This window comes from Carya illinoinensis, chromosome 4 (genome assembly GCF_018687715.1).
Source record: "Carya illinoinensis cultivar Pawnee chromosome 4, C.illinoinensisPawnee_v1, whole genome shotgun sequence".
NCBI lineage: Eukaryota > Viridiplantae > Streptophyta > Magnoliopsida > Fagales > Juglandaceae > Carya > Carya illinoinensis.
In genome coordinates, this window is record NC_056755.1 from 44,394,040 (window position 1) to 44,447,838 (window position 53,799).

Below are 53,799 nucleotides of genomic sequence, written 5' to 3' on the forward strand. Positions count from 1 at the left end.
ATATTCATCGAAATTGGTTTCAAAATTATAGCGGCCACATATAATGTATAAAGAGCACATCAAAATACATCACAAAAGTGAAATACAAAGTAATTAGCACTTTGAAAGGTCATAACATCAGAAAAAGTACTGATAAAGTTCAGGATAATCTTTCACACATAGATTATATTCTACAATATGAAATAGATAATTAACAGCGTTCTTAAGCCACGAAACAAACAACCATCCCACCCTCATTCCAAATTAAATTGGAATTAATTTCACTCACCTTGACCACAACCACGACCCCCTCCCCTCTCCAAACAAGTAATGAATTAGAAAAACCCACATGCCAGCAGCCAACAATAACCTTCATAAACACGCAAATCCAACTTCGCAAATGGTTTTCGTACGTTCAACAAATAAGTTCAGTACTAAGAATCACAATCCTTGAATTGGTCTTCAAATCCTCCCCCCGCCCCCCCCCCCCCCCCCCCCCCCCCCCCCTCTCTCTCTCCTCTCCCCCCTTTCTTTGAGGAACACACAGAGAAGAAAAAGGTTCAGCCTTCAGTCTTACATAATGAAAAGAGATTCAAGAGAAAGAACAAAAATCCAGAGGAAAAAAGTGCAGAATATCTTTTAAAGATACATCACCGACGCATTTTCTATTGTGTTTTTTTTTTTTTTTTTTTTTTTTGGTAAGTTCGAGCAACCCATTTGCAGAAATAATCAAACATTTACGAGAGAATGACTTGGACTTCAAAATTTTCCCAGTAAGGAACTGATTCTGACACAGCATTTAACATGGGAGGGAAACAGAGAACTTTAACGAAAAGAAATAATAGCAAATGAATCATGGTTGGAACTGCAGTGTGGGTTTTTGAACATCAGATCAATTGTTTTCAGACGCACCTTAGCTCAGGAACTTCTACAAGTTCCACCATCAGAGAGTCGTCATTCAGACAGACGGGGCAACAGGTTCCAGAGCAAGATTAGAAGCCACCTGTGGGCTAATTTTATAAAGAAAATGGTGGATTCGCAAAGGCCACGTGGTTAAAGTAAAACTACGTAACTACCCCTTTTAGTTTTACGTGCTTCAAAGACCTGGTCCGTACGACTATTCCCTTCTTGAATTACTCACAAATTTACTGGATTACTAAATAATACATACTTTATTAAATTAGATTGGACTCAAATAAACCTTAAGATCTTCTTGTTTATGTCTGACTCTACTTAATTAAAGTCCGTCCATTCATCCTTGAATATATATAATATGCTTCTTTATATTAAATTTAATAATATAAATACAATAACATTTATAATTACGTGACTACTCATGTCTATATATTGAATATAGTTCGTAATTATACATTAATTAATTAAGTACTTAAGTGATTAAATCATGGTAGCTATTTTATTATATGTATAATAGCTATATTTATGTAGGATTTAGTAATTTCATATCCTACAATGTAGAAATCATATAATTAATGTATTTATAAGATTCTCATAATTCAATGAAGGGTTTATATATTAGTTGTATAAAGGTAATTGAGTTTAATAATTTTTTTTTTGTAATTTTAATAATTCAATTCATTCAAAAATAAATAAATAAAATATTTAAAGAGCGTGGGAAAATACTAATAAATAACTCTACTCGACTTGAGGTCAATGAGCCCCCAACTTAAGCTCGAGGTAACATAGTGATATAAAAGGCTATTTACATGTGCCTATATTATATATATATATATATATATATATATATATATATATATATATATATATATATATATATATAAGTGGGCCATTGGTATATATTAAATGAGTAGGGTCAGTTGCTTTTTGTTGGTATACTAAAAAATAGATACAGCTCTAGATCATGCTGATGTATATTTAATTAATTAGTGTTACTTTTGCCTATATTATCTACCTACTTTAAGTTGGTTCCAACTTTAAGTTTGATGTAGATTAGGTTCTACGAGGATGCCATGCCATCTCTAACTTTTTTTTTTTCTTTTTTTCTTTTTTTTTTTTGTGTAGGTAATATATATATACATATATATTATTGAGAATATTGTAGTAATTAAGGTAAATGCATCTTGATCATCTGTAATGAAATTCTTGATAGAGTTTCTCACCTCATCATTTTTTTTTTTTTTTACAATTTCTATAAGTCTAGAATATATAGAAATACAGTATTAAAATGCATGTATGCATGTCATGTCTAGTGTCTACACTAATTGGAATTATAGCTAGCTAGAACAACAGTACCAAGTATTTTAAAACATGACATGATATCATATTTGTCTCTTTCTGCATTTGATTTGAAAAAAGAAAAATAATTAAATTTTATAATCTTTTTAACTATCATTATTATTTTTTATCTGATTTGGCATCACATAACAAGAATTAACAAATAAGTAAAAATTAGTATATAGTTTACCAATTATTTGAAATATATATTATAAAATGATAAGAGTATGATACATATTACAAATTACGATCGATCGATGGCCGTAAATAGATGATCGTAAAAACCAACCACCTTAGATATATAAGCCAAAGTCAAGACATATATATAAATGCAAATCCAACCATTAACGCTACGTACATAAATGGGTACAGTTTGCTCTTCAATATGATATTGAATTAGTTTGATTAGAGGATATTTCAGAGTGGATGAATGCTTGTATCCAATTGGAGAAAAATGTAATTCCAAGAAGGAATCTAGCTATGAGAATGAGAACTTTTCATCAAAAAAGAAAAAAAAAAAAGAAAAAAAGAAGTTTGGTCGTCTTTTAATTTTGTGTTTGCACGTAATGTAAGTAGTTAGAGGGAACAAGTTTCATGGTATATTTTTTTTGTAAGCTTTTTTTTTTTTTTCATGGTATATTTTAATCTATAAACAAGTTTTAAAATTAGATAAGATTGTTTTAGATAAAAGATTGAGACTGAATAAAATATTATTAAAATATTATTTTTTAATATTATTATTATTATTTTAAAATAAATAATAAGATAATATGAGATAAAACGAATGCTAACTTTTTTAATTCAAGACGTAAAAATAAAAATGTCAAGGAGATCAGGTTGATAATTTAATATTGAGTGGTGGGGGCAGGGGAAAGGCAATCGGATTTGGGAAATTTAACAGTCTAATATTATGTGTTGAAAATTATGGATGGGAGATTCGTTTTGGGTTGAAAGTTGAAGGGTGGAAGCTGTGTGGAGACTAGAATTAAGATGATGGGATCCAGTCTAAAGACATGATGAGTGACCCACACGGTTGATTAAGTAGAAGGAATATTGTGAGGGTCGAAGGGCGTAATTATTAAATGACAGTTGGAATGAGAGAGCGAATTAACATATTGCTTTCTGCATGGGTAACTTGAAAAATTAATTATATTACATCATGCTGCGCGCATGCAGCTGCAGCTTGTAACGTCACTTTTATGAAATGAGGCTTAAAGGATTGTACAGGTAGCTAGGTAGCAAGATGCAGGCCGTAGGGATCGAGCAAAATAAAATAACATCTAAACTACAACTTTTAACTAAATGGTCATATATATATGAACTACCTATATATATATATATATATATATAGCTACTTGTAAACAATCTTAATCAATCATCCAATACTAAAGCGGTTCTAATAGTAGGTGCAAACTACTTCAAGTTTTTTTGAAAAAATAAAGGAAAACTTAAATGAGGGAAGGCAAAAAATTAAAAGACACAGAATAAATTAAAAAAAGGTAGTAGTAGAAATACGCATTTCTTTCTTTAAAATGCCTAATAGGAGGAGTAGGGTAACTCCTTATAAAGTTTAGGATGAATTTATTCCTAAGTCATGTGGGAATTCTCAATATGTCCCCTCATGTGTGAGTCGGTATTTTCGGTGCCATCATTATGGGTAGGTCACGAGAGCTTATTATTGGTCATAGATTAATCTGGTTTTAATACCATATAGAAATATTCATTTCTTTTGTTAAAAAATCTAATAAGAGGAATAGGATAATTCTTTATAAAACTCAGAATGAATTTATTCCTAAACGATGTGGGACTGCTCGACACGGTAAAAGAGACTTATCAAAAGACTGGTGGCAAGAGAAAAACAACGGCAAAACTTAAAAGGACCAAGGGTTTAGTTGGTTGAGAGAGAGAGAGCACGAGCGTAGGCTATAAAACTGGATTTTAATTTTTTTTCCCGAATAGGACTGGTTAGAGTAATGCAATTTTCAACCCAAATGGTACATAAATTGAAAACCATAACGGAAACTCGGTTATCCAAAATCTAAACCGGAACTCAAAAGACCGGATGGACAGACTTATTTAAGGTAGAGCCAAAAGCCATTATAAGACCTTGACTTTGTATGCATGCTAGCTGACTCCGATCCTGATGGATCCCAACAAGTTTTCTGCCCTGCCCTCCCATTTGCTGGTTTTCTCCTTTATCTACCAAAAGGATCAGACGCCTTCGCAAATTTCGCAAACTGCTTGGGTCTTACAATTCATCTGTTCTGTTAAATTTACTTTATAATAAAAGTAATTTTATAATCTGACGAATTATATTAAATGACATTAATTTGTAAGATTACTTTTATGTAATTATTTTATAACTAGAGTATTTATATATATATATATACATGTACAATACTATTTTCTGACATCATTATTAAATAATTCTTTGCACTAATTTTTGAGCTCTTAATTACTTTACTAAGTAGTGTAGATTCCCCAAAACTTATATGCTTCCGATGGAGGAATATACATAAATGATCTCTCTCTAAGACACTAATCATGATCAATTATCTAATCATCATGCTTCGAGCATACATATGTATAAACATTATAACTATAAGTATTTCGAGCATAGCTTAATTTGGTTGTGGCATTATAATAATATTGGGGCCTTAATTTGTAAGATGGAAGATGATTATTATCTAGAAGGAACATATTAATGTAATGAAATTAATTTGTATAACGTATCGATCTTTGATCTTTTGGAAAATCATGATTGGTGGCCGAAAGAAAGTAGTGATCATGATTGTCAACAAGAGTACAGGGAACTTGATCGTGTTAATTAGGCTCCGGCCAGCCCGGACTTAATTTCTCAACCTAAAGTCACGGTCGTGAAACTCGTTTGCTAGCTTTCAATTTTAATTACTAATGCATGCAAGCTTGCAATATTATTGCAGAACATCATGAAGAAGAAGAAGAAGAAGAAGAAGATGATGACAGATTAACAAGAAAAAAATAGAATTCAAACTGCCATGCATCCATAGTGTTTAAATTTGAACCTTCGACTTGGTCGTGTCAAAGTCAAAGTCACATGCAGATTCTTTATTTAAAAAGTAAAAAAAGACAATTATCCTGGAATTTTCAAATGCACCAAAAGTAAACAACTCAATTCTCTCAATTTGTCTTAACCAGAAAAATGTTTGACCAACTGATAATATACGTTTGAATATTCCACGCGGAACTCGTACGTCGATCTATGTAATATTTTGACTTCAGTACTGGAAGAACTAAGAATATAATTAATAATCAAATTAAAACTATTAATATGTATTTGAAGTTTGAACAACGTCGTCCGTCTACCATAAGGAGGCTGGTCCTGATCAACGAGGAAGCCTTGACTTAGAACAAATATATATTAATTCAGAGAGAGAGAGAGAACAAATGCGGTACTGTTAACGTTTTAATAGATGACCAAATCCTCATGATTCCCGATTCTTTCTTTCTTTCTTTTTTTAATTAATTTGTCCAACAGGTTAATGATTATGAAGCCATGATCGATGCATTGTCACGATCAATATTGCAGCTATACATGATTTTTCTGTAAGATCATTTGTGTACCATTATTTATATAGTTTTGCTCTACAAAACCTTTTAAAAAAAAAATGGATCTTGAGCGCGCAAGCTTAAGATACGCAAAAATATTGATAGTAGCAGTTAATTAAGTAGCGGTGGGTACTTTCATTGGGAGGTATTTTGGGACCCATTCCTAATTGTCTGGATGATACAAACATATATGCAATCATGAGTGAGATTTATTAGTTCCAACCACAGATCTTTGATGACATTGTTGGTGATCTTTTAAATTTGTGGACAAGTGAGAATGATGTAGAAGCTGTGGAAATCTGACATATCTTTGCCTCAGACAACATTAGTGTGATAATGATATTGCTGCATGTTCTCCCAGGTATAAGAAAAGTTAACTCGCTTTTACTGCTAAAAAGTCTAGAAGAGACCATGATCTCCATCCCTTTATTTACGATGTCTGGCTGTTCTCTTAGAAACTACAGGAAGTCCAGCCCAATAAACAGCCTATTCTTTGGAATAGATTCGAAGTTCCTAAACCCAAGCACTGAAAATTATATAATTAGTCTATATATAGATATTCTCACTTTATCTGCAAGGAAATGAAAGGGTAACTATATACTTTGATCTGCTGGAATTTAGAACAAGATAATCTCAGAGCTAGAAAGATTGTGAAGTTTAGTTCCTTGTACTTAATTTGGAAAGAATGGGCGGGCTGGCTGGCTGGCTAGTTGAAGTAATGTCCAGCCTTTTTAGATGGTGCTGATGAAAACTTCAATGCAGCCCTACATTAGTTGGTTACAACAAGACTTTCATTAAGAACATATATATGTCATGTGTAGGATAGGTTACGTTTGAAGTTAATTTTAACTGCCAAAGCTTCAAAGCAAATTGTTAGCGTAGAACTGTCGTATATGACTCTTCGGGGACACAAAGATCAAGTCCATGTATTTCTCTGTTGGTGTGTATCTTGAGCCAAAAGATTCAAGCACTAGATCATTACTTTGTAGATAACCATTCTCATTGTTTTTTTCCCTTTTAGATAATTACCAGAACCCAAAATGATTTCAACCTCACTTTGTAGGTTTTTTTATCATCAGTTTGCTTACATTAAGAAAAACCATTCTCATTACTCACTATAAAGGCAAAGCTAAAGACAAGAAAAGCTCTCAAATTACAGTACTTCAATTGTAGGTACTTGGAATCAAGGAACAAACTTGTACTGGCAAGAGTTATAACCTGCAGGCAAACATTTAAAAGAGTAATCAATAACGTATAAATAACCATGAAGATTGAGTATGATTCATATATCTGATGCCTCCCTTTAAAAGAAGAAACAAGCATTCACATCATTGACATAAATATTTATTGGGAAAAATATACTTACTCCCTCCAGCGTTCAGCATCGCAACCTAACAAAACTGACACAAACTACATGGTACAATAGTGGCCAACAAATCTTAACGAAAATATCTATTTGACAGTTAACGGCAGTTAGAAGGTTCAGTATATCAATTTTGATAGTTCAGGATACAAAGTACTGTAAAATACAGTTAGTAGGTGGAAAAAGTGTATATTCTCCATCTTTCTTTTATGGCATTTCCAAAGCAAAGTGAAATTTACAGCGAACTTGGTTGAGTAGGCAGATCCAATATGAGTTTTCTTCATGATTTGTTTTCCTCATTTCTTTTCTTAGTTTAAAGGTAATTAGCCTAGCCGATTCCTCCAGCAGCGTACAGTTTAAAATTATATTTAAAAAAGAAAATAGCTTATAAGTTATAGCAATCGGAATCTCATGTCCTGGTGCCAGGTTTTCTAGGCACGTGGGTGATGCACCTTTCCTGACTCAACGCCAAGTGATTATGAATGAACCAATGGTAAAAACAGACAGAAAGGAAGAAGAACAATAGTTACTAATTAAGGATTGGTTAAGTGCTTACTTGGGTCAAGTTCTGTGATCAAGGCGGCACCTTTGGAGTAGCAAGATCCACCTTTGTGCTTGAATTTCTGAAAGTAATCATTGAATGCATAGGAAGCATGGTCCCTCACAGTGTTTGGAAAATAGCAGGGTTGATTGACCTGAATTTTGATACAATCTGCACCTCCTTTTCCACATGCCCAATCCAAGGCCACCTGCAACTCCTCATCTGGAGCCTGTTCATCTGCTATGCACCATTGCTCAAATTCCCCATCTGATAAACAAAGGATACACATCGAACCACATTGTTAGTAAGAGATTCTGTCGAGTTTTCGTATTCTTCTCTAGGCAGGCAATGAGAAATACAGTTGGAGACAATGAAAGCTCCTAAAATATGTAATGTGTATTGAATCGCTGTATGTGTGAATTACAATATTGGAGTTTTATAAACTTTGAATTAAGCAGGAATATAGAGGAGACCAAGCTAGAAAAAATGGGATTTGGAGTTGTCAAATTTTAACATCATCGTAAAGAAAGGAACCTTAACTTTGCCATTTCGCAATGGCTAGAGTTGCACGAAAGATTTAAACTGGGAACTCTGCGGAGTACTGCTTAATTTACCTGTCTTCTGTGGAACTATGGACATAAAGAGCACGGCAAAAAGTATCATCAGAAAGACGTTAGACATTGTTGTGTCTGCGCGCGCACGAGAGAGAGAGAGAGAGAGAGCTCAGCTCAGTGAGGACGAGGGACTATCCTGAGAAGTTTCACAGCCCGGCCACAAAGTTGCCGTCATTTATAGATAAATTAAAAAATATGGGCTTCTTTATGGTTTGTTTGTTTGTTTTTTTCAAAATAACAAAGTGGGAATCCTGTAAATGTTAGCACGTGGAGGATTTGAAAGTTAATGGGCTCCAGATAAGCTATTACGTCCTAATAACAAGAGGTTATGGGGTTATCACTAAAAAAATTACATCTTGCTGAATAGAAGCAGAGGTGCAAGAATTGCTAGTCGCCCTCTGTGAGTAATAAACTGTTGATAATCAAATCCAAGGGATCCTGGCGACAAATAATATACAGCCAAGCTATGATTTATGATTATTCCCTGGATATAGATCTGGCTTGCCAACAGATTAACATTTTTATCAGCCACATGAAGTCTCTAAACGATCAAAGGTGGATATTGTTGATATATGCTTGATAAAATAGATACAAATTGCCTTTCTATGATTGGTTATGAAGTAGTAATATACATCCTCAAATCTGGTTACAACGGTAGGTTCCAAGGTCGTATTTTTTCTTTTCTTTTCTCTTTGGAGTAGCAACTGGGCAAGCCATGGGTTTCAAAATCTTGTATTTAGCATACATTTTCACATCAACATCTGCGCATTAAATATGAAGTCGTCTAAACAGGGCTCTCAGACACTTTTCTAGTTATTATTTCACTATGCCAAAAATACGCTACAAGTCAGGTAACACACTAATACAAATTCTGTGAAGATAAAAGATAGATCATCTATCTCAGCAGATGCTAAAAAATGAATGATTGTAGTTTCATTACATTTTATCCTTTAACTTCCTTCGGTGGACAATGCATGAAAAAGAAAAGAAAACAGGGGCACAAATATACAAAAAAAGGGGCCTATATACAGAGCAGTACGTCATACAGTCCTTCGAGGATGATCAGGAAATGTGGCATTGATGATAAACTGGTAGGCACTTGATCGATCTCCTCAAGTATTTTGCATGTAGTTGAACATGTTACATTTGTCCAACACAGATTCCTGAGAACAAATAACTAGCATGGTGAAAAAGGTCACAAGTACCATATTCTCACGTACAGAATGTAGAATATAGTTGAACATGGTTAACATGAATCATGCAGTACAGTACATGACCTACAAGATGATACCAGTATGCATGCTCACATTCAAAACACCAGCTATAGCAATGCTGAAATTACCAGAACTGAGAAGATGGGGAAAATGCAGTTGGTATTGGCCTGACCACCAGCTCATTGCAGTCCAGCTTGACATTAGCTGGAGAACTCTAATGTATGAGGTTCAATCCCACAGGTTACGCTGATCAACTTCTTGGCTTGACACTGATGAACATGGTCATGTATTAGTCTGGCTCATTAACCATTCTCAAAGAAACGTGCCAATGTTGAGTAAAGCTCCCCCAATTCAAATGGTTTTGCCACATAATCATCCATCCCACACTTCATGCACTCTTCAATTGAAGCTTCAATAACATCAGCTGTCATTGCTAATATTGGAGTGTGCCAATGTGCTACGTTCCCAAACATTTCTATTGATGCTTCCCCCGATGCAATTTTCTCATTAACCTTACACTCTACACAGCGGATTTGCCTTGTTGCTTCAAACCTGCATAATTGTAAAAGTATAAGAATTGAACCCACACATAGGACAGAGTTTAATAAGTGAAAATCCTGCCATATGAGATGCTACAATCACTCCAAATATATAGCACTTTCCAAGCTCAATCAAAACTTAATGATCATTTGGCATAAAATCCAATCAACAAAAAATAATGATAAACTCTTTTTTAATGACTTGGTTAAACAAACTCCCTTTTTTATAGACAAGGGTTAAACAAAATCTTATTATGAATAATGCTAGATACGGTCGTAGAGTGCGCAAGCGCTGCACAATCTTTTAAAAAAAGAGTGAGGTCCACTATTAAAAAATTAATTTTTTTCAAGTGAGTCCCGTATTTACTCTCTTTTTTCAAAGAGATTTCGCGGCACTTGCACACTTCATGACTGCAAATATTATTTCTCTACTTCATATGGCTTAAAAAAAATTACTGGTAGACAATCAAGGTCTCTAGTTTTGTCTGATGAGTAAACTAGATCCGTTTGCATTACAAAATTAAGTAGGAAATTGTGGTGCAAAGAACAGAAAAAATGACTACCCATCCATTTCCGGCATCTGGAGATCCATAAAGCAAGCATCAAAGTTGTGTGGGGGATTAAGCATTGCTAAAGCAGCCTTGCCACTCTCCACACAGGTCACAATTGCTCCACACTTCGCAAGACAACCTTCTGCCACTTTTCTATTAACTGCAATGTCATCCACTACCAAAATCCTCTTTTCTCTTAGCAAATTTCCAAGATCAGATGCTTTTTTTCTATTTACCTTTCTCTTCATACCACTTCCAAGGGCTTCTTGGAAGCAGGCAACTAAGGCACTTAACCGAAAAGGCTTAATCAGTACATTATCTACAAAAGCAGCAGATTTGAGCTCACTGCATTCGGTGGGACTAATATCTGTAGCCAAGAGAAAAATCTTTGGACGATTTATGGGGACCTCCTTCGTGATTTTTCGCATGTGATCTTTGACTGAATGAAAGAATAAGAGAGCAGTTTCTTTATCCCAAGCATCTTTCTCAATAAGGACCATTGCCAAATTTGTTGATACTCTGCAAACCAGACAAACAACAATGTTTCAGCAAATTCAAACATTAAAAATACAGTAAAACTGTTAAGTTATCTTTATAATTTGATTAACTAATGATAAGTTCCTTCATTTTTCCTAATTCCGTGCTAAGGCAGATAATAACGTTCCTTTAGACAGTTCCAAGGTATGTGCTCTGACAAGAAAAACTATTTGATGTAAAGAGTCCAGCTCACGAAACAAAAGAGTTCAAAAGAGGTAGCCGAGGCTACAAATAAGCTAGGGATCTACCTTGTGTTGCAAGCACTTGATGGATAAGAGCATGCTGATTTCAGACTAAAAGCTATATCCGCGGTTATACCCAACCTCTGCAGATAATATCTCGTGACCTCAGCTCGGATGGCTCTGTTATCAATTACCAATGCTCTCAATCCTTGGAACTCTAAAACAGCTGGGCCATACTGTTGCCACGTCGCATCCAGAGAAGTTTTTTCTCCTTTTCTGAAAGGTCCAGTAAATGAAAAAGTACTGCCAATGCCAGGTTCACTCACAAACCCTATCTCCCCACCCATAAGATCCACCAGACATTTGCATATGCTCAATCCTATTCCAGTCCCACCATATGTTCGTGAAGTGGAACTGTCAGCCTGCATGAAAGGTGTGAAGATGCGGCTTTGTGCTTCAAGAGGAATTCCTACACCTGTATCCTCAACTGTTACTAGTAATCTGATCATTTCGGGTTCCTCCATGGAGTTTCTGCTGCTTAGCTTTTTAAAATGTTCCCAGCTTTTCCATCTTTCAACCACAGGAATCCCACTCAATGAATTACAAGGTTTGTCATAGTTGTCTTGAACAAAACTCAAGCCTTGTCTCAGCACTTCATCCATATTATTTGGGGCACCCAACACTTCATCTGCCAGATGCACCGAGACAAATATATGTCCTTTGTCATTAGTGAACTGCACAGTTTAAACATGTAAAACATTAGCGGGCCAAAATTATGCATCCAGCAGCAAGGTCCTAAATGATGCATTATCGTGTATAATAGATGGTTTTTAGAATTCTCAACTGATTGGCATGCTAAGTATAAAAAAGTGTAGTGTGTGAAAATGCATGGAGATCACAATTCCATGTGATGGTAGGCCTTGACTCACATATTTTGTGCAAGTCAAGGGAAATCTCTTTCATGACAATTCCAAATAATAGGGATATTTTAATTTTCTTTCAACTTTTCTTTTATACATATATATATTTGGGTTGGGGTGGGGGAGGGGGGTCTCAAAAGAAAAGCTAGCAAGAAAAACAACTGTACCTTAATTGAATTTCCAACAAGATTTGTGATTATCTGCCTGAACCGTCCAGGGTCACCAATGATGACTTCAGGTACTTGATTGGAGACATAAACTGCCAACTTCTCTCACACAAGGGAACCCACAATCAAGTTTATAAAACTGATATCAACAAGAGTAGCAGAAGAATAAATCAAGAGAAGAAAAGGAAGTAACTTGATTTACCTCAATCCCTTTTTCTTTAGATTTTCCTGAGAGAAGTGATAAAACATTATCGAGACCAGCGCGGATATCAAAAGGCACAGCTTCAAGCTCAAGCCTCCCTGATTCTATCTTAGCCCGATCAAGAACCTCATTTATCAGCGATATTAGATCTTTCCCACTGTTATGAGCAGTCTGCGCAAAATCTAATTGGTTTGCATCAAGATCAGTATCCATTAGCATCTGGAGCATACCTGTAACAAGATTGCAAATCGTATCTTGTTTAATCCTAAGCATCACAGAACATACTTTGTAACTAAAAGACTCCTTGTACCTAAAACACCATTCATTGGAGTCCTGATCTCGTGGGAAACAGTTGCAAGAAACTGCAGGGAAGAGAAAACCTCAGTGACACGATCTCTTGAAGAACATTATATAACAAATAAACTAGCAAGGAGAAGGGGAAAAATGAAAAAGAAAATTGAACCTCATGATATTATTATCTAAAGCTGTGAATGCAAAAATCATTTTAGTACGAGAAACATAGTGCGTCATCTTTCAGTATTTCTAATGGCAACAATTATTCACCCCCAACCCCCCCCCCCCCCCCCCCCCCCCCCCCCAAACACAAGAAAAAAACACCCCAAGGACTAGAAATAAATGGCACCTGAGATTTTGCCACATCTGCAGCTTCAGCACGAACTTTGAGTTCCTCCATCTTACAATAGTCATCCTCCACTTTTTCAATTCGACTTATGGCAGCATAAAATATATGTTCGACAAGCAAAGTGATAACTAGGAGTCCTGCTGATGCATTTATTGCAGTCCATGGTAAAGGAGGTTTCTGTTTGAACCTGCAACAAGAGGAACATAATTATGTGCTGCGGTAGGAAGGTGTTTGTAGCTGGGACAGGTTCAAACTAGACGGAAGGGAGGAGGCATTAAATAAGGAGAATATGATTCAAAATCTTGGGCTGATGTGTGGACATAACAACTTGTGGACCTAACCTGCAATGCATCTCATGCTTCCGTAGTGGATCCCCAAAATCAAGGTTGCTAATATGCAATAGGCCAGTATCAGTGATTTCAGTACCATACATGTTGATGGGAGAAGATGCATTAGTTGAATCATAAACATTCACAAGAATCATTTGCTTGCTGGCAAGTTGGTGCAGAAGCTTCTCCACCAGCGATGGGACATCATATGACGCACCCATATATCTTTTTAAAGAGAGATCCCCAGGATAAGAGTCAGTTCCAGCTCATTGATATAACACTGATATTCCACAATTAGGCATACATGAGTTTACTGAAAGAGAATATTACCCCAAAGTAGCTTCAACACGTTGCTCTGGTGTAGCATCTGAAGGGAGGTCAGTGTCGTAAACAGCAAATGTGAGTATAACACCAAGATGATTGGATTTCAATAGCTTAAAAGGAGATGTAAGCACTCCCTTTCCGGTTGCCCTTGCTCGCAAGATGTTCTCACGATCTTCCTATTTTACAATATAAATAGCAATTTTTCATATATTTTTATAGGTCTAAATATCAATTTTTCATATTAATGCAATCAGATATATAGGTGGAAAATGGTGTGATCTTCAAGAGACGTGCCTAAGCATAAATCTTTTCTTTTTATAAGTAAAAAGTTTATTGATCCACGTAAATAGGCAAAGCCCGAGTACACAGGTAGTATACATAGAAGTGCCTAGATACCACACTACATGCTACTGATAGTAGCGTACAAAACATTGAGACTTGTTCCATTCCATGCAATAGAAGAAGCCCAAAGCAACAAAGTGTGAAAGAAAAAATCCCTAAATCTGTCCGGAGAGCGATCCTTATCTTCAAAACATCGGCCTAAGCATAAATCTTAAAGAGAGGTGCTTAAACATAAATCATTGTAAAGTACTTCCAATCTTGATCTGTAATGATAAAATGAGATGAAAATCTCAAATGGTGAGCACTCTCTTTGAGTCTTTCCGTTTTCCCTTGCTCACAAGATGTTCTCACGATCTTCCTATTTTACAATATAAATAGCATATATTTTTATGGGTCTACATATCAAATTTTCATATTAATGAAATCAGATCTACGGGTGGAAAATGATGTGATCTTCAAGAGATGTACCTAAGCATAAATCTTAAAGAGACGTGCTTAAACATCAATCATTTTAAAGCACTTCTAATCTTGACCCCTAATGATAAAAGGAGATGAAAATCTCAAATGGTAGATCTTTGAAAGTGCAAGGCTGAGTACAGTCCTGAAGTACAGGGCCATTTTAATTAGCCCAATAAGAACCAACCTGCTCATGCATGTGGAATGATTGCATAACTTTGACTGACGACATCCTAAACACACTGCATTCCAAGACAGCATAAATAAAATGCTTTAAATTCCTCGACCAAACATTTTTTATATCAAATATTTGTAAATGATTTCAACCATCTAACTTGATCAATGTCCAAGTCTCATCTAATTTGGTCAATGTCTAAGTCAATGAAAGTGACTGGGATAAGCACCATTCCACAGAATTTTACAAGAGACTAAACAGGATCCACTGGCAGCTCTATAGCACACCTACTTCAAGGAGTCTTAGATTTTTCCCAGAGCTAAAATTGAAAGCTTTAGTATGAGTTTCTTTATGAACCAGACCTTACTCCATTGGTCTATAGTAATAGATTTTAATGGCATGAACATCCATGATTTCCTTGTATCTTTAGACAATCATGCATAGGCGTTGCTCTTGTCTATGTCCTGTGTAGCTAGGCTACGCCTACTTTTCTTTCAAGTAAAGTTCTTATTTACTGATCAAAAAAATTAACCAGAAAGGAGTGTACTCAATGCGGAATCACCATTAACAAAATGAAGCACACCTTTCCAGACATCATGTCAATAGAGACAATATGGGAGACAGTTTCTTGAGAAAATATCACAGGTGCATATTCATCTTGAACAGGTGCAGGATCCAAATTTTCTGGTATACAATCTTGCACTAGAGTCTGGTCCTCTGTTTCCATTTTCTTGATCACCCATCCGTGCAGATTTTCAAATTGCTCCCTCTCTGAGTGAAGAACTTTCAAAGCATAAGCAACACCACTAGTAAGTGGTCTCTCAAAAGCTGTTCTCTCAGTATATTCACCAAATGTTTTCTGCAATAAAAGATAAAACTTCAAACTTAACATAATGCAATAAATTGAGTACAATTATGACTTGTTTCCTACATCAATCACTTCGGAATTGATGAGTTTACTAGGGATGCGGCAAGACTCTTCTTCCTATTTGACATCCAATTAAACATTTAGTTTCATTGGATTCTCAGTTAAAATTCAGGGGGAGAAATTTGTAAAAGAAGCTCTAAAATGTTAATATACAAGTAATATCATTAGATCAGAATTACACAAACCTATAGGGCATTGAGTGCGATTGTAACCATTGATATAGAATCATAATACAAATAAAATTAAACAAGCAAAAAAAAAAAATTAAAGGAAGATGGGATATTCACCTGATCAATTGCTGAAGGATGTTTTCGATGGTGAAATGTGGAGACTAGGATAGCCAAGGCTTGAACATGGTTCTTGCTAACATTGAACTGATCCTGCAACATCCGGGCTCGCTCATCACACATGTTGGCTAGTGTTTCCTCCCTCCTCAAAACTATTTCTTCATTCAAGTACCAAAATAACCAAATTGACATGGCAATTCCAAGTAACACAAATACAAGCAGGAGCTTCTTTCTCCACTTCCCAGCTTTAGGAGGACTATGCACTTGCTGTTGCTGCTTCTGCTGCTGCTGCTGCTGAGCCACTGGAGGTTGATTGATAACCTTCTTCCTTTGGTTCCTCCACAATTTCAATAGCAAGCCAGACATCTTGCAACTCACTGCAACTACCAGGAGTAACCAACTCGCTTTTACAAAAGTACAGAAACTTACACAGTACTCTTTCTCAAAGAAGGCCAGTGTCTCTGATAGCATTTCATTCTGGTTGGAGACAAAGAAAGAAGCAAATTAGTTTTTTTTTTTTTTTTTTTTTTTTCCTTCTTCCTTTTTACATCTTCACGCATGGTTATAAGCTTTTGCATTGTCCAAACATTTATCTCTCACAAAATGAATTTTGAATCAGGACGCTCTTAGGTTTCGCCCTTGTATATATCCCTTGTACTTGAGCTATGTCTATTTATATCATCAATAAAATTCTTGTTTACAGATAAATATATATATATGAATTTTCATTCAGAAAGCATTAAGAGGAATTTTGATACACGAGTTTCCTAAGACATAAAGCCCTAGCTCAAACTTCAAATTTTAAAGCACTGTGTTGAGGTATAAAAGTCTATTAAATGCATGATCTAGAAATGGAAACATCTCATGATGTATCAAAACAGCTCTAACCCCACCCCCCAACACCCCCCTCCAAACTACTCTGAAAGGAAAATAGAAAAAAAGGAACGAAAATATTTTATCCAATTGTTGAAAATAAATTCAATCTTGGAATGTACCAGTGTTGATGAATTCAACTAAATTTGAGAAGCTAAATTGCAGCCCACCACCTAAAGTAGAACACAATTTTTTTTTTTATAGGTAATCAAAAAGTTTTATTCATAGAAGTAGGCAAAGCCCAAGTACACAAGAAGTATACATGAGGATAACCTAATTAAAGTTTACCAAAAACTAGAACAGAATTGTTCTTTATCCATTTTATCATCAACCTTTATGTTGTTTTGTGCAGAAAAGTAACCTATTTTTTAGAGCGTACATGGTTCACAGAAAACTATTAAACTGTTGGTAGGCATGGTGTGCACATTGTTATCCTCTTGTGTAGAAGAGCATACGTTCTATATTAAGTATATTGATGGAATATGCTTGTGCATTCAGTATCCATACCTATTACTTTTTATTCCTCTCTCTCTCTCTCTCTCTCTCTCTCTCTCTCTCTCTCTCTCTCTCTCTCTCTCTCTCTCTCTCTCTCTCTCTCTCTCTCATGGGTAAGCGAAGCAATAGGAAGAAACTTCTATGGAAAGATTTAAACTTCAAGCATGAAACAATCATATTCCATTTTACAGCAACATGGTCGTTTCTTTCCACAAACCTGATGATTTGCTGGTGTTGTTGAGATTTTAGATGGTGAAATAAAAGGTACAGAGTGGTCGTCTAGCATTGGCATGCCAACCTTCCTGGTGATGCACTCATCTTGAACTGGGCATTGGTCTCTATGTTCATCATTTTCAGCAATCCATCTATGCTGCTTGTGAAATGCCTCTACCTCCGAACATGGTAATCTCAGAGCACAAGTAATGCCATCACTTAACAGCATTTTGGGCCCTAATTCTTTGGTACAGTGGAGGGATATTAACTGCCACACATTAACTAGTGAGAGGAACTGATTAAATACAGCAAGAAGTACACAATGACAACAAATCCATGCATCTTTTCACCTAATATATCTTGATAGTCGTCTCAAGTCCTTTATGCACATAGGGTTCTTAACTTGGTATATCATTATCAGAAGGGAGGAGTGTGTAGTGTTAAGATATATTAATGATATAGTAATATACCTCTTCCTACCAACTTAACATTTTGAGACAAGTGATGGTTACACATGGTATAAGAGCAAAGGTCCCAAGTTCGAACCCTAACTCTATACTCCACCCAACTAATTAATTATTAATTCCGTGCGTTGGGCCCCTTATTAAGGGGGAGTATGGCCCGCACATGAGAGAGTGTGTTAAGATATGTTAAAAATATAGTAATAGACCTCTTCCTACCAGCTTAAGCTTTTGGGACAATTGGTGGTTTCACATGTAGGAAGTCAATTCAACAAAAAAATCTTTCACATGGTGTGATCAACGATTAAATAACTAAAATCTCAAAGTATATACACTGTATCACATAAAATCATAGATATATGCTGTTTATCATCATGCGATCCTCCTTCCCAAGCCAGCCTAGAAATCTTAATTTTTCATCTGTCTAGTCACAAAAGTTTTTGACACTACTATGATTTTTTTTTTTAATGACAAGGAACCTCACCATAGCAGGCCCTTCAGACCATCTATTGGCAGTAAATCCAGGATACACAAGTCCACCTGCCAGAATTGTGTACCAGGTAATCGAAGGGAACTTCTACTGTGGAATCGTAAACCTGCCAGAATTGTGTACCAGCTGATCCAAAGTGTTCTTACCCTAATTCGATTTCAAGAAGATACGGATAATTTTGAGTAGTACCACCCGGACAGGTAAGCAGCTCCTACTATAGTCCACTTATACTTTCACATTTCTTTGCTCCCCTCATTGCGCATGATTTCCAAAATAATTTTAACATATTCCAATTGATGTAGTTTTAAAGAAAAGGGAATAAGGGGAGAAGAAAAGCAACACTGTGCATACAAATAAAAGTTTAAATACGAAGCATTGAGCACTGGGACAAATCAATAGGACTCGATCCATCAATCTTGGATGACAATGACAAAATCTCCATGACATACTAACCCCAATTCGATTTCAAAAAGAAACAGAGAGTTTTCACACTCGGCTATCCTAGCAATAAAAATACAAATAATCATAGGAGAGAAGCCGCTCGCTTTATTCTGATCATATACTCAGTTTCATGCATTACCCTGCGTCCCTAGTCCATCTCTAATTTCGAAACCAATGTTTCCTATACCAAGTTCCCTCAAAAAGCCAAATCAAAATCTAATTAACTCGGATATCATATGTTGACTGCAAACTAGGTTCCACAAAGATGTCATGTGTTAAATGCAGACAAGTTTCCACAAAGAATTAAATTGTTCAAAGCAAAGCGAAAAACATTTCAGGCTACAATGAGACAGTTGAGACCAAAACAGGAAGAGTCCAGAACCTACTATAGATGGAATTTTAAGAACTATAGAAACAGTACCTGATCAGATGTAGAGAATAAGGATGCCAAAGCGTGAAGATGATTCCCGCTGATATTGAATTCTTGTAGCAAGATTTGAGCTTTTCCTTTACAAGAATTAGGAGTCTTATTCTTCACCCTCGAAGTCCGACCATGAAACCTTGATAAAAAACAAATGCTTCCCAGAGCAACAAGTATAAGCAGGAGAAACAGAAACTTCCTCCTCCAATGTCTGGCGGAGTTTGGCCCATGCGACGGTTCCGTTGCCGTCTTCAACTTGAAACAGGCCGGTAATCTTCCAGTCAAGCCAGAGAGCTCGCAACTCATTGACATCCTAACCAAAGCACACCTATATATGTGACTATCTTCACGAAGACCCTTGAAAGCTTGAGAAAGACCACAGCTCCTGCAGAACAAATCATACAAACATGCCTCTAGAAGAAAACCATTGACAATTCAATAAGAAAGGTAAAATTGCTGGAAATCCACAAGATTCTTCACCAAGCCCACCTTAGCAGGCTCAACAAGACCAATGCTTTATGGAAAACCCGCCACAAGAAAAATGGTGAAAATGCAGGAAACTCAGTTTCTATCTTGACAAACCCGGCTCCAATCATTCACCATGCCAAGAAAACAAAGTGACGCAACCTTTTTTGGAGGATACTAAGGAGTAATAATCATGCCAAACATCAAGTCGAACCAAACCCAGTTGTTCCTTTGACAAAACTGTGAGGGAATCATCAAGAAGATGAGAAAACAGCTGGCCTTTTTCTATAACTGGTTCTTTCTGCCTCCCCAAGCACTGTACCGGCCTAAAAGAAACATCAAGATTCAAGAGCGAAACGATTTCAAAGCGAACACCATCATCGAGAAAATTTGCGTTAAACACAACCCAAATGGAATCAACGATCAGGCTGGGATAAAAAAAGGTGGACCCTTTCTTTTTCCTCTTTAAAACAACACACAAAAGCACGCACACTCTCAAGGCTCTCTTACCCCCCGCGTCTGTTACTGTTCAGTTTGGTGTCAAGCTCTTGATCTTGACGTTACGAGCCGCATGATTATTATATCATATCGTCTGGTGGGGAAGTTAAGCAAAAAGCAAACAAAACCAAGTCCAGTATCACACCAAAACCGCCAAGAAAAAGAAAATGAGAAAATGCTAAATCACCCCGTCGTTACGCTCTCTCATTCTATACAGTTTCTTTATTTTATTTTATTAATAAGTTTATATATCTTTTCTTTTTTTAAAACTTATTGAAAATTAAAAAAAAATACAATTACACTAATAATAAATTTGAAAAAGGAAAATGATAGGTTAAGTAGCATTGCCCAAAGAAAATACCACACCAAAACCTTTATAAATAAATAGAAAATGATACTTGGCTCATAATTTTGCTCTATCAATATTATCTTTAGGTATTTTTATTTGCTTTTTTTCTCAATTTTTTTTTTCAAACTCTTCTTTCCTTGTTTTAATTTTTGTATTTATATTCACTTTGCTTTTGAATTATTTTGCTTTTTGGGGATTTAAGGGGGCAGAGAGAGAGAGAGAGAGGGTTGCCACCAAAACTTCTGACAAAAGACAATTCTTGGGTGTAAAAACTATCTTATTTAATAAAAAGACTATCTTTTACTGTAACAGCAATATCCCTATTTACCATCTGAGTCCTTTTTCTCATAGAAATCTTTTAAAACAGATAGACCCTACCTTGTTTATATACCCCATATTTTGAATAGCATTTAGATTTACAACGGATGAATTACTATATGGATAAAGAGGATCGTGAGCAATAATTGGATTTATAGAGCAAAATATATGTGCAAATTTGTACTATTATTTAAGTGTTTGTTAAATTATTGGTTTAAATTGGGAGGTAGGGCCAACCTAAATTGTAACCCACTTTCATATGATGGCATTGGAAGCTTTGTTACTTTTTTTTTTTCACTTGTTAATGCTAGGAATTTCATGCTCTTCCTATGGGTCATATTGGGCAACAACATTAGCAAAATGATTGCAATCTCCGGTTGGCATTAGATTATACCCACCACTATGTATATTATTCTCCCTATGAAGATTTCTTCTTTTTTTTTTGGGTTGAATATGCCATAATAATTTTATTCCACTTCTTCCTAGATGAGCAAAGTCACGGGTGGTCTATCAAACTATATGATATGGTCCAATCAGCAACGCCTTATCTTCCCCTTTACAAAGGTGGGCTTTTTAAAAAAATTACCAAAAAAGGAAAACAAGAGCAGGGTACCATTTATGAAAGTTGGCATAGGCTTACCTAATCAATAGCAATTTAGCATACATACAAGACGATATTTCACAACAATTAACCAATCCTTTAGTAGTAACGACCTACATTATTGGCAAAAGTGGCAATGACACCTTGAGCACTTGGTTGCCAAACAAAATGGAAACATATATGTGTGTGTGTGTGTGTGTGTGTGTGGTAAAAGCCCCAAAGCGTTTTCCTTTTTGTTGCCTACAGACTGAGCAAATAAAGCATCCACCCACCACTGTTGATAAATGCCTGTTTGCACTTGCAAATTGCAAAGCGGCATTTCAATAATGCCTGTTGTTTTTTTGTCTAAATGGAAGGAAGTCGTGAGGCATAAGATGGGGGGTGGACTTTGAACATCAATCTTCAAGAAATGGTGAGCTACACTCCAGCATCAGCATGTCTCCAAAGCACCAATGAAATATTTATAACAAAACAAATGTGTTTAATTATTAGCTCCTGCAAACCACAATCTCCATTAAAAAACATAAAATGGGCTTATGTTCTCTGTTTAATTAATTAATATAATACAGACAATGATGCGTACTTTGAATCAAACTTCTTTTCATCTCTTTCTTACTTAGAACGCATTGCATGTAGGGTTTTGTGTTCCATTTGATTAATAGGTGGTGGCGGCGTAGGGAGGGAAAGTTTCTCTCCACCCATGCTAGCCCCCATGTTCTAAGCATGATTAAAATAACAGTACATAGTTGACTTAACTTTTGAGGTTTTCAATCTAGAAAGAACAGTTGATATGTCCCAAATTCTTTAAGAGTAATATTAATGTACTCACGGGGCATAGATTTTATCGTTCGTGTCAGGCTGCTCCTAATTTTGTTTTGCTGTATCCTAATATGCTTGGAAAATAATAATGATGGCAAAGCTATGGAGGTGCGAGCCCATAAACTACATTCTATTCTCTCCCAAGTATTGATCATTACCATGTTGAAGTATGCTTATTATATTCAGATTACAGGACTAGACATGATGACCCTGCACTTGAAGACAAAAGGGAAAAAGGGAAAAAAAAAAACAGATTACTAGAGGATTTCTTGATGTTCTGACATCCCCAAAGATATGTGCAGCATGAATAACGAGTTATGGGGCCTCTGCCCTCTTCTTTCCAACCTCTTGTGCTTCTGATTTTTATAGATCTGACTACACTCGCAACTTTGCTGTCTAGGATTAGGTAAGCAATTACGTTGAAGCTTAGACCTTGGTATTAGTGACATTACATAATTAATATGCTGATTATATTTTGACACTTGCATGTTTATATTCATATGCTGATTGGTTTATTAATGGACGATGATGCACGCTTAATCATTTGTTTGCTATAACTTGAAAAGAATTTATTAGATCATATAATATAATTGTGGGAACCTTTGTACCTACATGCTCATGTCTTTTTCAGTATGAGAAAAATAATTAAGATATCCATTGCTTAATAAAATTGATTAGGCTGCAAAATTATATGATCTTTTGCCTTTTTATGGTACCAGCACCGACTCCGGTTTGTTCTCCCAACCAAAATAACAAGCACTCACAGGCATCATGAAATTCACTTGGCTCTGGGCCCTGCCACAAGGTAGGGAAAAAAAAAAAAAAAAAAGCCCTCGGCCCCTCACCAACTGTTATATGGCAAGTAGAAGTTGACAGCCTAATCAAAGTAGAGCCAACAGAATGCAAACATGGAGGATGTATCTGTTCACCTAAAGATGCTACATTGTGGCCTTTTTTTCCTTTTTCTGAACGCTACTTTGTGTCTTTTGGAACACGAGCAAACATGGATTCTATATGTGATCTAGATGAGAAACATCAACTAATTAAGGATGAAGATTGAATCTTCATATAGAATATGTTGTTGTTCACTATATGCTTATTTAGCAGTCAGATGTGATCTAGTTAAGAAGCATCAATATCAGTCCAAGTGTTTCACTACCATAAAGATTGAATCTTTCAGTGTAATCAGATTACAATATTATGTGATCTTCTCACCCTGCCATTAACGGCTTCCACATCATTTGGAGCTAGAACTTCGCAAAAAGCTCATTTCATTACTCTCCAATTTGCTCTTTTGGTCTTGGCCTCCCAATTGCACTGAATGAAAAATATACACAAAGGAAAAGTGGAACAAAAAGTTAATGCATTAACTAGCATTCAACTAACCTGATTTACGCAGGAAAACACTCCTACTCCTATAGCAGGAAAACAAAAATATCATACCATCAACCAAGCTATAAATACACACCAGTTCTCATATCACTTTAACCAGCAGCTAAGAAATCACACGCTATTTCTACCATATGGCTCTGGTTTTTTCCGCTTCTGCTATTCACATTCGGGAAAACTCAATCCATGTATCCAATCGACCAAACCATCACCTGCATGCTACCATATCCAGCAAGTGAATGCAGTTTTGTATAATTCCCCCAAGTCCTTGATGGAAACTGCAACTCTTCATGCCTAAAAATGAGGATTTATCTGCAGCTGCATATGACCCGGACTGTTCAAAGATGTCATTGTCAGCCACTCATACTGCTCAACCATTTTGTCAGTTTCTTCAAATGGAACTCTGGCTCCTCCATGTTTGCCGAAGGAGAAGATCAACAAAACAAGCTGTAGAAAATTGGGATCTCTAACCTCTTCAATTACAAAGCCATGGATCATCGGCTTCAGCTATCATAGGTGAATAACTCCCTGTTCTTTTCCAGATAGTACTCCAGGGACAAATGAACGAGCAAAATCTTTGTCCATCATAATTTATACCAGGTTTAAGAAATAGTCATAATGATATAAGTGAAACAACTATAAACATCCTGAAGTTTTCCCTATTTGAAGAATCAACTTCTAATTCCAAATAGGTTTTAGTAATATGTTCGCCTCAGTCGGATAAAAAAGTTCAAATGTTCCCCAAAAACAAACACCACTTAATCAAACTAGTTCAATCATGGGTAAAATTAATTAATATACTATAATGAAGCACTCTTCAATTCGTCCTGAAAGGGTGACGTTCATTTGGCTGGCCGTCTGCCTTTGGTGGAGCATTGTAAAGTAGATCGTGGATTTTGGAATACATCAGCATCTGTGAAGAGTCACCCCCACCACTGCTCTGTGATGCACGAGAACTCTCCTGCAGCTTAATCTTCTCAAACAGATACTGCTTCTCAGCTTCTGCCTCATTTAACCGTTGTTTCAGGTAATTGCTAGCATATTCTTCCTCTGATTTGTCAGACTTGGCAAGAGCAATCCTCTGAAGCTTCTCAGCCTCTCGTTTTGCCTCATTGGCCTTGAGTTGGAACATATCAGCTTCTGCCTGTTTAAGCCTCACAATCCTCTCCAGCTCTTCTACCTGCAGATTCTTTTTTTGCCTTTCCAGCTTCAGCTCTGCTACTTCCCTCGCCTTGTCCTCAAGCTCACGGTCACAAGCCTCAAGAGCCATGCGGGCTTTCTTAAACATTCTCAACTTCTCATCAGCCACCATTTCCATCTTCCTACTGGCTTCCCGAACCACCTCAGCAATCCGATTGCATGCCTCCTGTGGGGCTATCATCCTTCCACCCTCCCCATTTTCCATACTCTTTGGTCCGTCCACCTCAAGCTCTTCATTAAGGACATACATACCATAATTAAGAAAAACAGAAAGAAATAAATAAAGCAAAGCCAAAAACACCAGTAATTCTAAAATTTATAGAATGCTTCGAAGTATATGTACCTTGGAAAAACATTAAAATTGCCCGGCAGGCTGTGGCTGCCTCTACTCCACTCTTCATTTTTTCTTTCAGATCCTCACACTTGAAAAACAGTTTAATCCCTCGGGGGTCGTCACTTCCATGGAAAATCCTACTAACAAAATCCAGTTCCCTCATCAAAGCCTCACAGTCCCAGGCTGGTGCACAGTGGTGGAAAACATCTTTAACCCACCCAAGAAGCTCAGATGTTCGATTGCATGCCCGGCACCTGAAAACCATCTCAGATGGACCCGCTCCACTCTTAACAGAAGGACCCATACAAATGAGTCGATCGCGAATAGCACAATCAGTATGAGTCCAATGAGAACACAAGTCACACCCAATCCACCTGCAGGTATTTACTTCAAAATCAAACTTGTTACAGATTACACACATGCAAAGATTGCAGAAACCATTTCTCTTAGTGCATATGTCACATGTACAATCATCAGCTGGGAGCTGGTTTTGGCATGCTATATTTCTGCATCTCTTGTAGACAAAGATCTCAATCAGTGAAGTCTGAGAGAGACTGATACTAGGATGCAAGAATGCCTGAATCCCAGTATTTATTGACACAAGAATTTCAAGCTGAACTCTGTGGGCTCTAATCAATGTCTTAGCGGTTAAGTCAGTTCTACTCTGGACAAGTTTCTGCAACGTAGAAAATTCTTCTCTTTGCTGTGAACCACCATTGCCTTCAAGAATAACTCGGAGACCATTCTTCAACTCTTCTAGAACGTCATCAGGTAAACGATGCATCTTTTCAGAGATAATATCAACTCTCTCTCTTGCTATGTCCCGAAGGGAGATCTTATCTGCAATAGAAACTCTGTGAATAACTGATTGATCAGGGCAATCATTCTCAGCTTTCCCATTCTCCATCATCTTCTTTGCCATGATGGCATCAGCAGTGGGCCAAGTTTCTCGAGAACTAGCACTCTCAGTAGGGGACTCACGAATTTGATCAGAATTTGATCTGGGCTCCTCTGGGGAGAGGCGGGCATCTAAAGAGACAAGGGACAGTGAGGTTTGTAGTCCTCCAGGTCGTGTTTGCTGACGTGGAGGCAGCATTTTGGACGAAGATTGATGGTGGATGTTAGAACCAGACGATGTGCCCATCAATCAATTTCTCCACTTATTCTGAAAGAATGAAACAAACTTGACAAAACAGAATAACCTCAGATTAAACAATCGAGCAAGCAAAGTCACACAGAACAGAAACACACACACACCAACGTTCATTCATAATATCGAAGAGAAATAATTATTATCATTCCACGTAACATACAGACTGATCAATTCTACAAAATGTAAGTTAAACAGGATGGGTAAGAGAAACAGCAAATTATTAAGCTTCCAATATTTTTACCTATAACAGAGCTTCAGATAAATTCAATAACCTTTGACCAATCTTTCAGTGCACTTTTCAACTTCCAAGCTCACACACAAACACAAATCAAGAAGCGACAGATCATTTAAAAAAGAAAAAAGGAAAGGCAACGAAGCAACACAGGACAAATTCAAGTAGTATAAACCAAGACTCAATTAAAAAAATCAACAAATAGCACACAAAATCAACAGATCACAAAAAAAATACACGCTGCTGCGGATCAGTTTATATCAATCTTTCGCAACCTGTTTGGTTACGGAAAAAGGGGACAAAAACGCAAGTCTAACCTTAAAAAAAAGTTTCACCTTCAAAGCAGATGAGAAACGAAAATTAAGAGACGAATGGAAGAAAAATCCCCAAGTCAATCGAAAACAGCCACTCTCGTTTCGTAAAGAGGAAAGCTTGTTTGTAGAAAAAAAGAGAGAAATCCGAAATTTTCCTGCTTCAGTTTCTTCGATTTTGCTAAGCGACCAAACAAAGAATAGGAAAAGAGAAAGCGAGAAATAAGGGCGGAGAACTTACCGGACGAAAGAGGACGATGCCGGAGAAAAAAACCGAGCTCAAATCGGAGAATTGGGGGCACAAAACACAGACGAAAATACAAGTCCGGATTTATTTCTATTCCCAAAAACGTAATGAAAATAAAAAATAAAATGACTGTGTTCCAATTCTACCCCTTCGAAACTTGCAAATTCACGCGAAAAAGTCCACTACCGGTCAATGACGGACAAACAAACGGAAAATTGGTAAAAGAACCCGCGGTCGGGTTAGATATTAGCTATTTTAAAAGATACAACTAGCCCAATTGGACGTTCACAAGAGTAAAGTTTCGTTGAATTTTTTATAAATAATAGTAAATTAAAATAATATAATAAATTTTATAAAGTCAATTTAAAATAAATTTAAATATATTTATAAAAAATTAAAAAATATTGTAGATCACACGTGATAAAAAAATACTGTGTTGAAAAAAGTTATAGTTTCTACGAGTAAATAAGTTTAGACTTGAGATAAGTTTAGTAATTTGAGAGTTAGATATTTAGATATTAGATTCAGTTTAAAACTAAATTAAATTAAGTTGATCTTAATTGAGTTTATGTTCCAAACACGGCCTAAAGTGTTTTAGTTTTAGTTTTTTTTTAAAAAAAAAATTAAATGAATCTCATAATAAATTACACCAATTTATATGTAGTAAAATTCATATAAAAATTTGTAATATTAGTTTTTTTTTTTAAATGGTACCTAATTTTATTGATTATCCACGCCTATGGCAAAAAAATACCATGATAATAAGCATGATATTTGAGATTTACAAATAATGAATAAAAACCATCTCAAGCATTAAAACCAACTAAAAAAAAACCTAAACAATAATCTAAACATGCCTAGAAATATAATAAACATGCCTAGCCAAAAACCAGAAATATAAACTAAACTGACCTAATTAAAAACTTCAAATAAACCACACCAACACTAGATTAAGATGTTAGGAAGGCCAATCTTGTCTAAACGAATCATGCCTTTTAGCTTATGTGGTAAAGAAACAAATGAATTGAATCTCATATTGAGACCCTACTCTCCCTAACGTGCAAGAGAATCTGCCAGGCAATTTCCTTCTTTGTATAGATGTTCAATTGTGAAATAGATGTCAAGTAGACCATTTAACAACTCATCCCATAGTCCCATAAATACCAAGTCAAGCACCTTTGACACTTTAACCAATCAACCACCAAGCTTGAATCACATTCTGTTGCCACCTGTGTGAAACCCATCTCCTTACAAACACCAAAACCCACAATTAAGATACGTAATTCCGCTTTATTATTAATACCATGTCCAAAATGAGAAGAGAAGGCAAAAATAAAATTTCCATTTTGGTCTCATAGGAGTCCCCCTCCACCACAATGTCCTGAATTACCACAAAAACTACAATCAACATTTAACTTTATCCATCCATGTGCAGGTTTCCTCCATTGAATTAGATGCGGAGGTCTTCTTTGACAATAAATAGCGGCACCTCAAGTGCCTTGAGGATGGCTTTGTCAGTGGAAGATATAGTCCATTTTTTTAATCAAAAGAGATGATAAATTCTAAATCCATACCTTGATGGCTATCCACACTCCCATTGCCGATTCCTTTGTTCCTTTCATCCTTACTTTGCACTGCCTTAGCCATAATCTCTAAGAAATGATAGATGGTAACAAGCCAAGTAAAATGCCTCGATGGCTGGATTTTTTGACATATGCAAACCAACTTTGTACAATTTCCCACCATGAGTTCCCCTTCATCTATGGAACACCCAGAGCTATCGACACCATGGCCCACACTTGAAACGCTATAAGTCCCAGTTGCAACACATGATCTAGTGTTTCAACATCACCATTTAGACAACAGTCATAGCGTGATACCATGGGAATATCCAAAGATTTCGATTGTCAACTGGTAATGCCCCAAACCTAGCTTTCCACATACAAGAGAAAATTTCTTTTGTAGCAATTGATGCCAAGTCCAATCCAATTAAGGACGTTTAACACCTTTGACACGAATTAAATCCTAGGCACTTCTCGTCGTGAAGCATCCATCTACTGCAGCCTTTCAAACCGTAATATCAGGCCCATCTCTCCCTACTGCTATTTGTTGCATAATCTCCTCATCTTTTTCCAAGCCAACGAGCTCCACAAGATTCTCTCCATCCCATAAACCATCAACCCACAAATCCCGTATTTTGAGCCATTCAAACAGATCCTAAGAACTGCTACACAAAGGGTCATTTGTCAGCCACTTGTCAAACTAGAAAGAAGAACCATCGTCTCTCACTTTCACCTACACATTTTCGACAGCTTCAGGAATTACACTGACAACTGATCTCCAAAACTGGGAAGTTGTAGGATGCGCTTTTGCAAGCATCACATGACCGTGTTTCAAATATTTAGCATAGAAGAACTTTGTCCAAAGGTTGTCCACTGTTAAAAGATGCCAAACGAATTTCATGTGTAGTAATCTTTGGACCTCTGAAAATTTTCTAAGTCCTACGCCACCTTCCTTGACAGGTTTGCATAAGTTTTCCCATGCAAACCATTTCCGTTTTGGCTTACCATTAGATTTCCCGCAAAGAAATATAGATAGGTGCGAATTTATTTTTTTTGAAAACTACCATCAGCACCTGAAGAATTGCCAAGAGATGAGTAGCCATGCAAGTGAGAACATGCCTGAGTAAGACAAGTCGAGCACCTTGAGAGAGTAATCTCAATTTCAATCTTGTCATTTTGTTTTTTATCTTCCTTACAAGAGGATCAAAATCTCTCGAGGTTAAGCGGCCTAACACTAAGGGGACTCCCAAATAAGTTACAGGGAATTTCCCCTCAACAAATCCGATGAACCTCATCAAACTCTAGCTCCTTGATATTGTAATATGCTTCGAAAAGAAAAGCATTGACTTGTCTTTATTAATAAGCTGAACCATTTCTCATAGACCTCCAAAGTTTGAACAAAACGTCGCACTGATCTCCTCTCACCATTAGCAAAAACTAGTAAATCATCAGCAGAGAGAAAGTGCGACACCAACGGGGCACCCACAGGATGAGAGAAGCAACTGATCCTTCCATCCACAAAGTTCTTCTGTAAGAGTCTAGACAATACCTCTTCCATGACAATAAATAAATACAATGAGAGGGGATCCCCCTATCTTAAGCCCCCAGAGGGTTGGAAGAAACCCTTATAAGTCCCATTCATTATTATGGAAAACCATGGGATCCGCACACAATTCATCACCAACCTGCAAAAATGAGATGAAAACCCAAAACTTTCTAGAACTCTTACAAAAAATGATCAATCAACTCAATCATAAGCCTTGACCATATCAATCTTTAGCATTACATTCCCACCTTTCACTTTCTTGTTCAGAGAGTGCACCAATTCTTGAGCTAAAGTGATGTTCTTAAAAATACTCCTCCCCAGAATAAAGTCTCCTTGTTCACATGAGATCAAGTGAGGAAGAAGTCGAGTCAACCGTTGAACCAATATCTTAGAAAAAAAAAATTATAAGCCATAGACGAAAGGCTTATCATTTTGAATTTGTCAAAGCTTTTAGGTTCCTCTACCTTGGGGATCAACACAATGTATGAAACTGTATAAAAATGAGGTAAATGAGTTCTCGAGAAAAAATTCTACTGCAGCCTCCATGACATCCTCCTTTATGAATTCCCAACAATGTACATAAAAAGTTGATCCAAATCAATATGGTCCAGGTGCACTCTCATTCAGAATTGTAGCCAACACAGCCTTAACCTCCTCAAAAGAAGGTGCACATACAAGAGTCATGTTATCATCTTGGAAAACCTCTTCTTCTATCAATGATGATAGATCCCCTTACTCAACCATATTCGACGCCGAGAGGAAGGTCTTGAAATAATTAGTAGAACCCTCATGTATAAACTCCGGATTCCCCAAAATACTACCTTCTTCTAAGACCATCTGGGAAATGACATTCTTTCTTTTCTGATTAACACTAGCATGAAAGAAATTAGTGTTTTGATTACCCTTCTTTAACCACTTACTTTTTACCAATTGCGACAGACGTGTTTCTTCTCTGTGTTCCTGAATATCTAGCTCAACTTTGGTAATAAGGTAATCACATTCTAAATCCAGATTATAACCATTTTGCAACTAATTTTCGAGGATTTATAATCTTTCCTCTAGCGCTTTGATGGTCTGACCAACATGCTCGAAAATATTACTATTCTAGGCTCACAGAGCAATTTTCACTTTCTTCAATTTTTTTGCCAACTTGTGAATCCCATAAGAGATGACAAGTTCTCGCCAAATTGCTTCAACATAAGGCTTGAAACCTGCATGATTACACCACATATTTTGAAAACAGAAAGGCTGTGATCCGTATAATATCTCCGTTTTTTTGGAATCAAACAACTATAGGGGAATGATCCAAGGACTTCCTCTGCAAGTATTCAAAGTAAGCAATCGAAAAAGAATTCACAAATGAAGAATTAATGAGAGTCAGGTCTAAGCGTGCCCAGGTTCTCGTGCTCCCTTCATGGCCATTACACCATGACCTACGCCTTCCCACCATCGAGAGATCTAACAAACTACAGGAGTCCAAACACTCATTAAAATCTACCATGGAAGCTAGGGGTCGCGGATTCCCACCAACTCACTCTATATCCTCCCGAATGATATAGAAGTCCCTAACATCCATGGTCCATCTATACAAACATGCTTTAAGCAACACCATAAATCACATCTCTCTACCTGGTTAAATTTCGTGTATATAAAAGTAACGAGTGTATTTTCTGCACCACTACGAAACCAACCATTGATCATTTGGCTAGACATAGTACATACACGATACTTTAAACTCACATGAATCTTTCCAAAATACCCATATTTCGCCACCCATCTCTGCATTACTACAAAACTTTGAGAGCCCCAAATACAACACCGCACGATCCATTTACTAGCATCTAAAAAAGGTTCCATGATCACTACAATATCCACATTAATATTTCTAACCATCCGACAAAATCCGTTCTTGGATGTGCCTAACCCCCACACATTCCACACTAACATATTGTCAATCATAAATTAAGTTTAGTAGAACGGGATAAAACCCGTTGTGATTGATGTACCATTTGTTTCTTGCCACTATGTCAAGTAGATTTCAATTCTTATATCTCAGTATTTGAATCATAACATATTTTCTTTGCTAAAGGTTGAAATCTGCAAACTTCTTCACAGTCGGAGTTGATATCTTGGGTTCTTGCTCTTGGTACATTTTCATCCACTAAAATGACACTGGACCTGCATTCCATTTCCAATAATTCAAAGACTAAAGTAGTATGGTCTTGCACAAAATCATCAGCAACAATATGCTCTCTCAAAGCACGCCATTCCACCACTTGCATTCCATCCTGAGATTGCACCACAATACAACCCCCTTCTTCCATGACACTCATGTCTTTAGAAATCTCCTATTCATTAGGCTGTTTAGACTCTTCCAAATTTACATTCTCACAAAAATACCATCACTAACAGGGGCAAGATCATCTGTATGACCCTATACCCTGTGCATCAAACCATCTGACTGATTTGCATCTATTTTCTCAACCCCTTAGCCATAATCTCACATTCCTCTATTTCAATGATAGTCATCACATTTTGAATTGGAGTTGCATTTTCATTGACTTTACGAACATCAGAGCTCTATGGATCTTCCTGCCCCACAATTATTCCATTAGGCACATCCTTCTCATTTGATTTTTCCTTCTATCTTGAATTCTTGTTTCTCTCCCTACCCGAAGGGTGTCGATACTCTCCTATTCTACAAACCACTTCCATGTGACGTTGAAAACAACATTTGGTGCAATAGAAATCCAATTTTTCATAGCACACTTCCTGCCATATCTTTTTATTAGCCGAAACCACAATCGAGAAGCTCTGCAACAATTCTTCTTTCAAATCAACCTCTACACGGATGCGTGCACCAGTTGCTCTTATCTAATGTAAAGTTGCATTATCTGTGCCTAAGTAACAACTAAATCTGGTAGCTAAAATCTACAAACAATCTATCACGTATAAATGCATAGGAAGTCCAAGCAAGAAAATCTACTATGGTGCGAGGGAGGATTCAATATGCAAATCAAAATCCTTGGTCCATTTGAATAAGCGGAACATGCAGCCTTCAATCAATGTGCCTTCTCTCGCCCAAGCATGCACAAAATCACATTCAGAATGCATCCGAAGAAGCGCATGGTGAACATCCATGAAGCTAATCGTGGATATCTCCAATAACCCCCAAGACTTGATAATATGACGACGAATCTTCTCTATCGGTGGTTGGACACAAGTAAACTTTAACGCCAAATCAAAACGAAAGTCTCTGGTTGCCTTTGTCACCTCCAAATCTCTAAATATGACCCCTAGTTAACCATTGACATCAACCGAATATCTCATCAGCAATTTGTAAGAAGATGAATACTGCTTAACCATCGCTTACACATATGTTTGTTTAACCAGAACATCACTATAGGAGGCCTCCAAAGATGCTGAAGACACCATGGGGGGCAAGGTCGCTATCATAGCCAAGCCCTAGGCACTAAAATTGAAAAGAATCCCAAGAAGGAATTTTCAAGAAAAGTGGAGCGTTTCCTAGAGAGCGTAAAAAAGTTTTTAGATCCGCTTTATATATGAAAGAGAATAAAACTTTTATAATATTAGTTTATTCTTTTTATTACAACATTGTTTATATATATATATATATATGAAAAATCTATTTATCATCCTTTCAACATCTCTTGACGTGGCATTAAATGATGTGTTGCCCAGATGACTAACACAAGAGGGTGATGAATTGAGATGTATTTAAAAAAATAATAATTATAAATCAAATATACAATACACAATATAAACAAAATACGAAACAACAATAAATATAAAGAGTAAGGGTAAGAGAGAAACAAACTCAGTATGTTAATGAGGTTCGGCCCCACTGTCTACATCCTCGCCTCAAGCTACCCCTTGAGGATCTTCAAATTCACTATTCAACCTCTTTCAGGTGGAGATAGAAATCTATTACACCTTTGAACAACACCGCTACAAAGGATCCGTATACAACACCCTCTACACTTGCAATCACCTTACACGTGGTGATTCAACTATTCCCTGTGTAGAATACTTTTTATACGCACAAAGGTTATACACACAATTTTACTGATACAAGAGCTGATAGTGGGTAGATTATCAGAAAACCCTCCTCAATGAGTGAAATAAGAACAATACAGCGCAAAATATATCTCTCTCAAAATGAATAAGGATTAAGGCTTAATGCTTAGAGAAGAGACAATGAAAGCTTTGAATGAATGTTGTATACTCTTGATGTTGTAAATGTGAAGCTCTCAAATAATCTATTTATAAGCATATGAGATTTCATATTCAAATTTAAAAAGATTAACATGTCAAAGACAATATCATTCACTTTTTCAAAAAATTCAAATAAAAGGTTCTTCTTTTTCAATTGTCAAAGACAACATCATTCATTTTTCAAAAATTTCAAACCTAATCTTTTACTTTTGGCATATGACAAAAGGAGCACACTTTACTTTTCAAAAAATTCAAACCTAATCTTTTTACTTTTTGCATATAACAAAAGGAGCACATTTTACTTTTCAAAATTTTTAAACAAAAATATCTACCTTTTACATAAGTAAAAAAAATCAATCACTTTTGAAAATATTCAAATAAAACATGCACATGTGAAAGATGACAATCAATCATCTTTAATATTTTCAAAATTCAAACCTTTAGTCATATAATACATATGTAAAAGATGACAATCAATCATCTTTCAAAATTTTCAAATTTAATTTTCAAAATATTTATGCACATGTGAAAAATGTATTTTAATGTTTTATGATAAAATATTAATTTTGAACCTTAATCCTAATTTCAAATTTTTAAGAGATTTACAACATTACTCTATGACTTTAATGTGAACTTGTTCTCTTCTTATTCATGCTTGTTTCCTTAATGTACTTGACTCCATTGTGTAGACAACATGAGCTTGAAACTCCTTTATTCTTTGAATTCATTTGTTATCATCAAAATCTATGTATAGATATATAATTACACAAAACTTGAAACTTTAGGCTCAATAATAGATTTACAAGTTAAACATAATAAATAGTCTTAAATCACTTAATACAACGTCATAAAATGATAAGAAGATTGTGATAAAAAAGATGAAAAGTAGCTTTACTCAAATATATATATATATATATATATATATATATATATATATATATATATATATATATATATATTTATATAATGGCATATATATGTTGTGGGGATCCCGACAGCTAGCATGCATGTAATTAGCCTATTATACATAACTTCTTGAAAAATGATTTGTATAACTTCAGCTTATTTATATAGAATGATATGATATATAAGGCAGTTCATGATATATATAAAAATATATTTCAAAAATTAATATTTTAATAATATTTTATTTAACTTTTAATTTTGATCTCATTAACTCATTATCCAAACCTCCATTTTGACAATCTCCAATAGCACCCCCTATGTATCCCGGCCGGCTTCTCATCATACATATAAATATACTATATGAAGTCAATGAAAGGTATCTATATATACAGTAGCTACATAATATAAATGGATCATAATTATATCATTATATATTACTCGATGCCTACTTACATACAAACAGGAAATTAAGAATTATTAGGATTTCATGTCTACAGACAGAGAAGTATCGAGCTGGTCCAAATTCTCACAACTTGTTGATATGCTTGTCGTGGTTGCACCATCAGGCCAACCATACATTTGCCAAGGGTTACATCTTCATTACTCAAACATTAGCTTGGTTTCTCTGCATGTTAAGCCCCATGGAGAGTGAATCTTGAACGTCATTTGACCTATAATGTGGAATCATCCTTTCAGGTTGAAATGGTAACTTTGAAGGCTCAAAGTGTATAGTCAGCGCTATCCTTTCGGTATTTGAGATCAACCTGTTTTAGAAGCTCTTTCTCCTCCCTTCTTTCGTTTAATTTCTCCAAGTGCCCAAACCTTTCTTGCAAGAGAGCAATGGAGGGTCTAGCAATGGTATTGGGATCACCACTTTCCCGACCCATTGGAGATCAATCAATGGACCTTTTTGTGGAGGATATGTGCTAGAAAGATTTGCTTAATTTGAGGGTTGCGATGCACGAGATCATAATCAATGTACACATATAGGAGATAGTTTATTTCTATATATCATTAATTTATGCGTTTCAAATATTCATGTTTCTTAAAAACTAATTCGGTATGATGCAAATTATATAAACCTGGAATCGACTACTGTTAAGATGGGTATCCAACATTGCTTGTGAATAAGAATCATTGAGTAAACCTCTCTCTTTGAACAAGGATGGAGTATAGACAGGTATGTTTATAAGGATGGAGTAAACCTCTCTCTTTGAACAAGTCTTAAGAGATAAGTTAGGCCCATAAATTTCTTTATAATATCAAAGCCCACCATAGGACAAATGGCAGACGGGAGCCCACACTTCTTATCCCGTGATAAGGACCAGTAAAAATATTGGCATACACATGAGGGAGGGTGTTAAGACAGGTATTTCACATTGCTTGTGGATAAAAATCTGGGCATGTTTATAAAGTTAGAGCAAACTTATCTCTTTAAACCAGTCTTAAGAGATGAGTTAGATCCATAAATTTTTTCAACTATTCTGTAAGAAAATCCAAGAGGAAAAGTTTGGAGGCTAGTCTAGGAAGGGTTGAGTCGATTGATGTGCGGGCAAAAGGACTTTTTGAAGGAGGAAAAGGGCTGGGAGAAAGTCCAAAATGAAAATGAGGGAATGATTTGGAAGGGAGTTTCTTGAGGAATAAATGGTTATGTAATTCAGGTATCGGCTTGTCTTTCAAAACACTGTTTGCTTTGGAGAAGATGGTGCGTGATAATGCCATGGTGGCTTTTGGAGTGATATATTTTACTCCTTTCATATCTGTTTCAACCTACTCTTCTTCTTCTTATTTTCCTTTTTTTTTTTTTTTCCTCTTTTCATGGGAGTTTAGATCAGGGGGAGATGGGGCCTGCAGAAAAAGCAAGGCTTAGAAGGAATATTTATGCAGTATGATGTTTTATATATATATATATATGTGTGTGGGTCCTCTTTTGCATTCAATGGAAAGAAAGATACTCGACCATATGTTTTACCCATGCATGAGTTCAATGGACTTATTTTGTTTAACGATCATACGGCCCCAAAAGCCCATATTCTTATGTTTCATTAAAAACCTCAAGGATCTATTATTATTGCGAAAAAGTACTATTCATGATCCTTTAGTTTTGAGGGAATAATATTCAAATCTATAACACAACCATTCTAACAATTTAAGTTCAGGCCAAATAGCTAGAGCGTCTTAACTTTCATTGAGAACTTCAACAATACAACAATCTGTAGAGAGCAGTTTCTACTAGTAGCGTTACATCGCTACGGAGGAACAGCAGACAACTTCAACGTACAAAGCCAAAGTGTTACATTTGAGGAGAAGTGTATCTATTTAGTGAGGCTTGCTCATTTTCCAGGGACAAAGTTTGTGGCATAAGCCCATGCATTGCTGGCCACCGGATTAGTAACATGGTCAAAGAGGTTCTCAATTAGGCCCTTTCCGATGACAATAGCCTGAACAAAGAAACCAAACATGGAGAACATTGCCAGATGACCGTTCTTAAGTTCCTTCACCTTCAACTCTGCAAATGCCTCGGGATCATCAGCCAACCCAAGGGGGTCAAAGGCACCGCCAGGATAGATTTGGTCGAGTCCTTCACCAAGTGGTCCTCCTCCAACCCTATAGCCTTCAATGAAACCCGTGAGGACAACCTGAACAGCCCAAATAGCCAAAATGCTCTATGCGTGAATCAAATTTGGGTTGCCAAGATAATCAAGCCCCCCCTCAGAGAAGATTTGGGAACCAGCCTTAAACCACACTGTCTCCCCAAACTTGACACCGTTCTTTGAAAGGATCTCTAGGAAGACACAGCCAAGGGCTCCAAGCATGGCCCACCTGCTGTGAATCACCTCCAACTCGCGGTTCTTGGCGAATGTCTAAGGGTCAGCTGATAAGCCAGTAGTATCCCAACCGTAATCACTAGGGAATTCACCAGTTAGATATGATGGAGTTTTGTTCCGAGAATGGCCCCAAATACTTGGGACGGTCCGAGCCATACCTAGTTTACATGCATACAATTAACCAGAGATTAAGAGAACTTTTCTATGCCAAAAAATGTGTGTTTGTGATCTCTATATATATGTGTGTGCGCGCGTGCATGTATGCAACTATGCATTTATACATGTTGCCCAAGTTAAATGATATGTATACATGATCTAGCTAGATGGTTCGCTTTGAAATGTAGTTTTGCACTTTAAACTAAATTACAAGGTTGATGGAAGTCCAATATTGGACATGATTTTACAATGGTTTTTTCTTCTTAGCTAGCTGGTTAAAGATTTTTTATATTGGCCATCAATCATATATATACATGGTATATTATATCCTGGTCAGAATATATAGTTTTCAAGGATGAGTGGTCATAATAATAATGTTTAATTGAAGTGCTTATATATGCTCTAGCTAATTAAGTACTTACCATATGCTCTATGGGGCACTTTTCACGGTGCGCCTCATGGTAGCACGACCACCACCAGAGCCTCGGGCTCCAGTCTTGCGGACGAGTTCATTAGATAGCTTCAAAGCAGTCTGGCCGGCGAATGCTGACTGTTGGATGGCGGAGGTTGCCATTATTTATGATCTAATTAGCCTCTTGGAGGTGGTAGTGTTGTAATATTTGCCACAAAGTGAGAGAGGATGGCCTGTAAAGAAAGCCGATATGGGGAAGCGTAGAGGAGAAGGGGCTGAGATTATATATAACTTTATTATAATGGGATCCTATTGGTTCTCGTTATATTGGATGTAGATTGCCATGTCTATATATAAGTTAGTAGATTGAGATTCTTCTTGGGGGGTGATAGATCAGGCTATTGTTTGGCCAAGTAGCAGGGACATGGTACTTGTTCGTGGGATCGGATGTCCTCATATATATATATATATATATATATATATATATATATGTCCTGTCTTGTATAGTGAAAATTAATACAAGCCACATACCATATCTACTATTTTGGGGCGGCATGGATTTATGTTATTTGTAAATTTAAGAAATCATGATCTATATATTACAATTTACAATTTGGGTATGGCATGCGACAGTCTGATATAAAATGTAAATCCAGACGACGGTCACTTCCACAATTCCTCGTTTGTTATATGACCCATGCATTTATAATCAACAAACTGCAAAGAAAGCAAATCAACAAACTGCAAAGAAAGCACCACATTGCAAACAACATTGAAAGAGCCACATGCAGCTGATCATCTACCACTAGAGAAGAGTAGAATTACATGTAGCTAGCTGCTTTGAAGTGAATATGGCACAAAAACATTATACAAACATTGACCACAAATTATAAATTATACAGATGTTCTGTTACTAAAGGATACAGATAGATGCCCACTAACCAAACTCTTAACTGCTCAAACCACAAACTGCATTTGATCGATCTACCCCAATCCTGAGGGTCTCAAAAGTATGTTAAATTAAATAAAACATGATAAAAATACATCAAAACCTACCTTATATCATCATGCCCCTATTATTGAAAACAAACTAATTTTAGATTTCACAGAAGCTTCAAATATCGAAAATGGCCAAATCTTCTTATCAACCACTCCGACCATCCTTCATATACCACCATGTCACAATCTAGGAAAGCATCATTGAACAAAAATAAAAATAATCTTTTCAGAATAACTCCAAATATCCTACATATTTCTGGGGGGAAGGCCAAATTAGAACAAGTCACTATTTGTATTTTTGACATGCTTGCATTGAATTTTCTCTCTTTATACTCTAGTTTAAAAAAATGTGAAAAAGATGAAAAGCCAATCATGAAAATCTTCTGTGAGAGTAATTGCAATTCAATACAACTATCTTCCTCAACAGCTATAGCAGAACAAGACAAATGTGCCAACGCCTCAGCTAGGCATGAAGCACCAAACACAACAGCAGGAATCGGAGTGTGGCCTTCAAGCACAATTGACACCACTAAATACATAATCATGAACAGTACCCTCCTGGCAAGGAAAATATGGGTAACAGCGGCAAATGCTTCAATATGCAAACTCAAGAGAAATTCACACACACATGCTGACAGACATCAATTATTCCTAAAGGTAACAAAGAATTGTTGTTCCTCTATTTTTGTTTCTACTTTTGAGATAATCCTGCTAAACTATATTTTTATTTTTCCCTAAACAAGAAGAATCGAAACCAAAAAAGGTATAACTCAAAAGACTGTAATGTATATTTACTCCATCACAGAAAATAAAAAAAGGTTAGCATAATTACAGTCTGTTCCAAAATTTTTTTAATTTTTTTCTTTTTATTTTTTAAAAAATTCCGTCCATCGTTCGTCCAACATTGAACCATTCCCATCAGAACAATTTTTTATTTTTTTTTAATTTACTCTCTTTTTAATATTACTAAACAATGAATGGTAGAAATAAATTTAGATATGAACGAAATTCAATCATCAATTATGTTCCTAATATTAAAGAGGGCTTCCCAGTAATATGAAATGTGAAACCCGATCAGGGGAATATTGATACCGTTAGAGAAAGGATGTACGTTGCTTTCTCAAAACATGGCATTCCTTTTCTTTTTTTTTTCGTCCACAGATTAGGAAAGGAGGTACAGCTATAAAACCAACATAAATAAACACAAAGGGCTTGTATTTAAAATATAGCTCTCCATAGGAGAACAAATAGCAATCCTGTCAGGTTCAAGACAAAAAGAAAAAGAGAAAAAAATTCTTTCCTATCTTCCATTCTTCCAACAAAAGGAAAAAAAAAACAAAAAAAAAAAACACATAAAGTACATACATATAAAGCAGATCTTGCATCACTGTTCCAGCTTCAAGGAAACAACTCGTGACTGTCTGTTCTGTCTCACCACCTTGATAAAGAGTATTGAGAGCCAAGAAGGAGCCCACCATGGCCGGCGGACCTTTTGATCCCCTTTCAAGCAAGCCACTGGAGATGTAGTAGACTTTGTTATATACAACTCATAACTAGATTACACTATGAGATGACACAACAAAGCTCTTATTCAGCACACAACTTTTGTTCCTCTAGAAAAATCTATATCAATTTCATTATAAAAGGGAGAACAATGAAATTTTAACAATAACAATGGTACAATAACAAAATGTTAACACAGGAGCTGAATGAGAATGTAATACCATACTAATATTGGTGTGTGCTATATCAGTGAAAAGTTTGGTGTTTGAGATGAATGAACCAGTTACACCAGACTTTTTTAAAGAGATAAAAATCCCACAAATTCAAAAATAAAAAAAGAAGAAGAAAAATAAATATTATTCTGCTTCTAATTTTGGAAAACTAGAAGTACCTACCTATAGACATCAGGAGTAATGTAGAAGAATTACCCTGTAAACTGCTAACTGCTATACAAAGCGTTAGTCAAGCACAGAAATTTTTTCGTTTAGGCCCTTAATCAAAAGTATGATGCCAGCATCCTTTGTACCACGTGGCATCCTCCACCCCCCACTTTTTGTCTCTCCCCCCAACACAATACCAACCTAACATCTGTGAGCAAGCATCTTGCCCCCAGTGAAAAGACGTGTACACAAACGCACAAACACACACAGACCTTTAATCCGCCTGAGCTCCTTGCACAAGGTGATGAAGTCACCCCATTTCATGTGGCATCGTCTTATAAATCGAAGGATCTGCTCAGTGGTAAACATGGACATACTTTCCAGGTATTCTCCATTGACACCATTTTCTTTAAAAATCTGGCGGTAACTACCGAGATTTATCTCTTCCAACCACAAACCAACATCCTGGAAAAACAGAAATAGAATTTTGCTCAATGCATGTCAGTTAGCCACATATCCCGATGTTTCTATATTTTTTTAAAGCAATAAATGAGTCAGAATGGCAGCAAAGATGCATATGTTTCCAAGTTCATTTCTATCAGAATATAGCGTTCAGCTAAATTATTTTGAATTCAGAATAGCAGAGTAGATGCATATGTTTCTATTCATCCCATTGTTTTATAAGAAATCCATAGGGAGTTCATCAGCTTTTTGCATGGAAGAACTATATGGCTCAAAATTAAAGCCTTTTTCCAGGAAAAAAGATTACAACATCATACAATCTGGAGACTAAACGAAAACGTACTGTGCATTCAGTGACCAAAAGTACAGTTTAGCCTTGTTAATTAAAACGTAATCAATACAATATCCTTTCCATTGTAAGATTAATTAAGTCCGACTTTATTATATCAGGATAATCAATCAAAACTGAAACTTCCCAGTTCATACTTGCTCCATTCAGCATAAACATGGAAGCGACCAACATACTAACCACAATCTCAACTAATACTAAGTGCCGATTGAACCCAAAATCGCAGAAAACTTAATCAAAGAGACTAGCTAAAAAAGCCAGAATTTCGAAAATCAATTACCGTACATACAAGCAATCAAGCAAGGCGAATCAATTTACCAAGCAACAGCCATGATCAAACCTCTCAAACAAGCAATTCTAGCATATGATCCGAGACACCCAAATCACATATCAAAATTAAACAGGATCTACTTGGAAACAGACGGCCCGAATGATCAGAAGCATAGAGAGAGAGAGAGAGAGAGAGAGAGAGAGGAGAGAGAGAGAGAGAGAGAGGGGTGATAAATACCTCAACAGTCCAAATGAAGAAATCAAGAGTCTCCGGTGGGTGTTCTTTGCTCATCTCCCAAATCAATCCCCCAAAAACGCCTAAATCATTTGCAACCAAACAAAGCCTCAACACTTCAAAATACAATGGATTATAGCGCATGACCAAAAACATTAAAGATAGGATTGTAACATGGACTCTGCTAAAATCCCCTGAAAACGGAATGAAATGAGAGAAAACCCGTAACTGACAACAATCAAAACAGTATAGGAGTGAGATGAAGTGGTAAGATCCCAGCAACTATATTCCTTATAAATCAATTTCATTTTTCTGAAAAGAGAAAAATAACATAAAAGAGGAGAAAGTGAAAGAGCTTACTGTGAGAGGAATGCCCAGTACTAGTCTGACTGAAAAATTTGGGGTATGAAGTTTTAACATTCGATGTTTGATTTTGGGCACTCTTTGTCTTGTCTTTCGCGTGTGTCTGTGATATTAGAGTTTTGTTACGTACGTTTGTATATTAATTTCTATATTAATACTGATTTATTCATATTTAAAATTTAAAGTAATATTATTTTGTTTTCGATAAAATTTATTTTTTAACTAATTATATTATATTAATACATATATTAATACATAATTATACTTATAATTAAATTTTTTCGTGATATTAATGGGGACTGAATAATTGACGATGGATTAGATGCATTATTGGGTCTCTCCTTAAACTGAGTACAAATGAATGAGTAATCACTCGCTTTCCGATCTTCCCCACCGTTACTAACTTTTTACTCATCAACTTAATGATATAAAACATATTATTAGATTGAGGCCCCTCATTTTGCACATTAATAACTCTTTTTTTTACTCTTTTTAAATTTAAATTAAGAAAAAATAAATTCTATCAACTAAAAATAAATTCTATCAAATGGGATAAACTATATATCCCATAGATTTCTATTTTCATTTTTTAAGGGAAAAAAAGAATTTATTTGTTGAATTTAAAAGTTTTTACTTATATTCTCATCTCATTCCAAAAAAAAAAAAAAAGATTGAAATTCAAGTAAAGAATGATAATTAATTTTTTTTAATCTATACTAAAAAACAAAAAGACGATTTATAAAAGTTGTTAAAATTATCCTTGGAAAATTATACGTGGTTTTGTTGTAGGGACGAAGGTTGTGTTCTTTCGATACCTTCCACTAATAAAATAAAAGTGATCATTAATTTCAAATATTTATATAAAAGAAATGTTAATAGTAGTTTCCAAGAATAATTATTTATTTACACCTCCATCCTAAAGGCAGTCTAGGTTCGTCCCGCGTGGGGCCAACCGTGTCTTCACCACCCGGCCGATTAATGATATGATCACGTGAGACCCCACTATTATATATATAATTATACATGTAGATAAGTAGATTATAATGAGAAGACGGTGGAGGGAATAATAATAAATTCTTTTATGAGAATAACTTCTCACCGGATACTCTTACAATGTCTATTTAACGGAGGCCAATAGGTAAAAGCCATGTGTCGGCTATACCTTCAAAATTTCTTGTCGCGACGCATGGGAACTCATTCGCATACCCCCACTTCCCCCACCCCACTCTCGAAACCTCTCTCTTCACGCAATACGGAAATAAGCAACTCTCCCTTCTCTCTGTATCTCTTTTGAGTCCAGAGAAGTTGGATCTCTCTCTAGCAACTCTCCCTTCTCTCTGCGTCTCTTTTGAACCCAAAGAAGCAAAACATCAAAAGCTATGGCTTGTGGCAGCAGTGTTAATTGTGATTAATGGGTATCATTTGCTTGACTTCTTCTCTTTTGAAGTTAATGAGGTATTGTTTGGCTCCGTAGTGCCTGCTTTTACAGGAACATATAATGGATTTATAGTTTACCTTACTCGAGGTATGGGAGCAAAACTCAGTTTTGGTATGGTCTTTAATTTTAATCAAATTTGTTGGAAGGAATGTCCATTTGGTGGCTAACGAGCTCTGGATACAGAAAGAAGTTGAAATAAACCTGGACTGCCACGTTAGAAATTAGATAGATTCCCGAGAAAAAATGTGAACAATGACCATCGGTGCTTTCTTTCAAAAGGCACTCTATCTCTCTCGTTGGCTGGATAGAAACAATGGGAATAAAAACTCCAATGGTAGCTATTAATGGTAGCAGTTAATGGATTTGTATTGCTTGCTAGAAGAGAGAGAGAGAGAGAGAGAGGGGTGGGGCGGGGCTGGCTGGACAGAAACAGTGGAAAAAAAAATTACTTGCAACGCAGCACACCCACCTAATTGAAGGGTGACTTACGTGTCACTACCTCATTTGTATCTGTTTATCTCCATTTAGAGGATGCTCTTGCCTGAAACGTTTCTGTTCTTTTCTCTTTCTTATGCAAGTGTTTAATTGATATAATTCCCAGCCTCCTTCAGGTGATTCAATTTGGAACGCTTTCCCTAGAAAGTCATGGAGTGTATACGTACGTTTAGAGGGTGCTTTAAAAGAGAGATCTTTCCAGGAATTTAGGAGGAAGAATATGTAACAATCATGCTTTAATTTCAGGACAAAATTCTACCCATCCATGAACTTTTACAAAAGTACAAGCGTGTGCACATATAGAATACCAAAATGAAATACATCTTCAATAACCTTGAAAGAGTTAGGGAGTAGGGATTTACAAGAAAGTACAAAGAAAAAGAAATTACTGATTGATTCTTCACCTTGATACATTCAAGTGTGAGTGAGGATCTAAGAGACGCAAAAAGCGTAGTCATTTCTAGCCTTCTTTGACTCTCGATGTCCCTATGATTGCCGTAGTTGTTATCCAATTTTCACCTATGGCCATTTCTTATGGTGGTGTTAAAATTACTGAAATCTAGTGATCTTTATCAAATCTTGAAGGATTTTCTACTGTTGGTGGGGGTGAGAGCAAATATGGAAGACTAGCTCTGTTAGGAGCTTAGGTTTGAATAGAGGAAATGGAATTTGAGCTAAGGTACTGTTCTGATGCTTGGATGAAACGAAAGAGAATTTGTCGTTTTAGAAGGAAGACTGTGAAGTCTTGGGTCCAGGCTCGTGGGCTTGTGGCCCATTGAATGTGAAAGCATGTTGGTGGAACGATGCGTTTAGAAGTGTGTAAATAAAATTAATGTCCTTTTATTTTACTTTCTGTTATGCTATGGCCACGTTTGGTTCTTTCATTTGTCTAAGTTGTTAGCCTAGTCTGTATAAGGAAAACAAGGGAGAAGCGACAGGTATTGAGAATTCTGTATGAGCTTGGAACAATCTGGAGGGTGAGATTGCATCGAACTAATCTCTGTATTTCCTTTTTATTAATGAGAATTCCATAATATTTTCTCAGTACAATTCTTTCTTCCCAATTTTTCATTCTTAAATTCCAACCGACAAACAGAACTATAACAAGTGATATATAGAGCCAAACAATTCTTCATGGAGGATAGAGTAAGATTCAAGAAACAACAAAAACTTTGCTGCTCATGAAAAAAATTCTTGAAGTGCTTCAGAAGCTCAGGGATTCAGTTAATCAATACCATGAAAACTAAAAGGTTTTCAAGCAATCATTTATGGAGTGGCAAGACCAGGTTGTGCAAGAGAAAGAAGAAAAGGTAGTAAAGGTGGAGGAGATAGCGGCAGTGCCCACGGTAGCTCTCCCCAAAGAAATCCCTCTTCCCTCTGTTCTCGAAAATTCTTTAAAAAATCCAGGCCTATTTTCTCAACCTTCAGATCTTCCTCTCCGTCGTTCGTTTCATTCATCCATCAACATGCCATCTGATGTTGAGCTTAGCGAGATGAAGCACTTGATTGATGATGGTGCTTCAAGGAAGCGAAGGGTGGGTCTCTCAACTCGAGTGTCATCGACCGGTATCGGTTCTAATAAAATTTCGACTGCAACAAACCATCATGTCAAAAATGCCGTCGTCAAATCTAGTGATTCGAAAGTTTATAAGAGCTTCATTGGAGGCCTTATCGGGAGTCTGTCGAGGTGGTTCGTGTTCAAAGACTATATGCTCTCATACTACAAGACTCAAGGACCGAACAAGATTCTGATGAGCCTTACAAGAAAGCAAGGCAGTACGGTTATCAGTGAGGACTTTCTGAGGTATATGAGGAAGAATATAGATCAGTTGCTTGGGTTGGTTTGTGTTTCGTTAATAGGTCAATTTCTTCATGAGAGGTTAACTGATGAGAAGTTTTGGTACATGAATCTCAAAGTAAAACGAAAAATGAAAGATAAGTGTGGAAAATTTTTACCTGAGTATAGGTCTCGTTACTTGAATGAATTTTTTGATCAGGTGTGGAGGGAAGAAATGGTGCCAAGCTGTTTGATGAAACTCCACTTAAGGGTATTTTCAATTAATATGAGAAAGAATTGCCACTATTACGATCAATTTATCAATTAATATGAGTTGGTCTCATAAACTGTTGTACTGTGGTGGCAAGTTCTCCTTCACTATACCATTTACTTTCCCAAAATATGTTACTATTGTTGGAAATAAAATTTAGAAAAAGGAAAAGATATAATTGAGCCTAAACGTTGGTGATGAAACTCGGGTTGTTGGTTAGCCTCCAATAAGATCAATTAGGAAAAATTTATTGGCCACCAATTTGAAGAACAAAGAGGAAGTAGATTGGAAACTAGGACCTAGGGATTTGTTTGTGAAGGTCGGCATTAAGAAGGCTCCCTATCAGAGAAAGTGTATGGATTTGGTTAGAGTAGGGAAATTGTAATGTTTTTGCTACTTTTGTTGATCCGACTAAGATGCCTCTACAAGAGGTTCGGGTTAGGCAACATACTGCTTCCACATATCCAAATTGACTAAAATCTTACAAAAAATCGAATTAGAAAAAAAAAAAACAACCTTGATCTAAATCAAACCAACCAATGACAATAAAAAATCTCCAAAATCAACTTCATCTTCATCTTCTCTTGCACTCCCTACCATCCAGCTACCATCTTCTTGTTCTTCATTCTTCTGTTCTTTCTCCTCCTTTCGCTTCGGGTTCCTATTTTTTCAAAAAAATTACAGTACCATGTTTGTTCAACAACCAGCCACGGTCGATGATGAACAACCATGTCAATGCTCTTTGGCCACAATAGAAAAGGAAACATAGAGAAACAACCAAAAATATCTTCACTTTCGCAATGATGACCCACAACGGTTATCATGGGTCCAAGATGGAGATTTATTGTTGATATTCCTCCCGTCAACTTAATGATTTTGAGATGGAGATTTTTTATTCGTATTTGTGTTGTTGGCTTGATGGGTCTAATATGGAGATTTCTTGTAGGAATTTCTGACTTGGACTTGATCAAATACTGTTAACATCCAGTACACTTTACATGCTTGGGGGCCGAACTCTCATGTAATCTGACTAATATGATTGGGGTTCAGATATTTATGGAGATTAGGTATGCTTTTAAATTCTCATGAGTCAAGCTGCCATATAAGCATGAGATCCCATGGAGCTAGTACAATTTGTGCGGACCTCCTATGGCATCGAGCACAATTCCCTAGCATGTAATGCGACCAAAGTGGTTGTTCCATGGGTCTAAATGTTAGTGTTCGCCTTGACTCATGATTACTTTTTACTTTTGCACTCCCCAAGATGAACACTTGGCAAAAAATACTACTTTTTTTTTAATGCTCACCCCTAAGAAGCACACTTGTTGCTTGCCCTAGTGGGACAATACCCTTTTCTTACCCTAGGTGCGAGCACTTTTACTCCAATAGGTTTGAGTAGTCTTTGGTTGTCCTCAAGGTTGGAGCAATCTTTCCTCACCCTAGAGTGTGAGTATCTTATACTCACTCCTAGGAATAGATGTGGCAAGTATTTTGCTATTTGTGCTAGCCTAAGGTTTGAGCTATTGTGGCTCGCCTCATAGTTTGAACTATCTATGCTCACCCTAGAGGTTTGAGCACTCGTTGCTCTCCCAAGTACAAACACAGTTTACTCGTATAAGGTACAAGTACTTCTTGCTTACCTGAGGTTGCTCGTCTGGGGTTGAAAGCATACTTTACTCACAGGGGGTGCAAACACACCCTTGTAAGTGCTCCTTGCTCATCTTGGGTTCAAGCAATTTTCCTCACATCAGGATGAGAGCATTGTTTGATCACCCCTGAGTCCAAGCACTTGCCTCCTAATACTAAACATAATTTAGGTTAATTCTAATAGCTAATTTCAACAAATGATCAGCGTAGAAAAGATAAGAGATTCTCTTAAAATATAAAGAAAACTCTAATAATATTGATTAATAGTAAAATTTTAAAAAATATATAAATTATGAAGCCTACAAGTCGAATTTAAATAGCTGTAAAATTCAAAATTATGAATACTTTTTCCAAAAATGAGAAAATCTAAATTATTGCATGAAAAATAAATATATAAATAATCAAGAATCCTACAAAAAAAAAATTGGCCAAACCAAAATCAAAATCATTTTTAAAACTTAAACTAAATATTACTAATAAGGCAAAAATAAGTGTAAATATATGATTTGAGGGAGAATAACTACTATTGCCCTATTCTAAAGAAGATATTAAGATTTTCCTTCCATATTTATATAGATTCATCTTTTTAAGACAGTACTTCAATGTAATCAATGTAGAACCTAGACCTAAATACCACATATCAATTTGGGTTTGCACAATTCTCATCGGGTTGGAGAGAATTTGTCATCAAATCCTAAACTTTCTTGCTTCGATCATTAGGATGTCCAATTAAACTAATCTTTCTTTCCTTTTGTTATATCATTCCAATGATATTGGAAAAACTAAAATTGATTTGATTGGTTCAAAATAAAATAGTATTGAGCATCTTATACTCCAAAATTAAGTTTTTTTTCCACATCTCAAATCCAAAAAAATAAAATAAAATATTTTGCATAGAAGAATTTGAAAAATAATCCTCAATTCCAAGAAAATCAACACAATTAATTGCCTCAAAAGTTGTTTCACGATTTTCAAACTTCAAAACTTCACCACCATTTTCCTTTTCCAAATTTTCTATGTTTTCAATAAAAATAATCACATTATCCACTAGGTTATCTTCATCAAAATAGGTATCGTAGATTGGTATAGAGTTTCACCCCATGGAAGAAAGCCCATCCTCAAACTCTTCTTCATCAAAGTAGTAAATCCATTCAATCTCATTCAATAATAAATCAATAAAACCTTTAGACTGTAACATACCAAAAAACTCAGGCAGATCCACTCTGAACCCGAGATCCCCATAACACTCCCATTTTCCATAGTACTTCCAAAATAGAGCACAATCGTGATACGGGTTCTCGAAATTGAAATCGGAATCGTGATCCTCCATCTCATGGTCATTGATATTCCACATCGTATGCTAGACGCTGGGTTAACTCTGCAACCTATCTTTGCAAATCATCAATCATCACATCCTGAACCTAGATACTAGAATAATTCTAATGGCTAGTTTCAATAGATGATCAATGCAAAGAATATAAGAGATTTGCCCAAAACTCTTAATAATATTGATTAATAGTAAAATTTGAACAAAAATTATGAAGCCCACAAGCTGGACTTAATTACTGCAAAATCTAAAATTATGAATATTTTTCTAAAAATACCCCATATCAATTTGGGTTTGCACCACCTCCCATGGTGTTTTAAAAACGAGATAAGCATACCTTCAATTCTATCACTTGTCCTCTTGTATGTGAGGGATAGCTCACATCCGAGCAAAGTGCTTGTTGTTGTTGCTTGCCCTTTGTAAGAGCACTTTTGGTCGGTTAAGTGTGAGTTTTGTTGCTCACTTTGGGGTTTGAGATCTCTGTGTTAACGGGTCGTATTGTTACCGTATCAAAGTATGTATATTATGCTATATAGGTAAGCCTGAACCTGACCCATTAAGTTTATCGTATTAAAATATCAAACCCTAATACAACCCATTAACATAAGGGTCGTGTCAACCTATTTATGTAAGTGGATTGAATAAATCCGAAATTAAGTAGTTAGACTTGATTAGATTTAGTATAATTTTATATAAATGTTAAAGGAAAATTCTAAACATCCCCAAGCTGCGTCCCCTTTGCGTCCCCGTTGCCTACATGGCAACTAAATCCAACGACGCCGTTTTCAGCTTAGGGATAATTGAAAGGATTCACTCCCGTGTTCAGCCTTTTGCTCGTCTCTCTCCAATCTCGTCCCCCTCATCTCTCTCTTCGCTGAAGCCTGTCGGCGCCCTCACACGAACCCTAACCAGTTCCTCTCATACTCCCTCTCATCCCACCATAGCCCAGCCGAACCCTCAAACTCCAGGATTAACCCTAACTCATCCCATTCTAACCCACCCGAACCCTAACCCTAACCTCCAAGCTGAAACCCAGACGAACCCTAACTCAAAGATTAGGGGAACCCATGAAGTCACTTACTTGAGAAACAACCCATTCCAGAACGAAACAACCACCACGAGCTGCACAGGCAGTAGATAAGCTGTGGGAAGACCGAAGGAATTTAGGTTTATTTCGTTTCTTTATATTCTTATTGCCTTGTTACCTTCTATACCCATTTTCGAGTTTAGACTTTTCCATATATACGCTACAACTAAAGCTTGCATTTAGTTATTCAATTCTTGATTTGAATATTTCTCTGTTGTTGTTCTTGGAATTGGATGGTCGGATATTGCTATGAATGTACTTGGTGCTATTTGGATCGGTGTGGATGGATTCTCATGAAGTTAGACAATAGTGTTTTTTTTAGCCCTTTTCTGTTTAGATACAGATCTTTAATTGATGAATGTTTCGCGTATGTGCATTCAAATGTTTTTTCTTGGTCCTAGTATGAATCAATCCATGGCTTTTCTTCGGTTGCACATAATTTCAGAGTAGTGTTGTCTTAGTAGAAGAAATGCTATGGCGTATTTCAGAGTAGGGTGCAGTATTATGACATAACGATATACCAAATTGAAGCTTTGGTAGGAAGATAAAATTTTCATTGGCTAGGTTTTTTTCAAATTGAACTTTGAATGCTAGTTTTTTCTGGTTGGTAGGGCGTTAAATTTCTGGTTTAAGAAATACAAGAAAAATAATTATTTGGAATAACAAGAAAATAGTTCTAAACTTGGGTATAAGGAAGTTGTAAAACATAAATATAATTCTAAACTTGGGAGAGAAGAAGATAATTCTGTCAGCAGTTGTTTAAAATTATTTTGTGGAGTTTTATTTTTTATTTAGCCACATTGAAAACTTGGGATTAGAAGCTTTTTTAAAAACCATGACCACTCAGGAAAAATGAACCCATTGCAATTTTGTCTCTTGCTTTCCATACCATCTTTTATGAACCCATTGCAATTTTGTCTCTTGCTTTCCATACCATCTTTTTTTACTTTCTGAGGTTTTGTAATTATCTGCTCCTTAAGAATTAAATATTTGGATTGAATTCTTTCATCCTTGTTTATAAGGGAATTAGACATCCTTTATTGAGCCCCACCAACCTTTTAAGCCCGTTAAACCTTGGCCAGATTGGTCCCTTTTTTCCCATATTGAGAAGTGGACAAAGTTGTGAACTTTTTAAAACCCTTTTGCATCAAACAGCAATAATGCTTTCCTTTGGGATTCATATCTTTTACGTGTCATCAATACAATGAATATGGTGTATACAAAATCTAAAATGATCACCTCATTAACCACACCCAGTTGCTTCTTAGACACTATGTCTTTCACCTTCTCCTTCTCTTCTTTGAAGTATTTGCTTCAGTTAATGAGCTCCATTCTTTAAGTTGGTTTGCATTTTCTGTACATAAGAAAACATCAATTCTCTTGGGACTGTTGGGCTTTTTATAAGTACCAAGACACACAGATTCTTTTAATTATTTTATAAGTATCAATTCTCTCGGGACTGTTGGTTTATGTGTTTCAGAGTAGTATTTCACTAACTTCCCTTCATTAATGAAATTTGAAAGTTAAAAACTAATTATACTGAACAGAATACTTTCTAAACTTGCTGCTTTTCATTAAATTGTCAAAACTTGCTGCTCTTCACCAATTATTCCATCATTATTCAACTGTTATCCAATTGTTTTATGGGGGTTCATCTTAGAATGTCAAAATCCACATCATCAATATCTTCATCATCTTTTATCAAACGTAGTTTGGGAAAAAAAGTGTGCTTCTGCGAGCTGGAAGCCACATTGAAATGGTCAACTACTACAAAAAATCCTAGAAGACCCTTCTTAGGGTGTTCAAAGTATAATACCCAGGTAACTACATTATTTGTTGCCTAAAATATTTTGCAACTGTATATGTATTAATATAATGTATAGTTCCTGTTATTAATAAATGCATGAAATATTTCTGAGCAAGGCTTACCATATTGTAAGTTTTTCAAGTGGTTGGATGGTAATGAAGTGATTGGGCTACAAGTTCAAGAAAGAATTGATGAACTGTTAAAGAAGGAGAAAGAAGTAGAGAAGATACTTGAGATGCTGGAAAAGAGGGAGATTGAGCTCCGTATGATAGTGGATTGCCTCGAGAGGGTAAGCATGG

General features: G+C 36.1%; 5 protein-coding genes and 1 pseudogene across 16 annotated transcripts in view; all 6 read right to left on the reverse strand.

The window, feature by feature from the left end:
• The window catches only part of LOC122306142 (scarecrow-like transcription factor PAT1), a 3,526-nt gene extending 2,485 nt beyond the window's left edge, over positions 1–1,041 (reverse strand). The window contains exon 1 of one of the 3 annotated variants that reach the window (XM_043118560.1): positions 892–1,041. The gene's annotated coding sequence lies outside the window, so the exon portion shown is untranslated. Of the gene's footprint in view, positions 1–268; positions 442–891 lie in introns of those variants that run through there. The other 2 variants (XM_043118563.1, XM_043118561.1) reach the window with 2 other exon arrangements.
• A 5,741-nt stretch (positions 1,042–6,782) lies between these two features.
• LOC122306149 (glucan endo-1,3-beta-glucosidase 4-like) lies at positions 6,783–8,979 on the reverse strand. Its single transcript, XM_043118572.1, has 3 exons — positions 8,339–8,979; positions 7,740–7,991; positions 6,783–7,038 (listed from the first exon to the last, which is right to left on the reverse strand). The coding sequence occupies exons 1-3, from the start codon at positions 8,403–8,405 to the stop codon at positions 7,004–7,006; spliced, it is 354 nt and encodes a 117-aa protein (XP_042974506.1). The 5' UTR covers positions 8,406–8,979; the 3' UTR covers positions 6,783–7,003.
• Positions 8,980–9,113: 134 nt separating this feature from the next.
• Positions 9,114–20,626, reverse strand: LOC122306147 (histidine kinase 2-like). Of its 4 annotated transcripts, none has more exons than XM_043118568.1 (15): positions 20,018–20,626; positions 19,529–19,913; positions 17,720–17,983; positions 16,135–16,611; positions 15,503–15,778; positions 13,953–14,122; positions 13,635–13,847; positions 13,294–13,480; positions 12,961–13,012; positions 12,651–12,880; positions 12,449–12,547; positions 11,428–12,095; positions 10,655–11,161; positions 9,681–10,104; positions 9,114–9,501 (listed from the first exon to the last, which is right to left on the reverse strand). In XM_043118568.1, the coding sequence occupies exons 1-14, from the start codon at positions 20,122–20,124 to the stop codon at positions 9,855–9,857; spliced, it is 3,885 nt and encodes a 1,294-aa protein (XP_042974502.1). In that variant the 5' UTR covers positions 20,125–20,626; the 3' UTR covers positions 9,114–9,501; positions 9,681–9,854. The 4 variants fall into 4 exon arrangements, with proteins under 4 accessions (XP_042974502.1, XP_042974503.1, XP_042974504.1 ...); XM_043118569.1 differs by having other exon boundaries at positions 19,529–19,941; positions 20,018–20,087; XM_043118570.1 differs by lacking the exon at positions 17,720–17,983.
• A 3,942-nt stretch (positions 20,627–24,568) lies between these two features.
• LOC122306150 (OBERON-like protein) lies at positions 24,569–27,586 on the reverse strand. Of its 2 annotated transcripts, none has more exons than XM_043118573.1 (3): positions 27,439–27,586; positions 25,511–26,684; positions 24,569–25,398 (listed from the first exon to the last, which is right to left on the reverse strand). In XM_043118573.1, the coding sequence occupies exons 2-3, from the start codon at positions 26,643–26,645 to the stop codon at positions 24,785–24,787; spliced, it is 1,749 nt and encodes a 582-aa protein (XP_042974507.1). In that variant the 5' UTR covers positions 26,646–26,684; positions 27,439–27,586; the 3' UTR covers positions 24,569–24,784. The 2 variants fall into 2 exon arrangements, with proteins under 2 accessions (XP_042974507.1, XP_042974508.1); XM_043118574.1 differs by having other exon boundaries at positions 25,511–26,666; positions 27,439–27,583.
• A 10,262-nt stretch (positions 27,587–37,848) lies between these two features.
• Positions 37,849–39,252, reverse strand: LOC122306151 (annotated as a pseudogene).
• LOC122306152 lies at positions 37,849–43,780 on the reverse strand. Of its 6 annotated transcripts, XR_006241459.1 has the most exons (5): positions 43,292–43,580; positions 42,245–42,437; positions 41,455–41,604; positions 39,101–39,323; positions 37,849–38,680 (listed from the first exon to the last, which is right to left on the reverse strand). XR_006241459.1 is itself a non-coding variant. In XM_043118578.1 (4 exons), the coding sequence occupies exons 1-3, from the start codon at positions 43,442–43,444 to the stop codon at positions 41,474–41,476; spliced, it is 477 nt and encodes a 158-aa protein (XP_042974512.1). In that variant the 5' UTR covers positions 43,445–43,580; the 3' UTR covers positions 37,849–38,680; positions 41,455–41,473. The 6 variants fall into 6 exon arrangements, 5 of the variants coding, with proteins under 5 accessions (XP_042974512.1, XP_042974511.1, XP_042974510.1 ...); XM_043118578.1 differs by lacking the exon at positions 39,101–39,323; XM_043118577.1 differs by lacking the exons at positions 37,849–38,680; positions 39,101–39,323 and adding an exon at positions 39,833–40,335.
• Between the last annotated feature and the right edge of the window lie 10,019 nt (positions 43,781–53,799).

What these genes read in the sequence shown, in the direction of transcription:
- LOC122306147 (XM_043118568.1), bottom strand. Translation starts at nt 20,124, where the DNA reads ATGATTGGAGCCGGGTTTGTCAAGATAGAAACTGAGTTTCCTGCATTT. An exon ending in CAACACCAGCAAATCATCAG is followed by an intron (nt 16,612 to 17,719) that starts GTTTGTGGAAAG and finishes GTCTCCAACCAG; the next exon opens with AATGAAATGCTATCAGAGAC. An exon ending in TTGTTGGAAATTCAATTAAG is followed by an intron (nt 12,096 to 12,448) that starts GTACAGTTGTTT and finishes TAAACTGTGCAG; the next exon opens with TTCACTAATGACAAAGGACA.
- LOC122306150 (XM_043118573.1), bottom strand. Translation starts at nt 26,645, where the DNA reads ATGGGCACATCGTCTGGTTCTAACATCCACCATCAATCTTCGTCCAAA. An exon ending in AATTTTAATGTTTTTCCAAG is followed by an intron (nt 25,399 to 25,510) that starts GTACATATACTT and finishes TCCTTAATGAAG; the next exon opens with AGCTTGAGGTGGACGGACCA.
- LOC122306152 (XM_043118578.1), bottom strand. Translation starts at nt 43,444, where the DNA reads ATGTTTTTGGTCATGCGCTATAATCCATTGTATTTTGAAGTGTTGAGG. An exon ending in TCTTCATTTGGACTGTTGAG is followed by an intron (nt 42,438 to 43,291) that starts GTATTTATCACC and finishes CTGTTTTTCCAG; the next exon opens with GATGTTGGTTTGTGGTTGGA. An exon ending in GGAGCTCAGGCGGATTAAAG is followed by an intron (nt 41,605 to 42,244) that starts GTCTGTGTGTGT and finishes CTACATCTCCAG; the next exon opens with TGGCTTGCTTGAAAGGGGAT.
- LOC122306149 (XM_043118572.1), bottom strand. Translation starts at nt 8,405, where the DNA reads ATGTCTAACGTCTTTCTGATGATACTTTTTGCCGTGCTCTTTATGTCC. An exon ending in CATAGTTCCACAGAAGACAG is followed by an intron (nt 7,992 to 8,338) that starts GTAAATTAAGCA and finishes TTTGTTTATCAG; the next exon opens with ATGGGGAATTTGAGCAATGG. An exon ending in GATCACAGAACTTGACCCAA is followed by an intron (nt 7,039 to 7,739) that starts GTAAGCACTTAA and finishes GTTTGCCTGCAG; the next exon opens with GTTATAACTCTTGCCAGTAC.